The sequence below is a fragment of the Pleurodeles waltl genome, chromosome 3_1 (assembly GCF_031143425.1).
Source record: "Pleurodeles waltl isolate 20211129_DDA chromosome 3_1, aPleWal1.hap1.20221129, whole genome shotgun sequence".
NCBI classification, from domain to species: Eukaryota; Metazoa; Chordata; class Amphibia; order Caudata; family Salamandridae; genus Pleurodeles; species Pleurodeles waltl.
Genome location: NC_090440.1, coordinates 2,003,308,141 through 2,003,380,229, shown reverse-complemented (window position 1 = coordinate 2,003,380,229; position 72,089 = coordinate 2,003,308,141). Strand labels below are relative to the sequence as shown.

The window sequence follows — 72,089 nt, the reverse complement described above, 5'->3', positions numbered from 1 at the left end:
TGTGCAAACTACACCCTATCTGCTAATAAACACCTCCCTGCTGACCCCAAGCTCGCTGCTGACAACAACCTCTCTGTGGACAACACCCTTTCTGCAAACAACACCCTCTCTGCTGACCATAAGCTCACTAGTAGCAACCTCACTGTGGACAATAACCTCTCTGCAAACAGTGCTCTTTCTGCTAAAAAGCACATCTTTTCTGACCACACTATTTTTACTAACATCACCTTCGCTACAGGGAACATCCTCTCTGCAAACAACACCCTCTCTGCTAATAACAACCTGACTATGGACAGCATGCTCTCTGAAAACAACACCCTCTCTTCTAAAAAACACTTCTCGGCTGACAGCACATTCTCTGCTAATTAACACCTCCCTGCTGACCCCAAGCTCACTGCTAAGAACAACCTCACTGCGGACTACACCCTTTCTGCAAACAGCGCCCTCTCTGCTAATAACAACCTGACTATGGACAGCATGCTCTCTGAAAACTACACCCTCTCTGCAAAACAACACTTCTCGGCTGACAGCACAATCTCTGCTAATTAACACCTCCCTGCTGACCCCAAGCTCACTGCTAAAAACAACCTCACTGGGGACAACACCCTTTCTGCAAACAACACCCTCTCTGCTAATAATCACCTCTCTGCTGACGCACAGTCTCTGCTAATAACAACCTCACTGTGGACAACACCCTTTCTGCAAACAACACCCTCTCTGCTAATAATCAACTCTGCTGACTCACAGTCTCTGCTAATACCAACCTCACTGCAAACACCATCTCTGCAAATAACACCCTCGGTGCTAATAACAACCTCACTGCTGACAACACCCTATCGGCAAACAACACTCTCTCTGCTAATAATCGGACTGTGGACAGCATGCTCTCTGAAAACAACACCCTCTCTGCTAAACAGCACTTCTCGGCTGACAGCGCATTCACTGCTAATAACAACCTCACTGCAAACAACACCTTTTGTGCAAACAAAACCCTCTCTGCTAATAAGAACCTGACTATGAACAGCATGCTCTCTCTCTGCTAAACAACACTTCTCGGCTGACAGCGCATTCTCTGCTAATAAACACCTCCCAGCTGACCTCAAGCTCACTGCTAAGAACAACCTCACTGGGGACAACACCCTCTCTGCAAACAACACCCTCTCTGCTAATAATCACCTCTCTGCTGACGCACAGTCTCTGCTAAAAACAACCTCACTGTGGACAACACCCTCTCTGCAAACAACACCCTCTCTGCTAATAATCAACTCTCTGCTGACTCACAGTCTCTGCTAATACCAACCTCACTGCAAACACCATCTCTGCAAATAACACCCTCGCTGCTAATAACAACCTCACTGCTGACAACACCCTATCGGCAAACAACACCCTTTCTGCTAAAAGCACCTTTTTCTGCCCACACCCTCTTTACTAACCTCACCCTGGCTACAGGCGGACAGCAACCTCTGTTAATAAACACCTCTCTGTCGACGTCAGGCTGTCTGCAAAGACCCCCCTCGCTGCTGACCACTCACTCTCTGCTGAGAGCTCTCTCCGGAGATTGTACCCTCTGTAATACAAACATTTCTGCTGACAGCGCACTCTGCATACACCCCTTCGCTGTCAGTGGACCAGTGTCAACCCTTGGAGGCGGCCTCTGTGTGTTCACCGACGTCTGCCTGTTGCCACCGATAATGGGCGGCAGGTGCCTCGGTTCACTTGAGCGGACACTGCACGACAGCCGGAGTGAAAAAATAAAACTATCACGCGCAAAACAAGAGGAAACGAGAAAAGGTGATATGACGACGGGCTTCGAAGCACACTGACGCAGGACTCCAGAAAGGGGATGCCGCATAACAGTATATAATGTGTGGTATTAAAAAAAATGCGACCCAAGATCTTGAATAAAATCAACATATTTGGAAAGCTTAGTGGTGGGTTCCTATTACCGGGTTTTGGCAGGGATTGGTACTCACATCCGGGTCAGACACTCTAGACTAGGAAACTCAACCTATAGAATCTCAGTGCGTGCGCACTACAGACCCTACCAGCTTTAAATCCTGCCACTGTGTACTCCACAGACCTCTAACGTGCACCCGACACCTTGTGGCCACACTGTCTGATGTGAACTGCCTAGCCTCTGATATGTGTTCAGCTGTATCATTAGTTTACCTGTCGTTGATCAGTGATGTAGAGCGCCTTGACACCCTACCCTGTACTGAGTAGCGCTACATATAAATACAATCTGTCCCTGCATCTCTGTCGCTGCCTACCGGGAACACAGACAGATGTGCACATATGTAAATGTCGATATACATGTGGCTACGCCCCGAGGACGATGGAGAGGGGCAGAATGAAGACATGTGCCGCAGGTATGTGTGGCTAGTGGTCGATAGAGACAGAGACGGCTAGAAGCGGCGCTCTCACTGCACATCCGCTGAACCCTTGTCCCAGACTCTACCCAGACCCCTCCCGGGCTCCCTCCAGCTGACTCCGGGTGAGCTGGCTCCGCTCCAAGGCTCGGGCTCCCCCCTCCGGCCGCTACCGGGACTGCACAGTCCTCTGCCGCAGCGCGCAGGGGCCGCCGAGCCGCGCCGACTCGGTTAAACACGGATCTGCAGGTAATTGAATTTCCAGCCCAGTTGACTGCTGACCCCGGCCCCGGCGGTGCCTGCTCCGGAGGCTGGGGAGGCAGGGGCGGCTGCAGCCCTCCGAGGGACGTGCAGGAGGACGGGTGGGCTGTGCACAGGGCACCGGCATCGCGGCTGGTGCACGGGATGCACAGACGCCGGCTTGCAGGCACACTCCACGGGTTGCCGCTGTCTATCTATCTATCTATCTATCTATCTATCTATTCTTTAACACGGATCTGGTGAGCGCTTTATATCACATAAAGACGTTGTGATATAAAGCCCCACGCACACCTGATTGTATATATTTATGGACACATAGATATGGGTACTCTGTGTTAATGCATGAAAATTTGCTCCTGAACGCATGTCCAAGCTATGCGCGTGCATATATATATATATTTATTATATATGGATGAGTGTGTATATTATATGTTATATAGCCGTACTTATACGCACATAAATTCACACGTATACATATATATAGACACAGCTTGTTAAATTCTGAAGGTTACTCCTCAGCGTATCTGTGAGCCTATCGGCACGTAGGACATTTATTTATTGTATTTACATTATATTAATTATATTTTTACCCTGGTTGCTGTATATATATATATATATATATATATATATATATCAACCAGGGCAAAAATATAATATGCTATAATTAATATAATGTAAATAATATATGCGCGTTCTTATATGAGAGGACAGGACGTACTTTATCCCTTGAATCGGCTGTACACGGGGTGACAAAGCCCGGATCCTCTCTCAGATCACTCTGTTAAAATAGACTTTATCCGGTAGAACACATAGCGTGCATCCGTCATTAGCAGTCTCCCAAAACAAGGGCATTTATTCTAGTTAAACCTGGATATTGCCCGTTCACAAAGCGCACATAGTGAACCGAAGTGTCTCTTGGCGCTAAGATAGCGTGGGATTCGGATAGTTCGTTTTCTCTCGGCAGACTCTCGTCGCTCCGTGCAGTGACAAGCTCAGAAGCCGGCGGCAGAGCCCTGACGGCCGGACTGTAATACATAATGTAGGGCCTGTGCAAACATCGGTCGGGGCGCCGCTCACATCCAAAACTAGAATGTAAAGCTAGCCCGCCCCGACCTTGCCATGTCCGACACAACCATCAGAGCAGAAAAGGGAAAATTACAGGCTCTGAAAAACAACAGGATTATTTCCTGATTCAAAAAAATATTAATTTAAATGTGCCTTGAGGCGCACAGCTTCTAGGATAAAACCCGCCGTGTTATACATACATTACGCACTGCTGCTGTGGGGAGATGAAACTTTATTAAAACAGGACCACATAATTTCATTTTAGACTTCACAACAAATCAGGCAAGGGAATAAAAGAGATTTATTTGTTATCATTCATCGGGTCCTCAGAGTAACCTGTGAGATGAACTGGCCCCTTTTTCACAACATCTGTGGTGCATAGAAGCCTCCCCGGACAGGGCGCGCCAAAGAACGTCGCCGGACTTCAGGCAACAAGTGTCGGAATATTCCTGCTCATTCTCGCGCCAGGTTTTAGCCGGGAGTGTTTACCGGAAGGTTCGTAACGTCACTTCCCCTCCTATTATCCTCACCACAATCAGTGTGTGCATCAGTCCTGGCAGATATTGTGGCCACCGTTATATTGCAGTAAAAACTGCTAGCAATCACACAATCTTATTAAATAGTATAGTTTATCGTTACAAAAAAATTATAGTAATAATTCACAAATATTTATATTAATACCTAGACTCCAATGTGAACAGTAAGTAAGAAACTGATAATTAATACAAATATACAAATAATAAAATATAATTACAATGTAATTATAATACATGGAAATAGCAATGTTTCTGTTAATACCCTTAATAATACTACTACTAATCATAATAATCTGCTCCTTTGCAAAACTAGCTATTCGGTGTGACGTGCCGCCTCATAGCAAGTGTTTTACCCACAGTAACCTAAATTGTTTTGCCGAATGGATGCATTAACCCGCTGGGCTATAATCCGGGGATTTTCTGCGGCCGCCGCTGGTACGTGCCCTGCGCAGTTCCAAGGGTGGTGTGTGGCCCTTCTCTCTGTGGCCGCCTGTGGTGTGTGCACGGCAGGGTTCTGTGTCTGCAGTGTGTGTGCTGTGTGACATACTGTTGTGTGGGGGCAGTGTGGTGTGTCTGTGGCAGTCCGTGGAGCGCCTGTGTTCTCTGGGTGGAGGGAGACTTGACAGGCAGAGTTATGTTTGTGTACTGTATGTCGCAGGCAGATTACTGTGGGTGCAGTGTGGTGTGAAGTATGTGGGGGTCCAACGGGTGCAGTCTGATTTGTAGGATAACGAAGAGTTTTGTGGGTGCAGTGTGGCATGCGTAATTTCTCTGGGTGCACTCTGATGTGTGTGTGCGGCATAATTGTGTGAGCAGTGTGGTGTGTATGTTTGCCATGTTTTGTTGATAACGGCTGGCATTTGTGCCGCAGAATTCTTTAGTTGTAGTGCAATGTGTGTGTTTTTGGCAAAGACATTCAGAAGCCGTGTGGCATGTGTGAGAAACAAGTCTGCACACGGCGGGGGTGGATGCACAGTTCTGCCAGCGCTATATAGTTTCTTTGGTGCTCAGTTTGAATGGGGAGCAGTCCCGTGGCAGCGCTTTATGGGTGATACGTGATGTTTGGGGCATAGTTATGTGGGTGCTGTGATGGGTTCGGTTCTCTGTTTGCAGTGTAGTATGTGCGGGGCACAGTTTTGTGCGTGCAGCATGTTAGTATTGTGCTCGGTTCTGTGGGTGCAGTGTCGTTTGTGTGGGGGGGCACAGTTTGGTAGGTGAATTGTGTTGGGGACACCGTTCTGTGGGTGAAAAGTGGTTTGTGGGGTGTCTACGTCTGTGGGAGTATTGTGGTGTGTGTGGCCAGTGGGTACAGTTCTGTGGGTGATTTGTGGATGCAGTGTGGTTTATCTGGTGCACAATATTGTTGGAACTGCGTTGATGTCACGTGGTTTGTATGGTGCACAGTACTTTAGGGGGTGTGTGTTGTGCAAGATCGTGGATGCGGTGTGCTGTGCGTGGGCACAGTTCGGTCTGTGGATGCTGACTGGTTTTGTTATGCACAGTTATGTGGGCTCTCTGGATACAGTGTGGCTTGCCTGGTGCACAGTCCTTTCTGTGCTGTGTTCTCGTGTGGTGCACCGGTCCGAGGGTGCTCTGTGGGTGCAGTGCTGTTAGTCTGGAGCACAGTTCTGTCGGTGGTGTGCTGTTATAGTGTGGTTTGTATGATGCACAGGTCTGTGGGTGTGCAGGTCTGTGAATGAAGTGTGCCGTGTGTTCTGTGGGCGCTCAGCCGACATAGTCTGGTTTTGTGGTTAGTGTGGTACATGTGTGCAGTGGCTGTAGCGTGGTGCGCGTGGCTGCACATGTATGGGGCCGCTATGTTTTTTTAAAAGGGCTAGAGTAGGTTTCCTGGACTACACCTGTCGTGCCAGCTGGGGGCCACGGATGGGAGTTTTTCCTGCCTCCCCCGGCCTCCTCGGGGCACAGCCTCGCGCGCCGTGTTTATTTTTCACACAGAACCGCGAGGAGGCAGCGCCGATATTATTATTAAATTTGCTTCGAAAGATTTTGCCCGTGAATTACTTGTGTGGGACCGCTGAGTCCCTGTTGGATTTTAGCAGTCAGGCATATCAGAAGGCGAAGTCAGCAGTGGCACAAGAACAACTCATGGGAAAATGCTAGCGACCCTGCCTCGAGGACCTTTAAAAAAAGACTACAAAAATAAATATTGTTTCTAAGCTGGGCGGGTGGACAGCGTGGGATCTTTCAGCTGCTTTCACATACACACATTTAATTAAAAAAACAAAACTCCGTAACTCCGTTCTGTCGGTGGTATCAGCTGCCCTGTTCAATATTTTACAGATAACATGTTTACCGCATCGATAGGTCGGAGGTTGCTGCCGATAGTCTCGGTTTGCTGGAAGCGCCACGCGCCTGTCATCCTGTCAATCAATGGAGCTTCCTATCCAGGGAGGGGACCCCCCCCCCAACACACACACCACACACACACACCAAGGACACGGTGGGGGATAAAAGACCTGTTGCCCTCCCGCTGTGTGCGCGTGTGATATCGAAACTCGGGCTTATTTACACCCTGAAAGCTCGCCTGGCGCACACGCAAACTCACACACACATGCACCCGGACAGATGTGAGCACACGCACACATACAGGTGGGCGCACACACAGCCTTGGGAGCGGGCAGCGTTACTATCCGACCCCCGCAACGCCCTTTCCTTTCGTTTTACAGCAGGCCCCTCCCAGGCCTCGGCGGTGGGGGCCGTGTCCTTCCTGTGGGTGTGTCTTTTTTTTGGCATGGGGGGTCCCCTCGGAGGGATCGATCGCCCCACATATGAGCGCTGCTCTCTCGGCCGCCCCGAGGACCCAAGCTCCGGTCGTCAGTGGGGGAGAGGGGTCCTGTGTTTGGGGGTCTCTGATCCAGAGGTCTGGACGGTCTGCGCCCACCAGTGCTTCTTCTGAGCCCCTATTCATCCCCACTGAGCCCCGCCCGTGAGGAGGGGGGGCATTATGAGAATTGTTATTTTTCACCAATCACTTTCAATTTGTCTAAGTGGCCGGGACAGGACACCAGCAGCCCTGCTGGCTGAGGTCACAGCAGCGGAGACGAGCAAATTGTGTTCTCTCGCAGACCCACAGATCCAAGTGAGGGGCTGCGCGGGAGGAGGGGGGATGTGACATGATGGAAATATGAGGGGCTCTGACAGGTCCTAAACGGCCTGGCGCCAGGACATGGGTCTGCAGGCTAAGAATAGAGGCCGGTGAGCGCGGATGGGCAGAGATCAGAGCCCGCTTCCTCTCCTCGAGACGCAAGCCGGGCGGCGGGCTGCTAGGCGCTGTGCTAGCGGCTAATTGGACGTCACTGGCCCTGGGGAAAGGAATGCACTGTCCGGCCGCAGCGGCCACACTCAGCACTTTCACACCCGGGGCAGAGGAGGGTCACGGGCAATCTCTGCTGCGTGTCCCATGTGTATATATAGGCGCATGGCAGCGGTAAACATTTGACTTGTACAGCAAGGTGCTATAGCGCCTCGGCGTGTTGCAAGGAGCTTTAAAAAACACCTAAATAAACACGTGTGCGTATGACATAAATTCACCGACTCCACCCCTCATTCACGCTCTCCTACCCCATCAGCCCCCTTCTCACCACCACCCCCATCCCTAACTCACACTCAGTCACCACAGCAGCTGTACTTTCACTCTCCATCAATACTTGGACTTATGGAGCTGAACAGAAGTGGTCTGGGGCACAAACGTAACAACTGAGTTTATTCGAGCAACAGCCGAGATTACAATAGTAATAATAAACTCAATATTTGTTGTCTCTTTTTAGCACAACAATAGGTTTACACGAGTAATACCAATAACACTGATAATACTAATAATAATAGTAATGATGGTAAATATAATAACAATAATAATACCAATACTGATAATAATAATAACACGAATTCTGATAATAACAATAATAATTACAATAATCACAATTCTACTACTACTAATAACGATAATAATAATAACACAAATACTGCTGATAGTAATAATAATAATAATAATAATACCTGTTTATGCGGATAGTAGGATCGGCCCTTATATACGGCAAGCTCTGCACGTGGCAGCTGCTGTCACCTGCGCGCCTGGTGTAATCTTGGGCGCGTTCACGGTCCAAAGATGGTCTCGCTGTATCTGCCTGTCAGAGGATCTGCACCCAGGCTGCATACGTCCGATCGCGCTATATGCAGAGCATCTGTGACAATAATAACAGTATTTGTGTGTGTGACAAGCCACACGTCCTTGGAGTAACATCGTCCAACACAGTTAACCCTCAGAGCAACCTAGGCGTGATGTAATAAACATTCTTCGATAAATACGGTATTAAGGGCACTTATATGGTTTACTAATAATACTACTACTGGTGTGTAAATGTATATTGTGACAATATCTATATCTATAGAATAACACTCAAGTCAGTGCACTATTCCCCCTTTGGGATGTTGAAGTACGTTACAGACTTTATAGAAAGAAATACTGTTTTCCGACAAATTCACACCCCTTTTACAACTCTGTGAGATGCACAGACTTTTCTTGATGACGGCGACACACGAGTCGTTATTGTCTTATGTTGAAGTTGCCATACCCTCTGCACTGTGTGCGCCTCACAGGAAGGCGTCCAGGCGCTGCACTGCACTGTGAGACACGCAGAGGAATGTGAAGCGCTGCGCGTGCGCCTGCAGGGAGAAACTGCACTATTGGTGTGTAATGCACAAGTTGAGAGTGTAAGGTGAGTGAAGGGGCAGAGCCTGTATTTACTTAGGATGTGGAATCGGGATGTGTACACTGGCCCGGATCTACTACAGCTTAGCGGGGCAGTCTCTAAAGGAGTTTATTATTCGGCGCGAGAGGTACCTTTCTCTCGGTGCAGACGTCCAGGCACATCTTTGCATTGTTTGCTTCAAGGGGGACTTCACTGGGGTCAGTCGGCGCGCACGAGTGCTTCGGCTGAGGCACGATGCTTCGCAGCGCACACAGGGCCGTGCACGGCGCACACTCGCCTCTGCGCCACGGGAGAGGCCCAGCGCCGTGCATGGATGAGCCCAGCAGACATGGCTCGGTGATGTGTACCCCCCGTGTGCGCTGCAGCGCTGCCCTGCATGAAGTTAGTACACGCGCCGCACTGTGTCAGCTGCCGATGGACAAAACCTGCGCGCAGCGCTATCTGTTTACACAAATATACACAGCCCAAGACTTCAGTGTATGGACTGAAAATAGCTGCATCTTTATTTATAGGGTCTGCCCTGGCGAGAGGCTCACGGAGACATGTAGAGAGTGGCAGAGACAGTGAACGCACCCCAAAAAGAAGAAAATATTATAAGTTAATTTCAAAACACTTCATCGGACCCTGTTGCAGAATACAAACCCGGAAACGCAGTTTCGTCTTTTTCCCTCCTCACCCCGCGCCTTTCACATTCAAATACGTTTCCTCCCAGGTGGAAACGGCCAACGCTTAGCCGGGCCTCGGCTGCTTCTGGCTGCTTTTACCGCACTTTGTCGACACCTTTGCATTCAGAAAGCGCCCTGAAGCCTGTGATGCAGAAAGGAATACAGCCCGTCACCCACCTCTGTCTGAAAAGCACCGTTTCTTCTAGAACACGGCAGGTTCTCTGAAGGACACCAGAGCCAGGCCTAAGCGGCCCTACAACGTGTGAACGTGAGGCTGAATCCGCCGGACGCAAGGCACTATAATCTTCTGGGTGCACACGTTCTATCCTAGATGCGCTAATTGTGAGGATAGCGCCTCTACGGCAGCCAGGCACTTCTCAGCGCGAGCTACCTCACCGCAGAGCCAGGAAGCTAATGTGGCCGCATGTGTAACAAACCACACTGTGTTCAGAGTTTGCACACGTCTGGGTTCACTGCACAGTCCAGGCCAGGGCCCCTGGGGGACTGATTGAGCCCCGAGTCAGCTGCGCGGATCCCTCCACCGATCGCCACAGGGAATGGTTATAACGTTGGTATTATTTTTGTGCGAATATACTTAGGAAACACTGCATTACCGCTTGCTTTTAGAACATAGCGTAGGCACAGCCGTGAGCTGTAGGTTGTTACACCACAGCCTTGTGGGTTTCGTCAGGCGGCCGCTGTGCGTGTTTTCAGCTCCAGGCATGCACCACGAGCACCAGTGCACACTCGGGCAGTGCAGCTCTGCATGTTCCTCTACGGCAGCCCCGCACGTTTGTTATACTTTCAGTTTTATATAGCGCGGACTCGAGGCGAAGGTTTCGGAGCGCTGTACATGAGCACTAGTTACATTACACACGGTCCCGTTCATGTTTTTGAGGCACGGGGAGTTTGTGAATTGCCCAAAATCACAGGATGGTGAGCCGACGCCGAGACTCAAAATGGTCCCCAGTTCCAAAGTGGGCAGGTGTGGCCGTACTCTCTCACACCCCGCACTGGATCTCTGGACGCGCAAGATGTCCACTTAGAACATTTCTGCACCCCAGCTTTGGACATGAATGTGCAGCGTGCCACTGCACTTCGGCGCAGCACGTTCTGCATTGCAGCTGCACATTTACTGCAATACAGCTGCACACTTTAATTACAGCTCCCCCCGTCCCTGCTGCAGTTCTGCAGGCTCCGCACTGCATCGGCGCATGCTTTATACTACAGCCCTGTGGATTCTGCACTGCAACGCTGCATCGCAGCTGTGCTGGTTCCCAACACCACAGCCCTTCGTATTTTGCATGACAGTCCCCGTTTTGCAATGCTCGCTGCACACAAACACATCATGTGCGTACACAAATAAGCACACACACTACACACAATGCACGCATCGTAAACACCCGTTCCAATACACGGCACTTAAACTGCACATTGTATACCTTCACAAACAGACAATGCGCACCACAGGCACACTGTCGACACAACTGCGCCTCACTCACAGCACACTGCAGACACGGCCACAATCACTGCTCTAGAAACCCCTGCACACACTGCATACATGCTCGCAGAGGCTGCATATTTCTTTCCCTTTACACAAGGCCGCATACTGCGCGCGAACACACACGCGCATTCTAATCAAACACACATCACACACACGTTCTATATATACACACGTTCTGTATACACACACAACCACGTTCTAGATATACACGCACGCATTCTATACACACAAACAGCACGCACGCGTTCTATACACATATACGTTCTGTACACACACAAACCACACACGCGTTCTTGTAGACACACGCGTTCTATACACACACAAACACACTCGCGCCTCCTCGCCCCCAGAAGCCCCCACCACGAGGGCCCTGCGCAGATCGCTCCTGATTAACGGGGGCCGGTCCGCCGGAGAGCCCCTGGCGCCAGTCTGCTGCCGGCCCACAATAAGAACCGTCTCTTGTCACTTCGTATTTACCCAGAAGAGATCTTCAAACGGTGCACTCTGGGTGCGCGGCACGTTCCCGCGGGGCGGGGGTTCAGGCCTCCCCGAGGTGGGCTGGGGAGAGAGCGCCCGCGCACAAACAGGGGTGCCTGGGGTTACTGAGGGTACACAGGCCGCACTCGTAGGGACTTGTGATGAGTGAGGGAGACAAGCCCCCCCCCCAAGGTGGGCTGAGGAGAGAGCGCCCGCGCACCTCTAGGGGTGCCTGGGGTTACTAAGGGTACACAGGCCGCACTCGTAGGGACTGGTGATGAGTGAGGGAGACAAGCCCCCCCCCCCCCAAGGTGGGCTGAGGAGAGAGCGCCCGCGCACCTCTAGGGGTGCCTGGGGTTACTAAGGGTACACAGGCCGCACTCGTAGGGACTGGTGATGAGGGAGGGAGACAAGCCCCCCCCCCCCCCCAAGGTGGGCTGAGGAGAGAGCGCCCGCGCACCTCTAGGGGTGCCTGGGGTTACTAAGGGTACACAGGCCGCACTCGTAGGGACTGGTGATGAGTGAGGGAGACAAGCCCCCCCCCCCCCAAGGTGGGCTGGGGAGAGAGCGCCCGCGCACCTCTAGGGGTGCCTGGGGTTACTGAGGGTACACAGGCCGCACTCGTAGGGACTTGTGATGAGTGAGGGAGACAAGCCCCCCCCCCCCAAGGTGGGCTGAGGAGAGAGCGCCCGCGCACCTCTAGGGGTGCCTGGGGTTACTGAGGGTACACAGGCCGCACTCGTAGGGACTGGTGATGAGTGAGGGAGACAAGCCCCCCCCCCCACCCCCCCCCCCCCCCACAAGGTGGGCTGGGGAGAGAGCGCCCGCGCACCTCTAGGGGTGCCTGGGGTTACTGAGGGTACTTAGGCCGCACTCGTATGGACTGGTGATGAGTGAGGGAGACAAGCCCCCCCCCCCAAGGTGGGCTGGGGAGAGAGCGCCCGCGCACCTCTAGGGGTGCCTGGGGTTACTGAGGGTACTTATGCCGCACTCGTATGGACTGGTGATGAGTGAGGGAGACAAGCCCCCCCCCCCAAGGTGGGCTGGGGAGAGAGCGCCCGCGCACCTCTAGGGGTGCCTGGGGTTACTGAGGGTACACAGGCCGCACTCGTAGGGACTGGTGATGAGTGAGGGAGACAAGCCCCCCCCCCCCCCCCCCAAGGTGGGCTGAGGAGAGAGGGCCCGCGCACCTCTAGGGGTGCCTGGGGTTACTGAGGGTACACAGGCCGCACTCGTAGGGACTGGTGATGAGGGAGGGAGACAAGCCCCCCCCCCCACCCCCCCCACAAGGTGGGCTGAGGAGAGAGCGCCCGCTCACCTCTAGGGGTGCCTGGGGTTACTGAGGGTACACAGGCCGCACTCGTAGGGACTGGTGATGAGGGAGGGAGACAAGCCCCCCCCCACCCCCCCCACAAGGTGGGCTGAGGAGAGAGCGCCCGCTCACCTCTAGGGGTGCCTGGGGTTACCGAGGGTACATATGCCGCACTCATAGCTGGTGAGTGAGGGAGACAAGACCCCCCTGAGGTGGGCTGGGGAGAGAGTGGCCGCTCACCTTATGGGGTGCCTTGTGTTACTAAAAATACATAAGCCGGCACTCTTGGGGGCTGCTGGTAGATGAGGGAGAGGGGACTCCTGTCCCAACGGGGGGCGGGGAGAGTGCTCCCGCGCACCTAATGGGGTGCCTGAGGGTACATAGGATACTGGTGGATGAGCGATATGGGACCCCTGGGGTTACTGAGGGTACAAAGACCTTACTCCTGGGGGCTGGTGGTGGATGAGGGAAACGGGACTCCTGTCCCCGCGCATCTCATGGGGTGCCTGAGGGTACATAGGATACTGGTGGATGAGGATATGGGACTCCTGACCCCGCTGGGGGCTGAGGAGAGTCGCCCGGGCTCAGTGAGGGTACACAGGCCCACTCCTGGGGGCTGGTGGTGGATGAGGGAGACGGGACTCCTGTCCTCGCGGGGTGCTGCGGAGAGAGAGGCCGCGCACCTCATAGGGTTCCTGGGGTTACCGAGGGTACATAGGCCGCACTCTTGGGGCGGGGAGAGTGCGCCCGCGCATGTCATGGGGTGCCTGAGGGTACATAGGATACTAGGATATTGGTGGATGAGGGAGACTAGACTCCTGACCCCGCCATGGGCTGAGGAGAGAGTGGCCGCGCACCTCAGGAGGTGCCTGGGGTCACTGAGGGACATAGGCCGCACTCGTAGGGACTGCTGATGAGTGAGGGAGACAAGCCCCCCCCCCAGGTGGGCTGAGGAGAGAGCGCCCGCGCACATCCAGGGGTGCCTGGGGTCACTGAGGGACATAGGCCGCACTCGTAGGGACTGCTGATGAGTGAGGGAGGCAAGACCCCCCTGAGATGGGCTGTGGGGAGAGTGGCCGCGCAGTCCAAGGAGGGCCTGGGGTTACTGAGGGCACATGGGGTGCTGGTGGGTGAGGGATACGGGGCTCCTGCTCCAGCGGGGCAGTGCCAGGGAAGATGGGGGATGAGGCACAACTCCAACGGGAGAACGTGGGGTTTGTGGGGGTGAGGACGCCCGCTACAAGGATGAGGAGAGTGACTGCAGCAGCTGCAGTGGGGCTGGAGGGACAAGGCCCCCCTCGAGGAGTGAAAGGTGGGCGGAAGCCAGGAGAGGCAAGAGGTGCCCTCCCAATCAGAGGGAGGTGAGTACGAAGAGAGGAAGACTCAGCACAGACACCACTGACCTTGCTTGCCCTTCCAGAGCACAGACTCAAGGCGCACCACACCGAACCTGCTGGAAACCAGCAGAGTGCACAATCAAAGCACACCGAGCCTGCTGGAAACCACAAGAGTGCACAATCAATGCACACCACACCGAGCCTGCTGGAAACCAGCAGAGTGCACAATCAATGCACACCACACCGACCTGCTGGAAACCAGCAGAGTGCACAATCAAAGCACACCGAGCCTGCTGGAAACCACAAGAGTGCACAATCAATGCACACCACACCGAGCCTACTGGAAACCCCAAGAGTGCACAATCAATGCACACCACACCGAGCCTGCTGGAAACCACAAGAGTGCACAATCAATGCACACCACACCGACCTGCTGGAAACCAGCAGAGTGCACAATCAAAGCACACCGAGCCTGCTGGAAACCACAAGAGTGCACAATCAATGCACACCACACCGAGCCTGCTGGAAACCACAAGAGTGCACAATCAATGCACACCACACCGACCTGCTGGAAACCAGCAGAGTGCACAATCAAAGCACACCGAGCCTGCTGGAAACCACAAGAGTGCACAATCAATGCACACCACACCGAGCCTACTGGAAACCACAAGAGTGCACAATCAATGCACACCACACCGAGCCTACTGGAAACCACAAGAGTGCACAATCAATGCACACCACACCGAGCCTGCTGGAAACCACAAGAGTGCACAATCAATGCACACCACACCGACCTGCTGGAAACCAGCAGAGTGCACAATCAAAGCACACCGAGCCTGCTGGAAACCACAAGAGTGCACAATCAATGCACACCACACCGAGCCTACTGGAAACCACAAGAGTGCACAATCAATGCACACCACACCGAGCCTGCTGGAAACCAGCAGAGTGCACAATCAATGCACACCACACCGACCTGCTGGAAACCAGCAGAGTGCACAATCAATGCACACCACACCGAGCCTGCTGGAAACCACAAAAGTGCACAATCAATGCACAACACACTGAGCATGCTCGAAACCAGCAGAATACAAAATAAAGGCACACCACACCGAACCTGCTGGAAACCAGTAGAGTGCACAATAAATGCACACCACACCGACCTGCTGGAAACCACAAGAGTGCACAATCAATGCACAACACACCGAACCTGCTGGAAACCACAAGAGTGCACAATCAATGCACACCACACCGAGCCTGCTGGAAACCAGTAGACTGCACAATAAAGGCACATCACACAGAACCTGCCGGAAACCACAAGAGTGCACAATCAATGCACACTACACCGAGCCTGCTGGAAACCAGTAGAGTGCCCAATCAATGCACACCACACAGAACCTGCTGGAAACCAGCAGAGTGCAAAATCAATCCACAGCACACCGAACCTCCTGGAAACCAGTAGAGTGCACAATCAATGCACACCACACCGAGCCTGCTGGAAACCAGCAGAGTGCACAATCAATGCACACCACACAGAACCTGCTGGAAACCAGTAGCGTGCACAATCAATGCACACCACACCAAACCTGGCAGTAACCGGCAGAGTGCACAATCAAAGCCCATCACACTGAACCTGCTGGAAACCAGTAGAACGCACAATCAAGCCACACCACAATAAACCTGCTGGAAAACCAGTACGGTACACAATCAATGCACACCACACCGTCCTGCTGGAAACCACAAGAGTGCACAATCAATGCACAACACACCGAACCTGCTGGAAACCACAAGAGTGCACAATCAATGCACACCACACGAGCCTGCTGGAAACCAGTAGACTGCACAATAAAGGCACATCACACAGAACCTGCCGGAAACCACAAGAGTGCACAATCAATGCACACCACACCGACCTGCTGGAAACCTGCAGAGTGCACAATCAAAGCACACCGAGCCTGCTGGAAACCACAAGAGTGCACAATCAATGCACACCACACCGAGCCTACTGGAAACCACAAGAGTGCACAATCAATGCACACCACACCGAGCCTGCTGGAAACCAGCAGAGTGCACAATCAATGCACACCACACCGACCAGCTGGAAACCAGCAGAGTGCACAATCAATGCACACCACACCGAGCCTGCTGGAAACCACAAAAGTGCACAATCAATGCACAACACACTGAGCATGCTCGAAACCAGCAGAATACAAAATAAAGGCACGCCACACCGAACCTGCTGGAAACCAGTAGAGTGCACAATAAATGCACACCACACCGACCTGCTGGAAACCACAAGAGTGCACAATCAATGCACAACACACCGAACCTGCTGGAAACCACAAGAGTGCACAATCAATGCACACCACACCGAGCCTGCTGGAAACCAGTAGACTGCACAATAAAGGCACATCACACAGAACCTGCTGGAAACCACAAGAGTGCACAATCAATGCACACCACACCGAGCCTACTGGAAACCACAAGAGTGCACAATCAATGCACACCACACCGAGCCTGCTGGAAACCACAAGAGTGCACAATCAATGCACACCACACCGACCTGCTGGAAACCAGCAGAGTGCACAATCAAAGCACACCGAGCCTGCTGGAAACCACAAGAGTGCACAATCAATGCACACCACACCGAGCCTACTGGAAACCACAAGAGTGCACAATCAATGCACACCACACCGAGCCTGCTGGAAACCAGCAGAGTGCACAATCAATGCACACCACACCGACCTGCTGGAAACCAGCAGAGTGCACAATCAATGCACACCACACCGAGCCTGCTGGAAACCACAAAAGTGCACAATCAATGCACAACACACTGAGCATGCTCGAAACCAGCAGAATACAAAATAAAGGCACACCACACCGAACCTGCTGGAAACCAGTAGAGTGCACAATAAATGCACACCACACCGACCTGCTGGAAACCACAAGAGTGCACAATCAATGCACAACACACCGAACCTGCTGGAAACCACAAGAGTGCACAATCAATGCACACCACACCGAGCCTGCTGGAAACCAGTAGACTGCACAATAAAGGCACATCACACAGAACCTGCCGGAAACCACAAGAGTGCACAATCAATGCACACTACACCGAGCCTGCTGGAAGTAGTAGAGTGCCCAATCAATGCACACCACACAGAACCTGCTGGAAACCAGCAGAGTGCAAAATCAATCCACAGCACACCGAACCTCCTGGAAACCAGTAAAGTGCACAATCAATGCACACCACACCGAGCCTGCTGGAAACCAGCAGAGTGCACAATCAATGCACACCACACAGAACCTGCTGGAAACCAGTAGCGTGCACAATCAATGCACACCACACCAAACCTGGCAGTAACCGGCAGAGTGCACAATCAAAGCCCATCACACTGAACCTGCTGGAAACCAGTAGAACGCACAATCAAGCCACACCACAATAAACCTGCTGGAAAACCAGTACGGTACACAATCAATGCACACCACACCGTCCTGCTGGAAACCACAAGAGTGCACAATCAATGCACAACACACCGAACCTGCTGGAAACCACAAGAGTGCACAATCAATGCACACCACACGAGCCTGCTGGAAACCAGTAGACTGCACAATAAAGGCACATCACACAGAACCTGCCGGAAACCACAAGAGTGCACAATCAATGCACACCACACCGAGCCTGCTGGAAACCAGTAGAGTGCACAATCAATGCACACCACACAGAACCTGCTGGAAACCAGCAGAGTGCACAATCAATGCACACCACACAGAACCTGCTGGAAACCAGCAGAGTGCACAATCAATGCACACCACACCGAACCTCCTGGAAGCCAGTAGAGTGCACAATCAATGCACACCACACCGAGCCTGCTGGAAACCAGCAGAGTGCACAATCAATGCACACCACACAGAACCTGCTGGAAACCAGTAGCGTGCACAATCAATGCACACCACACCGAACCTAGCAGTAACCGGCAGAGTGCACAAACAAAGCCCATCACACTGAACCTGCTGGAAACCAGTAGAACGCACAATCAAGCCACACCACACTAAACCTGCTGGAAAACCAGTATGGTACACAATCAAGGCACACCACACTGCTGGAAACCACAAGAGTCAATAATCAAGGCACACCACACCGAACCTGCTGGAAACCAGTAGAGTGCACAATCAAGGCACACTACTCTAAACCTTCCAGGAGTGCACAATGAAGGCACACCACACTAAACCCACTGCATCGTGCCACTTTGTAACCCTTTTCGCTACATTATGCCTGTGCCAAGCATAAGGTATGTAAAGGGGGCGTTCCCCTGTTAGGGATACCAAAAAAATGGCGCAAAGAAATCTAAGAGATTTCTTTGTGCCATTTTTTTGGCACTTTTGACGCTTGCTCAGAGCTGGCGTTAAAAGGAGGCAGACCATTGACTACAATGGGCCTCAATGAGCTTTGAAGGATTAGCGTCAACATTTTTGACGCTAATCCTGCAAAGCTTCGGACCAGCGTCAAAAATTCTGTCGCTAGTCCCCTAACTACTGTCATGTTGCCCTACAATTTAAATACGGTGTACACCTTGTGGTGTTAGGGGGCACTAAGGGACACAAGAAAAGTTTTCTTAAACATGCCCCTAAATATGCTAGAAATCACTAGAGTGCACAATGAAGGCACACTACACTGAACCTGCTGGAAACCAGTAGAGTACACAATAAATGCACACCACTCTGAACCTGCTAGGAACCGGTAGAGTGCACAATGAAGGCACACCACACTAAACCTGCTGGAAAACCAATACGGTGCAGAATCAAGGCACACCACACAAACCTGCTGGGGACCACTAGAATGCATAATCAAGGTACACCACACTGAACCTGCTGGAAACCAGTAGAGTGCACAATCAAGCCACATTACACTGAACCTGCTGGAAACCAGAAATGTACAACTTCAAAATGGATAGCATTTCATCTGCTTGAAACCCTCACTACGCAATAGTTGGCACAGAAATGAGGCTGCTTGAACTCAAATGAGTGCAAACTCAACATGCAGAATATTAATCTTATTGAAACTGATTCAGTGTTGAATCAGCATCAACAAAATGGAACTTGCTGGAAAACAACTTATTATAACCAGTTGGGAAAGTATACAAGTACATATCACCAGAGTGCACAATCAATATAGATAACATTACAATTGATTGAAACGAGTCAGAACTGACATGAACCACCTCAAATCTTCTTGTTACCAATAAAGTACAGACTGAATATGGACAACAAACCTGCTTGAAACCATCAGTGAAACCAGCTGAGTAGAGAATCCACATAATTAAACCTGAGTGTAAATTACCAAAGTGTAGAACAAATATGGACAACTTTAAACCTGCTTGAAACGAGCTGAGTGTAAAATCAACATGGATCTCATTCAAATCGGGAGAGACCAGATTCAGTACGAACAATAATGCACCTGTATATTCAAAATGCACATTATTGAGCCTGCTGGAAACCAGAAGATGACACCATAGAGAACAATAAACCTGCTTGAAAACAACTGGATGTAGAATTAACATACACAGCAATCATAAAACATGTGAACCTACTCAAGTGCAACATCAGTACTTGCAACCGAGCCTGCTTGAAGCTAGGTGAGTACTCATAGCACTGACATTAAAGCGACCTATAACCAACTGCGTGTACAACCAATAACTCCAGCAGAAATCCAGTTTACAAGCATCTGAGTGCAGAATCAAGTTGAGCATTCCATAGATGCCTGAATGGTGAATCAATAGAGACAACCTTAACCTGACTGCAACAACTCTGGACCCACTTGAAATCACTTGACTACTGAAGCAACATTGAACCTTCATGAGATATGGTCAGTGTGGAATCAATCTGGACAATACTGAACCTGCTTAAAACCACTAGTATGCAAACACCATAACACATGAATCCTGCTTGAAACCAGCAGAGACAGAACCAAAATAAAACACATTAAATTTGCTTGCATCTGTACTGCATCAACATTGGAAGCACTAGACCTGGTTAAACTCAGCAATAAGCAAAACCACCAGGGGCAACATTAAACCTACATGAAGTGACAGTAGAATCAGTGAAGAGAAGATTAAGGCCCTCATTCTGACCCTGGCGGTCTTTTCGCAAGACCGCCGAGTTACCGCCGCGGTGAAGACCGCCGACCGCGGCGGTATGCCGCTGTGCGCATTCTGACCGCTGGGAGCGTTCCGCCGGAAAACCGCCAGCAGCCACACTGGCGGTCGGCGGGAAAGTGGAGACTGGTCAACCTCCACCGCCACGCCAGCAGAACACCGCCCACAGAATTACGACCCACATTTCTGTGTGGCGGTCTTCTGTTGGCGGTCTTCTGTTGGCGGTCACCTCCCCATGGCTCCCGTCGCCTCCCGGAGGACCAACGCACAAGGTAAGTTGATCGTCCGTGAGGGGAGGGGGTGGGGGGGTGTTGTGTGATGTGGGCGTGCATGGGGGTGTGCGTGTGAGTGTGTAGAGGGGGTGTGTGAGTGCGTGTATGCGGGCGGGGGGTGCTGCTGTGTCTATGGGTAATGTGTGCTGTTCGGCAGGTGCGCATGTCTGCATGTATGTGTGCGGGTATGTGTCCCCGTTGTGTATGTGTGTGTAGGGGGTGTGTATATGTGCATGTTGGGGGTGTGTGCATGTCGGGGTGCATGTATGTGCATGTCGGGCTGGGGGTGGGGAAGGGGTTCGTACCACCTCTGGGGGGTGGCAGGGGGGTGGAGGGTGTGGGGGGAGGACTCGGGTGGGTAGTGGGGGGTGGGGGAGACCCCTATCAGTGCCAGGGAAGGAATTCCCTGGCCCCGATAGTGCTTACCGCCATGGTTCGCACGGCGGTTCCCGCCCGCAAGAAACCGCGGCGGTAGGCAGGGTCATAATACCCTTGGCGGTCTTGGGACGACCGCCGGGCCGGAGTGCGCAAACTCCAGCCCGGCGGTCATGACCGCCGTGGCGGTCGGAGTGGAGAAGTGGCGGTCGGTCGCGGCGGGGACCGCCGCGGTCAGAATGCCATTTTTAATACCGCCGGTCTGTTCGCGGTCCGACCGCCGTCTCTCCGCCGACCGCCAGGGTCAGAATGAGGGCCTAAATCTACTTTAAAAACAAGAGGGTTTAGACCTAGAAATGGACTTGCTTGGAATCAGCACAATCAATATGGAGAAATGATTTTAGGCCGTGCAGCACATCGAGACTACTTGACACCAAGAGAGTACACGTTGACAGCCTTGCACATGCTTAAAACCTTTAGAACCCGGACGCCTCCAGTAGGCCCCCGCCTCAACACCCGCCAAACGTAAACCGACAAAGTCTGATTGTTTTTGGCATTTAAACCTTTACTTCATCACAGATCACCTTGGCCATGGTTAAACTTAGTTGCCCCTAATGTCACACCACAGAGGTCACAGGGATTATTGACCAGCTTTTCCTGATACTTGCTTTTTCAAAGTGCTTTCCTGCACATATCTTGAGAGTGCTGCTCCAACTTAAGTAAGAATGGAAGGCAGGGCTGCGGTATTTTCCTCCACAGTACAGAAGAGAACACATATTTGAATATCACTCACAGTAATAGACAAAGCCACATAATGTTTGGCAGAAGTCTAGTCCAACTCTTCATTTTCTAGTTTATTCCCAAGTCAATATTGCTCTAGTTCTTAGAGTCAGTCCACTAGATACAGCAGGCCACACATTCAATTTTGGTAACAATATTAATACATGTGTGATTTTACTGATTCATTTACTGGGGAATGCAGGGGTCCTTTTTGTTAAAAAATGTGAAAACACAAAAATAGAATTGTATTCTTGTTTCTGCACTTAATTCAGAAGTAATTCTGATTAATTGTATTTCTTTGTGCTTCGGTTTCTTGTCTGATAGAATGGGTGCCATAGACAAGAGGCTAAATTACCGTATGTGGCACTGTATACAAACGGCCTTTAAATTTGATCTAGACAAATCATCTGAGTTCAGCACACGCTCTGTGCACAAGGAGGCAAAAAACAGACAACTTTATGGACTATTCTGGACTCCTTGTATCCCAAAACAGAGGGATAGCAGCTATTAGTAACTGAGGACTGGACCGGCTCTGGTCATTCATTTCATTGTGCTTCGTGCAACGTGTCATTTGCCCATCACACTTTGAGGCGTGAGTAGACCACTTATTCTGTCAATACCTAACAACTGTTTTTTATAGTCTTGGAAATGTACAGGATTGTGGCAGACAGGGTGATAAGAAGGAAGTTATTGGTGATGATGGTGAAAATGTGTGATGGTAGTGGTACGGAATGTGATTTTGGGTGAGGTATGGGGATGACTGATGACTGGTATGAATGAGCATGAGTGCAAGTGTCTGAGATGGGTATGTGAATGGTGGTGTGACACAGGCAAACATGTGGGACTGATGGTGCCACTGTGGGGAAGTATTTTATTCTGGGTGTGAATGTGGCCTGAGGTGGCAGCATGAGAGTAGGTATCTGAGTGTGTGTGTGGTGGATGAGGGTGTTCTTTTTTGTGGGTGATGTGGGAAATTGTGGTATTGAATTGTCTGTCTAGTGATGGTGTTTGAATGTGTGTTGGTTTCAGTGTGTGTGTATGTGTGTGTGTGTGTGTGTGTGTGAGTGCATGCATGCTCACCTGTGTGTCTGTAGTTGGTTGGGTGGTTGACAGATTGGGCGTGACGTCTGAGTATTTGTGATGTGAGTGTTGAGTTTCTGTGGGTATAAAGGGCATCAAGTTGGTGTTGGGTGGGGATGGTGGGGCTAAAGGTGGTGAGATGGTGTGAGGTGGTGTTTGTGCGCATGTGATTCATGGCAGAGGTGTGAGTCTGGGAGGTGGCATTACTGTGAGTGGGGTACTGCTGACAGAGTGAATGGGTGATAGTCTTTGTGTCCCTGTGGGGTTGTGGTGGTACGCATCTGAGAATGTGTGGTGTGCAAGCTGGGTGTGGCACTGGAAAGGGGTGTATATTTGGGAAGGTGGTGTAGGAGTGGGTGTGTGTATGGATGGAAATGTGAGTACGCTGTAGGCGAGTGTGCACGGAGAGCTGGGTGTAGGGCTGTGGGGCGGTTGTGTGTGTGGGCCGTGTGGAAACGCTGTAGGTGACAGTGGGCATGTAGTGCTGTATGTTAGGAGTGTGGAGAGATGGCGTGGGTGCGTGTGTGGTGCTTTGTGTTGGAGTGTGGGGATGCTGTGGGTGTGAGTTTTAGGGGGGGCGTGAGGGGGTGGTGCGGTGGCCGGGTGTGAGTGCAGGTTGGTGTGTGTATGGGTGGCGGTGGTGCCGGGAAGGGTTGATCAGTGTGGGTGTTAGAGCTGCGGTGTGAGGTTACAGTGGGCATGTGGGTGACAGTGGGCATGCACTGCTGTATGTTAGGAGTGTGGAGAGATGGCGTGGGTGCGCGTGTGGTGCTTTGTGTTGGAGTGTGGGGATGCTGTGGGTATGAGTGTAAGGGGGCGTGAAGGGGTGGTGCGGTGGCCGGGTGTGAGTGCAGGTTGGTGTGTGTATGGGTGGCGGTGGTGCCGGGAAGGGTTGATTAGTGTGGGTGTTAGAGCTGCGGTGTGAGGTTGCAGTGGGCATGTAGGTGACAGTGGGCATGTAGTGCTGTATGTTAGGAGTGTGGAGAGATGGCGTGGGTGCGCGTGTGGTGCTTTGTGTTGGAGTGTGGGGATGCTGTGGGTGTGAGTTTTAGGGGGGCGTGAAGGGGTGGTGCGGTGGTCGGGTGTGAGTGCAGGTTGGTGTGTGTATGGGTGGCAGTGGTGGCGGGAAGGGTTGATCAGTGTGGGTGTTAGAGCTGCGGTGTGAGGTTACAGTGGGCATGTGGGTGACAGTGGGCATGCAGTGCTGTATGTTAGGAGTGTGGAGAGATGACGTGGGTGCGCGTGTGGTGCTTTGTGTTGGAGTGTGGGAATGCTGTGGGTATGAGTGTAAGGGGGCGTGAAGGGGTGGTGCGGTGGCCGGGTGTGAGTGCATGTTGGTGTGTGTATGGGTGGCGGTGGTGCCGGGAAGGGTTGATCAGTGTGGGTGTTAGAGCTGCGGTGTGAGGTTGCAGTGGGCATGTAGGTGACAGTGGGCATGTAGTGCTGTATGTTAGGAGTGTGGAGAGATGGCATGGGTGCGCGTGTGGTGCTTTGTGTTGGAGTGTGGGGATGCTGTGGGTGTGAGTTTTAGGGGGGCGTGAAGGGGTGGTGCGGTGGCCGGGTTAGCGCTGGTAGTACTGGTACTGGGGGGGGGGGGTGGTGTCGTGAATGCTGCTGTCATTTCTACTGACAACAGTTTCCCTGCATACCCAGATCAACAAGCTATATCGGTCTGCAATCTAAGGACGCGTAGGGTAATTTGGCCCAGGTTGTTTGTCCATTTTTTTATTTTTATTTTTGCTTTTAACGCCTGCTGTACCCTCCCTCGGCCTCCGTTTCCTGAGCTCAGAAGCAGTTTAGGGCGAGATAAGGATCGCGCAGACGGGTCAAGGTGTGAGCGGCTTGTGTTGGCGTTTCCTCTTTGCTTCACCACCCCAGACCCTGGCGCCACCTGCAAATAAAATATCAAAGTGGCGTCGTTTGTAATGGGGGCACTTTGCAGCCGGCCTTTGTCTTGTGATGGGACAGGGTGCGGGGTGGGGGTGTTTGCACGTCTTATCGGACGTCTCCGACTATTGAGTGGCAAGGCCCTCCCCGCCTTAAAGGGCCAGAGGCTCCCAGCTATCTCAGGGACTTGCTAGAAATCACCCGGCCGCCCAATCTCCCAGATAAACGCCAAGTCCTCTTTGTAAACACGGCAGCCATTAATGTACCTGCTACAGCAGTGTGTGTGCAGGCCAGCTTCAATAGCACGTCCGAGTGCAGACCGACACAGTTGGACTCCGCAGTGTATGCGTTTCCAGTGTGCGTGGGGTAAGAGACTGGTCAGTGCTTACGTGTGGGGAAAAGACGTGTGTGAGCAGAGACTACATGTGTGTGGCTTAGAGAGACTGTGTGCATGTGCGTTCGTGGTATGTGCGTGTCCCCGTGCGCAGGAGCGCGACAGGGCTCTCCGAAGCATGTACCATGTTTGCAACAGCAGACAAGGCCGGTGCAGGCCTCTGCTCACACCAAGGGGCGGCGGATGTAACCATCTGAAGAGCGGATAACGACATACACACACCACGCAGAGAAGATAAGCACACACCCGGCAGACACACATAAACACAAACCACTCCCCTGTGGTAAGCACGTCATGCAACCATACGCCCCCGACACCACACACACGGAAGATAAGTACACAGACGAACTGGAAATAAAGGCCAACACCAGAAAGCCCCTGCATAAACCGCCGGCACTCAATATAAGCACACACGGTGTACGGGAACAAACTCCATAATTACTCCACACGCTCATATAAGAAGTATAATTAATAAGCGCGTATAACAGAAACGCATGTACACACCACAGATGAGCGCACGGGATGCAAACATTGGCACACACGCCACGACCACCCACGGGCGCTCAGGAAAGCACTGTGCAGTAGACATACACATGAACTCACAAACGGACAGTAGGCTTAATGCACCATAAAAACAGTCACATTCAGGCGAGGCGCAAACACACCCACACCCTCAGAAGACATACAAACGTCATTACTGGGCTCTAGCTTGGCTTTAGATAAGCCGCCTCGGGAGCCACACTGACCTAAAAGTGATAAGATAATCGGTTCAAATATTTATAAAGATGTCTACCCTGGCCGGGAAGAGAGTATCTTAAAAGACAATTCGCGGGGCGCTAGGCCGCAATACAGCCTCCAAGGGGAAGGCGCATGCCTTAGGCCGCACTCTGATTTTATTATTACCGCCTGTCACCGGCTGTCCGCGTGACGTGTACACCTGGTTTTACACAGAGAGGTGGGAGAATCTTTGAAAATCATCAATATTTGAACATCTGCATTAGTCGGCGTCGTACTGGTTCTTTATTATTTGGTAAAAGAGCCAGCCGGTGCCCTGTATTTTGCCACAACATCACTACAAACTCCCGGTCTCCCAAGTGACTTTGCCATGATTTTCTACCATTTGGTCATTATTGTTTTAGACAAAGGACCTGAAAAGTGTCTTCAAAAGTCAACAGGGGGCCCCTTTCTTTATTACAATATATTGACCTTATTTAATGTGTACAAGGGACAAAGCGCATGGATATCCTTTGTGTGTACACTACGACGCTCCAGAGGAGATGGAAACTGAGATCAATATCGATTCTTCATGGTAGGCCAACCTTGGCCGTACCGCGTGCTTTGTTGTTGTCCTGTACCCTTAGACGCAGTGCCTGGAGACCTCTTAGGTTTGGGCGCTATACCAATGTTATGGGCTTGACTAGACCCAAGGGGTCGCATTAAACCCATATTCGTGGCTTTTCGTTGAACAGAACCCGTTATTGGAAGTTAATACCCTTGCACCCCACCACCCCCAACAATCGCAACAACCGATTGTAACGTCATTGCCTCCCTGCACATTAGTCAATATGCTTACTTGAATAAAAATGTACCCCAAAACTCCACCCCAACTCCTCACAGGCATCCTCCACCGGGTGCAATGAATGCTCTTGAACCCTCCATCCCCACCTGCCCACATCACACAAGGACCAGCACCCCTTAAAAACGCCAGGGGATTAGGCCTTTCCGCAGCGCTTTAACCGCTGATGGAGGCCGGGACGGCGGGTGACCACCCAGCCCCTTCTGAGACCCCGAGCACTCCTGCAGCGTACCCGCGGCCCCGGCTTCCGCAGAGGCCTCTGGGCCTGCTTCCTGCGCGCATGCGCACGCACATCCGGTGCCGCCATCACCATATGGAGCCAGACCTGAGGCGGAGCCCTGCAGACCCCTGGCACAAACCCTTTCATACCCTTGGTCTCAGATTAATGGACCCAACCAGCAGTCATCAGGCAGGAGACAACTGTCCAAGGCCTGCTTCCTCTTCCTCCCCCCCCACATCCTCCTCTACCACCCATCAGTGAGACCCGGCAGCTCGGTGCCTCTGATTCAGACACAGTGAGCACAGCTCTTTAAAACAAAACAAAAACATGTTACGAGCCCACCTCTTGGGTTAAAACTACCCACGTCAGTGCTGAGGCCTCCGCCTGTCCCAGAGGTGGATCTGGGGCTGCTCCTGGGGCCTCATGTTCGACCTACCCTTGGCTACTACCACTTCCCCTGGGCCCATGTCACAGTCCCATGCCCTCTCCGTATTTAAACATACCACGTACTCCGTGACTTGGTCACTTCTGTCCTCTGTTCTGTTCGGTCCCTCCTTCTTTCTGTGAGTCTTCGGTTGTTTTGCCTCTTTCCCTGGGGTCTTAGCTCACTCTGTTTCTTTGTTGTGTCTCTTTCAGGTGCTGTTTTGTGGTTAGTTCTCCTCCTTCCCATGGCCCTTCTGGTTAGAGCTCTGCCTCTCGGTTGTCATTGCGCTCAATGTTACTTCTGTGGCCTCGTTTCTAATCTGTCTTTTCTGTTTGTTTTTGTGGTTTACCCCCTCCACCCCTGGTATCTGGCCTCTTGCTAAATTATACCCACCCATGTAGTCCTTGTCCTCTTTGTGGTTCATATAGTTCAACATGTGAGTCCTGTGCCCCCAGTGATAGGCCCCTCTTTTGGGCCAAGTTCACTTGTTTCTTTCCTCATGTGAGTAGCTTCACCTTTGCCTGTAGCCACGTGAACTAAGCTCGCGTGACCTTTGGTTCGTCTCTCTCAGCCTCTTGGCCAGTTTCACATTTTTCTCCGACCCTCTTGTTTTACCTTTCTCTGGGCCTTGTGGCCAGTCCCATCTGTGTGTGGTCCCTCTTATACCCTCTTCAGTGGTTCTTCTAGTTTCCTGTGACTACTAGCTGCTTCCACCTTTTCCACAGCTGGACTAGTTTCACTTTTTCATAAACCCTGGCTAGTTTACCTTCTCTCTGTTGCTCCTCCCCTAATCTCGCTCTACATCCGGTTATCTACACTTAACCTGTGTGTCTGTCTCTTTGTCTATCTAGTTTGTTGTCACTTTCACTCCATGTACCCAGTTTGTACCCAGGTAGGTTCATTCTACCATTTCTGTGGTGACGTGCCTCCAACCCTCACTGCTCAGTCTCATTTTTGGGTACCTCCCTCTGCCCCTTGGGCAGTTTCGACTCTGGAGATCTAGTCTCCTCTCAGGTCGGTAGTCAGGTCTTCTCTGGTCGTCGATATCACTTTTCGGCATCACACTCCTTATTTAGTCTCATCTTGAATCTCTGTATTCCGCTTGGATGTCAGTCTTTTTTGTGGATGTCAGTCACACTTTGCACGTCACTGTTAATTGCTCCTTCTGCAAGCAGTCTCACTTTTGAACGTCATCCGTCCTTTACATGCTAATCTTGCTTTAAGACGTCAACCAACCCCAGGGGACGTCAGTGTTATTTTGGATTTCAGTACCTCTATAAACGTTACTCTTACTTTTGGAGATCAGTTCTCGTCCTTTTGGTTATCAGTTTTCTCTTTTGCTGCCTGTTCCTTTAAATGTCATTCCATGTGATTGGTGTATACATGTCAGTTTTCTCTTTGAATGTCGGTCACACTTAGGGTGTTATTCCCCATTGGATGTCAGTTTCTTCTGGGATGTCAGTCAACCGTTGGCTAGGTTTTTCCTCTTCGGATACTATTCACCAATTGGCTGTTTTCTTTTTGGATGCGATTCCCTCTTTTTATGTCAGTCACCCTTTGGCTACCAGTTTGCTCCATGCATGTCTGCTGGCATGGGATGTCAGTGTCCTCAGTGGATGTCAGTGCTTCTCCGCATGTCTGTTGTCTCTTTGGGTGTCACTTCCCTGTGGTTGTCAGTTTCCTTTTGATTCCCGTTTTCACCCTTAGGAGTGATCCCCTCCTCTTGGTATGACACTCATCCGAGCACCCGGGCGGGGCTCCCCTCTGACCCACCCCCTCTACCGGAGTCGAGTTTGGGGTGTGGGCGCTGCTCCTGCCCCACCCTCCTCGGTGTCTCCAGAGTGTCCTGTCGTGCCCTGGTGGTGAGGCCTGGAGCCCACTGTCCCTGGCCAGGCTGTGAGCCCTGCCCCACTCTGCTCGGAGGGAGCTGTTGTGGGCGGGGCTTAGGCCCCCCTCTCCCCTCCCCATTGGCTCCTCTCTCACTCTGTTGACATGTTTCCTCGTTGCTGATGCTCCCGACACCTTCCCCCCTCTCTCCGCACCCACCAGGCTCGGCCCGAGCTGTCAGACCCCGCCTATGGAGAGCCACAATTGGTCGGAAAAGCGTAAAATCAGCAATCAAGGGGGCCTGGTTCATTAGTGCGGGGGGAGCCGGGCAGGGAAGACACATGTGATGTGAGCAGGGAGTGATTGCTGTGTGCAGCCGAGCAGGAGCAGAGCTGAGCCCGGGACAGCCTGGAGCAGCAGCGGGCGCCGAGACACCCCTGAGGGCACGTGTGAGCCGAGGAGCGCAGTGTGCGGCCGAGGAGGAGCCGGGACGGGCAGACGGCGGAGGCTCCCGACCACAGGAGTCCGGCCAGCACATCAGCAGAGCGGGGATCGGACCTCCGAGCTCCCCTCACACACCGGGATATAGCAAGAAGAATCTATCCCAGGGAGAGGTCGGCGGCACCAGGACACACCAGGACTGGCGGGGACCCCCCTCCCAGGTTCACCCCGAACTAAAGGAGGCTCTGCAGGGCGCAGAAGCCCTCGGTCCATTATCATCTGTTAAAGCCCGCGGAGCCGGCAACTTTATAATTGGAGCCTGAGAGCCATCCTTGGACTTTGGCTCGCCTTGGACGGAATTTCCCACCCCCTGAGCGCAGACTTTGGAGGGTCCTAGACCAGCGCCCAGAGACTCTCGACACTTCCCACCTCCACGGGCCCCTCTCCAGGCCCTCCTTCCCCTCACCTCTCCTGACCCGCTGTCCCCGGGCACCCCTGAGCCTCCCCACCGCTCGGATTCCCCCCGGACCTGTGGATGCCCCCATGAGAGACCCAGCCTTCTCGGGGACTGCCATGGCCTACCACCCGTTCCACGCGGCGCCCCCACGCCCGGCCGACTTCCCCATGTCCGCCTTCCTGGCGGCGGCGCAGCCCTCCTTCTTCCCGGGGCTGGCCCTGCCGCCCTCGGCGCTGGGGAAGGCGGACGGAGGGCTGTCGGAGGCCGGTCTGCACGCCGTGTCCTCGGCCCTGGGCCACCACCAGCACCAGCAGCAGCAGGCGGCCGCCGCCGCCGCCCACCTGCGCTCGCTCAAGAGCCTGGAGCCCGACGAGGAGGTGGACGACGACCCCAAGGTCACCCTGGAGGCCAAGGAGCTCTGGGACCAGTTCCACAAGCTGGGCACCGAGATGGTCATCACCAAGTCGGGCAGGTGAGCCGGGGCTCCTCCGTGGCGCTGCTCCCCGCCCCTGCTGCCTGCCGCCGCTTCCTTACACCGCTCCTTACCGCCGCTTCTTAGCACAGCTCCTTACACTGCTCATTACAGACTCTTTTTAACACAGCTCCTTACACCCCTCCTTACCGACTCTTCTTAACACAGCTCCGTACACTGCTCCTTCTTAACACAGCTCCTTACCGACTCTTCTTAACACCGCTCCTTACACTGCTCATTACAGACTTTTTAACACAGCTCCTTACACAGCTCCTTACCGACTCTTCTTAACACAGCTCCTTACACTGCTTCTTGCCGAGTCTTCTTAGCACAGCTCCTTACAGTGCTCCTTCCTAGCACAGCTCCTTACACTGCTCCTTCTTAGCACACTTTGTACACTTCTCCTTACCGCCTCTTCTTAGCACGGCTCCTTAACCTGCTCCTCACCGCCACCTTTTCCCCCTTCTTCCTGTGCTCTTTAACGCCACTTCTTACCGCTGTTCTACGCCATCGGTTATGACTGGCTCTGCTACTGTTCCTTACTAACCAACCCCATTGCAGCCTCTTCGATGCTCCTTACTGCCACTTATTACCGCCGCTTTTTACCGGTGGTTCTTGCCGATGCTTCTCGTTGCTACTTCATACACGGCTTAGTTTTTTTTTACCGCTGCTCCTCGCCACCGCTTCTTACAACCACTTCCGGCCGGCAATGGGCACGTTTTACAGCTGGGGGTCTTCGAGGTCAGGGGGACTGGAAGTCCTATCACTTCACCAACAGGATTTGGGGTGCAGAGCATCAATCTTGGGGGGCAGAGCAATCAGATGCTGTGTATGCAAGAGGGTCAGATGGCCAGGGGGACCCAGTGAGGGGACCAGGGACAGCCCCAGAACGTGCAGTCCCTGGCACTAGCAGGACGAGACATTACATGCATGAGCAGCGGAGTGTGTGTACCGCATAAGTACACCGTGTGTACTGAGTACCGGCCGTGTTAACGTAGAAGGAAACCATTCCACCGTTCACCCGTAAATGATGGTTAATACCGCGTCTAGGTTTATCCTGCTTGTGGAAAGAAAACCTCTGGTTTGTAGCGCCTAAAACAGGGCTTCTGGTAGTGTATTGTATATGTCACCTTCAACGACCACAGAAGACCGAGCCCTTGGGCTACAGGGTGACTGAACACATGTACAACGTCTCCATCGCGTGATCTGTAGCCCCCCGTCCCCTGGGGGTCGGGGAGACATTAAGGCAGACATCTCTCCCATTTCTACCAAACAAGAAAAAAACACAAAAACCCTGAAACCACATTTCGTGGCTTTAACATCGGATTCCACACGGTGTTTCTGTGAAGGTTGCATACTAATGCGTGTATATTTGTATGTGTGCGTGTACACACGATCACATGAACAACCACTGAAGATGCTGCGTGATCTCACCCGTCCAAAACCTGCAGGAAATGTATTTCCTTAATGTAACAACCAGACCCCATAAAATATTTACAGAGTTCGTCGCAGGACAGGCAGTGCAGGATTAAACAGCAGGGCGCCCAAACATTAAAGGGTGCCTGAAGAGGCGCCAAAACTCACATTTTAATTTCTGTTTATTCTCATTTCAATTCCTGCCTCGTCCTCGTTTCTTGCTCTGGGCGCCTCGTGCACTTATGACCTATCTGTTTGCAAAGAAAGGAGCCAATATGTAGGGATGAGTCAAAACTGGCCCCCGGAGGCTTTAGGTGAGCGAAAGTAAATTCATATTTCTGTGTTGTCCAACTGTTTATCGGGGCCCCCGCCACAGGGCCACCACACCTCTTGGCTAGTCTGTGCTTTTTGACATTTAACGGTGTTTTCTCAGGCACCCATATATACCACACACAGTGGTGCACGCACTTTTGCACGCACCTGCGGAGTGCGCCTCGAAGAGAGACGCAGGCTTTGGAGCCGAGCCGTGGGAGCGCATCCCAGGCCTGGTGACTAGGGGTCGTTGAGTTCACATGCCCTTCTGCACTGGGCACACACTTGATCCTGGCTGTGACTACGTGGTGTGATTCTACCCAACACCCAGTCACAATCCTTCACACAGCCGTCGTGTTTGACTGGAGTGGTAAATCACAGAATCTGTCACACGGTGTGTACAAGCGTAGGTGCAGCGCCCTGGTTCTAGGCACACAAGGCTGTGACGTCCCCAGGTGTACCCCCCAGCTGAGACATGCGGTGTGAAACTCCTGGCGTGCATTTCATATACACACTCGGGGTGCCGTGTTTTGTGCCCTTCGGGTACACCTTACCGTGGAGCTCTCTGTTTGCACGTGGACACCTTGGACGCAACGACGCCCTCTGACCACAGGCCTGAGACGGCAGTGTGGCGCCTTGCTCCAGGCTAGGCGCCCCCCGCTACATGACACCCAGGTACACATCCCGTGGTTTACCTGGTGAGCAAGCCTTTACCCTAAGATGGGCTGTCAACACGCAGGCAGCAGCCATCCATGGTCGAGCAATGATCTCAGAGTACACATCCGTGGTCGCGAGACGTGTGGGTACACGTGGTACCCCACATGTGTATACACTGTATTATGTAGGGGGCGCCAGAATACACACCAGTGATCGCAGGTCGTGTACTGGACATTAGCGCATACACATGCACTGTATATGGGCATCTGTGCGATACGAATGAGATTGTGTAAAGGCAGAATTGTCCAGTGAAGGGTGTCTTGGCGCTGAGATTTCACGAGCAAGGAGAGTGAGCGGGGGTCTAAAGGCGGGACAGTCGGTTTCAACAGCTTTGTGCTGTTCAAAAATATAGAAAAGGAGTTCAAAAGTTTGTTTATAGTTATATAATTATAAAATAAAAAAGTGCATAATTTTGTGTCTATTATACGTAAGCCTCCTTTATATAGGAGTGGTTGAGTTTTATATATGTGTGTCGGATACATTATGAGCACCTGATATCTACTTTCAGCCCGCTGAAATGTATGTGGGCCACTATCCATACATATAGATATACAATGGTGTATATCTCTTTATGTATGCGTGCCTAGTGTGCGTATATACCATTCTTAAGCGTGTCATTCTGTATGTGCGGATAACGGCTCATACCTGTTTATCTATTCTGATACATGCTAATCCGTGCAGACGGGATGTTTGTGTAAATGTGTATTTTAATTGAAGTATTGAGCGCGTGCACTCTGTGTAAATGTGTATTTATGTAGAATTATTATTGTATGTGTACACTGTGTATATATGTGTGATTGCGTATGTAAAGTGCACGTGCCAGTTTTTATCTGTGAAGTATGTACATATCCGTGTGCTGTAAATGCGCCTGTTCCTTTGCGCGGTGTGTGCACCTGTCTGTGTGTTCCTAATTGTGTAAGATTAAGTGTATTTGTGTACATGTCTGTGTTCATATGTGTGACTGGTCGGTGTACACGTGTGCTCCAGTAAAGTTTTCTGTTCATATATGTGATCTTTGCATGTATAAGTGCGTTTGCGTAAATGTGTTCATTTGTATGATGCGAATGTGCACACGTATTTGTGTAAATGTGTGTTTGTGAGGCGAGTATGTATACGTGTGTGTTTGTGTAAATGTCGTTGGTCATATGTGTGATGCTTGTATGAAAAAGTGTTTCTTTAAAGTTATTTGTTCATGTATGTGAAGTATCTACGTTTCAGTGTGTGATGGGAGGATGATGTTAATGTCTGTTTTTGAGATAGAACATGCGTGTGCATGTACGTATGACAATGCTACCTTGTAAGCTCTTGTAAGTTTCTCATGTTTGTGTGGCCATGCTTCCTTTTTGTGTGCCTGTACATGTGACAGTGTACACATGTCAGCTCCTTTAAGTGTCTCATGTTTGGATGGCTGTTTCATTTCTGTGTATACGAACCGTGACCGCCTATACGTGTACCCTCATGTAAGTGTGTCCTGTTTGGGTGGGCTTGTTTCACTTCTGTGTTCATGTACTTGTGACTTTACACGTGTGAGCTCTTGTAAGTGTGTCATGTTTGAGTGACCATGCTTTCCTTCTACGTACATGTACTGGTGACACTGTAAATTCTTGTGTCTCATGTTTAGAGTGCATGTGTTTCCCTTCTTTCTCCATCTATGCGTGACAGTTTAAACGTGTGATGTCCTTTGTCTCATGCGTAAATGCCCATGTTTCCCTTCTGTGTTCATACACCTGTGATAGTTTACAAGTGTGAGCTCCTATGTGTTATGTTATTAGAGCGGCCGTGCATGTACGTTTGACAGTGTAAACCCGTGTGTCTCATGTCTGAGCGGCCGTGCTTCCTTTCTGAGTGCATGTTCCTGTGTCAGTTTACACGTTTGAGCTCCTGTGTGCCATGTTTTGAGTGGCGGTGCATCCCTTTAGCGTGCATGTACGTGTGACAGTTTAGACGTGTTACCCTCTGTGTGCCATGTTTTAGTGATTGCGGTTATGTTTGAGTGGCCGTGCATGTAAGTGTGACAGCGTGAACTCGTGTGTCATGTCGGAGCGGCTACGCTTCCCTTCTGTGTGCATGTACGTATGACAGTTTAGACGCGTGAGCTTCAGTGTGCCATGTGTGAGTGGCTGTTCCCCTTCTGTGTGCATGTACGTGTGACAGGTCACACGTGTGAGCTCAGCCGTGTGCCATGTCCGAGTGGCCACTTTCCCCTTCTGTGTGCATGTACGTGTGACAGTTTATTCGTGTGAGCGTCTGTGTGTCATGTTGAGTGGCTGCTCCCCTCCTGTGTGCCTTGTCTGAGAGACAGTTCCCCTTCTGTATGCATGTACCTGTGACAATTTACACGTGTGAGCTCCTGTGTGCCATGTGCAAGTGGCCTTTTTTCTCTTACCCCGTACCAACCCTCTCTCCTTGCTCCCCCGCAGGCGGATGTTCCCCCCCTTCAAGGTCCGGGTCAGCGGCCTGGACAAGAAGGCCAAGTACATTCTGCTGATGGACATCGTGGCCGCCGACGACTGTCGCTACAAGTTCCACAACTCCCGCTGGATGGTGGCGGGCAAGGCCGACCCCGAGATGCCCAAGCGCATGTACATCCACCCGGACAGCCCGGCCACGGGCGAGCAGTGGATGGCCAAGCCCGTGGCCTTCCACAAGCTCAAGCTGACCAACAACATCTCGGACAAGCACGGCTTCGTAAGTACCGCGGCGCTACGCGCAGGTCTTCTAACCGCGCCCGCGGTGTTACTTCTCCGCGGTGGATGCTGCGGGCCTGACTCGTGGTATCCGCGCTCTTAATAGCATCGATGTTATCACTTGTTGTGCTTGCAGCTGGGGGCGGTGGGGGTGTCTCTGAGCGCTATTTACGCTAATAAAATATTAATATAATCATTCTAATTTTTGTTTGCATTCTAGAATGATTGTCGTAAGCGTAATTATCATTAATAGCACCTGGGTATATTTCTTAAATGCATAGAACCCCATGGCCGGAATATTAATTTTAGCGATGATAGCAAACTCACACGGCATCTTTAAAAATGGCGGTCCCTCCATACGGGCTCTAAACCTGAAAGATTAATCCTACGCCGTATTTATCTCGGCGTTCCGCGGTACCTGGAAGAAGCGGGGCCCACACCAGCCCCTGCCTCGGAGGAGGAGGCGGTCACTGGAGTCCTGCACCGGGCCTCTCCTGGAGCCCAAGAGATCTGCTTCCTAACCCCTTTCAAATCCTGCGGCAAACACCCCACCACAAAAAGTGCATACGATTGTGTAATCCCCCTAAGACGACCGGCAACGACAGCCAGATAATCAATAACCGTAAATTATGCTTTAAAAACGTCGAGGGTGAAACGTGTAACACGTGTCTGAAAGAAAAGACGGTCGGCTTTGTCCGGGTATATCCCCTGGAAATGTAAACGAAATACAAAACGGAGCAAGAGAGTGGGTTTCCCCTCATTAAATATTTTATTAAAATTTGTAGAAATTAAAGTCACAATTTTTTTCATTATCAGTTTTAGATTCCGTCTAGTTGTACAAATGTAGGTGCAGATCTTTCGAAGGTATTGCCCCGTGCGATGTATTTCGAAAGTGGGCATCCGTTTTGTATGTTAATCGACTGCCGTTAAAAATAAATATGTGCCTATGAAAGTTAATTCCGAAATGCTTTTCTTTTCTGAAAAAACATTTCCATATTTTTTGGGCGGGTTTGGGGCATATTTATTGTTTTGTACAGCCAGTATTTTTAGCGCTGTTGCTATCAAAAACTGTAGTTGTTGTTAAAGTTTTCGTATATTTGGTTCAGCAGAGATCCCAAATGCCTGAATTCAACAGGACTTCACGTTTCGTCGGTCGTAGCCACAGACGTGATTTTCTTTGAGAGCCATGTGTGTGCCTCTCTGACGTCACCTCGCATTAGGCATGAACTCCTGCCATCTCTGTTTTTTGTTGCATTTCCAGGCCTCACATTTTTCTGTTGACATTCTAACCACACACTTCCCTGTACAAACTCCGTGCTCGGGGGCCTGTGGGTTTAATACACGGAAATCCCGGGGGTCCTTGCTTCTGCTGCTTTGGCAGGCCCACCCGCCGCCTGTGTCCCCTCTTGTGATGCTGTGCGATCTCACCAGGGCTCGGACACCGTCGGGTACACACTCGCTCGTGAAAAGTGAGCTCAGATCTCCCCCCCCCCCTCACCGGAAGGGGGATCCTGTGAGATGTGATCAGAGCTCCTGCCCCGGGTCTGCAGCCTGAGTTTGCCCCCCCATGCACCCACACTCACCGGTGATGGCCCGTGCGCTCGGGTCTCCGGTGACCACAATTTATTATTTTGTGATCGACTGTTTGAGATGTGAACAGAGAGGCATTGCCTCCAGAGCCCTCCTCGCCCCCACCCATGATGATTATGTGATCTCTCCATTGCTCGGACACCACCGGTTACACACTCACTCGTGAGCTCCTCAGCTCCGACGCCCCCGCCGCCCCCTGTGCCGGGATCGATCCGGTGAGATGCGATCAGGGCGGTATTGGCATCTAATGAAGTGATCCTTAGATCCTTGAAGGGCTGTTGGCCTCAGTGATGGATCGACGCAGAGAGGCGAAGAGTGGTTGGGAGTAAAACTGCAGGGGACGGGGTCGGGGGTGGCGGGGGCTGCCCACGAGGTTTCACCGATCAATAGCGCCAACTTCGGGGCTTATCCTAGGTAAAATGCTGCCAGCCTCCCATCTCTCTCGAGTGCAGAGCCCTAGGGCTGATGTACATGACTTTACTATACACAGTCCTTATAATAATACACAATCTCCATGGTAACATACAACGCACAGCCCGTGGGCATTATCCGTGATAACGCACACTTCCCGCTATGAATATACAACCCCCTATAGAATATATCCCCGTAATAAAGCACATTGTTATTATTAAACACAGGCCCCGTGGTGCTATACATGCTACATGGTGATATGCGTTATACATGTCTCTTTTGTGAAAATACTTTTATTCGTGATAATGCACGTCACCATGAAAATATACATTCCATCTCATATATACTCTGTGTTATAATACACATTCCTCTTGTTAATTGCCCCTCGTATTTTTCGTCTGAATGTGCAGGAATACGTCCTGCTCACCTTGCGCTGGTGAAAAATGGTGATAGGTCATTCATGACCTCAAGGCACTATCCAGATGGCACATCTATATATTGCCCCTCTTGAATCCTCTGTGACCGGGACCGAGCGCAGTGCCAGATTATTTCCGCTCGCTGAGGACCCTCCACCCCAAATCATCGACCCCCGGGTCACCCGCACACCCCTGGAAAAATTCCCTAAAAATGCCGGAAGGAGCATACCTGAGAGAAAGGGGCTCAGTTAGCGCAAAGCCCCCTTTCGTAATTTTTTCACTTCAGGGCCTGTCTGCACTTGTGAGGTTTTTCAGTGCCTCTGTTATAGTTTTATCAAAGCACCCGATATGTTATTTTTTTTAAAAAGTTGATGTCTTAAAATGCACCCTAGCAGGTGTATTTTGGGGATGTGAGGAATTAAAGGAAAATAATTATTCGTTCTTTTCTGGAATGTTTATTTCCAAAAAACAACAAGGAGTGTGCATTGTTTTAATTACTTCAAAAGACGCTTTAACAACATTGAAAATTTATTTTTGGGAAAAATCACACTGAGTGTGTGCCCCATTTATTTTTATTCGTGTTCTTCCGATTCAACCGCCCTTTTATTTGATGTGATAAATTTCCCAGTTTTGAAAACTACTTATTGAAAACACTTTCTATTGGTGGCACATATTGGGATTTTTCTGAAATGGGCTCGAAATCACCCCTGTTCTTACAGAAGAAATAGAATTTGCAAAGCTTCAAAATAAATTACTTTGGCGGGTTGAGGTTATTTAATTCAAGGACCTTCCCATGTATCTGCTGACAGGGTTAATGGAATTTATCTACCAATATGTTGATAGCCAAGATAATAGTCTCTTTGCCAAATATCTCGTTACCTGTGCCTCGGTCATGGGTTTAAAAATTGTATGAATACAAAGTTGAGTAAAAAATAAAAGTTGGTCCTTGATTAAAAAGAAAATAATAATCCTAGTTATAAGTTTTTTTGTGCATTTTTGAAGGTGGTGGTGGTGTGTGTGTGTGGGGGGGGGCTTTGCATAAAACATGATGTACTCCACAGTACAGTTTTATCCATCTACAGAAAGTGACCTTCCAATGTAGAGAAAAACATTACTCGTTGTCCAGTCGTGCATCTTTAACAGTGACCAACAATAGCGTTCTAGAACGTTCGTTTGTTTGTTTTCACCTTGGGTTTTGTGGTGTATTGTGACATCATAATTGGATGGCCCATATAAGGCTTCATAGAAAGTGTTACTCAACTTCTTCTACCTAGAGTTATATCGAACCCTTCATACTTACCGGTGCTGTGGGTTGTTAAGAAAGCGCTGCATGCCTTCTGGGCGCTAGGTGGGGAGTTTGCGCACAAACAAATGGTTTACTTATATTTACATACAGAAGTCTCTTCCTACCAAGTAGTAATATGTATTTTCACAGATCCACGTTTGGTCTGGTACCAGGGACACAGAGCACCGACAACAGCACCCATCATACAATGTAAGGATTTTGAGGCAGGTTTGCCCATTTGCACCTCCAAGAAACATGCGTGTAACCCTTTTCTTGCTGTACTGAATGTGGGCCCCTGCCCAAGGGGAAGTGAGAGCAATGTTTTCTGAAAGGATCATGTAAGCCATGCACTATGCCGCTGTTTTAAAGCGCTCCAAGGGGGGCGCAGTGAGGGACACGTTTGGGGCTCACCGGTCTATGAACGTGAGGTCCATAGTAGGTTGAATTTATCTGCATTTATGTGTACGCGTTATCATCATACAGATGTACGTTTTCTTGACCTGGGACTGATGTAATGTATGCACCGTTGTTGAAAATACCTAAGTGCACATTGGAACTAGGAATGTTTAAAGTGAAGTGAAATTGTGATAATCGTAATTATAATGTTACTGCTATTAATAACTGACAAAGAGGTGTCTGTTTCTAAACCATGCTACAACCAGGCTTCAGTATGATCTCTGAGACCAGGTGTTATGACTGATCATGTATGTGTAGCGCTTTGAAGCACAGTTTTTTAATGGTGATAAGCACTGTATGTTGTTGAATGTATACATTTCGTATACCAACTCGTGTGTGAAAGGGCGGGCTGTGTGATTTAAGAATTACTGATCTGTCTCAAGAGTCAAGAAATATGCAATTTCCTGGCGAACAAGGGCACGGCCTTTCCAATAAATGATTTGATGTATCGGTTTTTTAATGTTTATAGTTGGGGCTCCTTTATAGTAATGTGTTTCTAACCACCCCACACTACCTGTTTATTTATCTGTACCTGGTAGAACAGTGTGCCCGGGAGGCGGGGGAACTAGTTAGTGGGGTGGGAACTAAGCAAGGGTTCAGTCTGTGTCTTTTTAAACCCATCAAATACCGTAGCGCCTTTTAACCCCGGGGCGGCTTGTAGACGAGAGAGGGGTCGGTTTTCGAAAAGGAAAGTTCTTTGCTCTTCTTTAATCTTCAATCTCCAGATTAATTTAAAACCAGAAGACGCCGAGACCAACTCCCAAGAAAATATTTTTAACTGCAATTTGCTTAACCATTTGCTGATCTAAGAGATAATCGCGGAAATATTTCCGTTTCAGGGCCTTCTCTCTGATATGTTTTTTTAATTAATTGTATTTTTATAGTGCTGTTCGTGCGGTCACTAACTTTGCAGTAAACGGGTTTGCAGACGTACTGTGAAAATGACCTGACCACCAGCTTTGTCGTTGCAAACCATTTCTAGCTTTTATTGGGTACTAAAATTGTTCTGATCTGAAAAAAACATGAAAATTAACTCGCAGGAAACAGAGACCTTCCAGGTCTGCTTAAATTCTGACAGACTCGCACCGGGGTTGTGGGTAATGCAGTCTTTGTAAGGTGGGCCTGTGTAGAGCGTTTTAAGATAGTTTTAAGGTTAACTGGCATTCACCCCCTCTCCAGCCCCCCACAATTCCTATCTGAACTATCACAGTGATACTATGAATCTTCTGACCTTTTTATCACATTGGTTTTGAAGTACTCAACTGTGCTCTTACCCATTTCAAATTTTATTTTTGGGCTATATTTCTAAGTATATAGAGACTGAAGTGTTATTTTTAACGTACACTTGCAGTCATAAATATAAACAAATAAGAGTTCTATAAGGTTTTTGGTTTCCCCCCTCCACCCGGGTCCGCGAGGCCTCGGAATGGGTACATCTGTCCCGCTACAGAGGTGTGTGTGGGGTGCCCCGGTGAAGGGGTCCGGGGGTGAATGTGTACATCACTGGTTGTTTAGCGTTGCTTGTGATGGGCAATGCCAAGGTCTCTGTCCCTGCGCGCGCGCAGTACCGCACGCTCTCCCGGAGCCGCGGCTTGCAACACTGGATCCGCCTGATCCCTGGGTAATGTGGGATCTGCTCTCTCCTCACAGACCATCCTGAACTCCATGCACAAGTACCAGCCGCGGTTCCACATCGTGCGGGCCAACGACATCCTGAAGCTGCCCTACAGCACCTTCCGCACATACGTGTTCCCCGAGACAGACTTCATCGCCGTCACAGCCTACCAGAACGATAAGGTGAGGAATGGTGGGGGCTGGGGGCGCTGCACAACCCCCTCAATACGCCTGTCTCTCCTGTTCCAGCAACGCATGCACATAGTGGGGAGAAAACAAAAGAGGCCTACGCTTCGGCACAGTTTTAAAGATACTCAGGGCCATATTTATACTTTTTGACGCAAAACTGCGCTAACGCAGTTATGCGTCAAAAAAATTTGCTCCGGCTAACGCCATTCTGAAGCGCCATGCGGGCGCCGTATTTATTCAATGACGTTAGCCGGCGTTAGCCGCCGGCGCTGCCTGGTGTGCGTGAAAAAAACCGATGTACACCAGGCAGCGCCGGCGTAGGGGGAAAATGGAGTATGGGCGTCCAAAAATGGTGCAAGTCAGGCTGAGGCAAAAAAATCGCCTCAACCCGATTTGCGCCATTTTTTTACGACGCCCAACCCCCATTGAAATGACTCCTGTCTTAGCAAAGACAGGAGTCATGCCCCCTTGCCCAATGGCCATGCCCAGGGGACTTATGTCCCCTGGGCATGGTCATTGGGCATAGTGGCATGTAGGGGGGCACAAATCAGGCCCCCCATGCCACAATTTTTTTTTAAAAAAAATACTTACCTGAACTTACCTTAATGTCCCTGGGGTGGGTCCCTCCATCCTTGGGTGTCCTCCTGGGGTGGGCAAGGGTGGCAGGGGGTGTCCCTGGGGGCAGGGGAGGGCACCTCTGGGCTCATTCTGAGCCCACAGGTCCCTTAACGCCTGCCCTGACCCAGGCGTTAAAATCCGGCGCTAATGCGGGTTTTTTAGACCCGCCCACTCCCAGGCGTCATTTTTGCCCGGGAGTATAAATACGACGCATATGCATCGGAGTCATTTTTTAAGACGGGAACGCCTACCTTGCATATCATTAACGCAAGGAAGGTGTTCACGCAAAAAAATTACGCTAACTCCATGAACTTTGGCGCTAGACGCGTCTAACGCCAAAGTATAAATATGGAGTTAGTTTTGCGTCGAATTTTCGTTGAAAAAAACGACGCAAATTCGGCGCAAATGGAGTATAAATATGCCCCTCAGTTTTATTCACGTGGTTATACCCGTGGCCTGGAGCTCGCTTTACACAAGATTGAAATGTTGCACCTGCGTTTTCTGTATTATGCGCCACGCACTTGGCTTGTTCAAATAAATATACAGCTCCTTTCTGGCCCCCCTAACATAAACTCCCTTAATTGAAAAACATTAACAATTATGTATCGTCCTAAATATTTAAATCTTTGTTTTTTTTCTCCCTTTTGGCTGTTTTCTCATCACCCCTTTGTTTTTGTATTCTTGTCTTTTGTTTCTATTCCTAATTTTGTTGCAAGAGCTGACCCGTTAATTACTACTACTCCCTCGCCCCTTTGAAGGCACGTGCCATTGCTGTCCTAAATGTGGGCCTCGGTGTGGAGGGGCCACCAAACGTGGCCTGTGTGCCACTGCCATCCCGACACCTCTCTGCACAGGCCTCGTCTCTCCGTGTGTACACGTCTGTCCTCGCAGAGAGCTGCTTGCCCATCCTCTCTTGTTTACTCGGGGAATTAGCTTCCAGAAGGGGGTCTGATCTCCTCCTCCGGGAGACTGCGGGTCCCCACCCCCCGCCACACTCTCGTCCCCTTACAAGTCTCCCTCCCTTGTCGCCCTTTCCCTCGTCGTCTCCCTCGCACCCCTTCCCTAAGAAAGGCTGCAGTCGCTGCACGTTATTTTATGGCATCGAGGCGCTATCAGTTGAAGCCCATATTGTGAGGGAGGTCCGATGTTGGAAGGGGCGAGAGATATTACTTTCCTTCTGTCCCAGAATCGCGGCGCGCGACCCACCACGGGTGAGGCTGGCGTCGATGCACCCGACGGGTCAGACGGTACCACCTTGCACTACTTATGAATGGAGGGGGGGGGGGCTGACTCACAAGAGGCCCCTCTCCCCCTCTGCATACACGGTTCATGCCACGGCATATTTTCATGCACGTTTATTTTATTAAAATGCCTAAAGACAGACCAGGAAGCAAAGGGTTACATCGTCGTGGGATTACATTTGCTCCTGGCTGTTAGGAGAGTTGTCTCCACATGTAAAGTACTTGATGCAGAGACAGTGAAAAGTTTTTCGCCTGTCAGTTTCTCTGTACTGTGCCAATAAACTGTAATTTGACCTTTGCACTGTGCCAATATCACTACAGTGGTGTTATTGATACCTGTTGGCCCACAAATACATACGTATCAATAACACCTTAAATTTAGACCAACTGTACACACAGAAAATGTCCTCATTAGCAGGATGCATAAGAAATGTACATTACTATACATATTGGTTATACAGTGTTATTGAAACTGACACAACCAAGTCTACTATAATAAATATGGCTGATTGCCTGTTCTCCAGAAGTTATCGTAAGGGACAAGCAGAAATGTAAAAACGGTGCCAAACACACTAGATCTAGTATGTAGGGGCTTTCTGGGGCACTGTTCTCCTCACCCGAGGTCTGAGAAGAGGCAGCCAGACGACCACCCCCACACCCCTCTCACCCGGACCGCCTCGCACATTTAACCGGGTTGTTTTCGCGGACTTCACATAGCGCCGAGACGCGGCATGCATTTTTAAATGCCGCCCCGGCCAGGGGACATATTTCAAAAGTCTGAATTATTAATCGGCCCAGTGTCGCCAGTACCACGCCGTTCTTCTGAGCAGATAAGAATAGCTTCTAAGCAGCGCGGCGCTGCGCAGTCGCCATCTTCCCCTCAGGGGGCCCTGAAAAATAACTTCCCCTCATTAGGAGCGGATGAATAATTCACTGCAAACCGCAGCATCGTTTTTAATAAAGCATGCGGTGTGTTAAACCGGAGATCCTCTGTGCGTTAAAGGGTTCGAGACCACGGAGGCCTCGGCTGGACCCACACGCTTTCAGCTGACTCTGTGCGCCCCCACCCCCCCGCCATGTTAATGTTAATGCCGGCCCCATGCCGAGAGCAGCAAGGGAGGCCTCTGCAGGACTAGAGGCACAGCGGGGGTGCGCTGTGTCCTGCGCACAAGGATGATGGGCCCTGCGTGTCTCGGCAATGGGGTCGGTGCAACTGCACCTGCTGCACCAGTGATAGGGGGACACGGGGAGGGTCTCTGTCCAAGAAATATTTATTGAAAATGAGCCCAAACGAAATTCCAAATATTCCATCTTGAAAAGTAGTAGAACTTAATTTCTTTTTTTCGCACTAATTCCAATTTCTACCAATAACGATAATCGTGGTCTTCTTTCCAGATCACGCAACTCAAGATCGATAATAATCCGTTTGCGAAGGGGTTCCGAGACACTGGCAACGGGAGGAGAGAGAAGAGGTACGTGAGTGATTATGGGGCAAGGATTATTTTGTTTTTGAAACCTCGTTGAAACCTCAATCTTGTTTCACTCCCCTTTCTTAAAGTTGATTTTGTTTTGGTGGAAACGGGTACAGGTAGAAAATAAATCTAAATTTCCACCACAAAGACCACGCTGTCACTTTATTTTTCATTTCATATGTGGTATATAAGTTTTTTCAATTCCATTATTGTGCGGTTGTCCGTCTGGCTTGAAGCTTTAAAAACTGCTTTTTGTGAACACAGTCGTGAGTTTAATGTTGTATTTGCGGAAAGATTTTTTTCTCTGTGGTACATTTGTTTATTTTGGGCAATGGAGGCTGATGTGGTGAGTGTGGTAGATTCGTTTTTGATTTATTAAAGGAAGGGGTTTGCAGTCAGTGTGGTGAATGAACTTCACAACTTCACGTGTGTGTGTGTGGATGGGTATTTCTATGCACAGGTACAAGCGTGGGAGTTGTGTGCCGTTCAAGTGTTGTCTGTGGGGGTAATTCCCGTCTGTGGTTAGCACAGTGTGGAAGATGTAAGGACGGGTTGTGTGGTGGGACATGTAGCCTGAGGCTTGTGTATGTGGGGGTGTGAGGCATGTGTTCATGAGGTGGCTTTATGCTGTTTGTGGCTTAGTGTGGGTGCAATAGTTGTGTGTGGAGTGAGGGCTGTTTGTAGGCACTGGTGTGTGGAAGGTGGTTGCATGTAAGGACGGGTTGTGTGGGGGGACATGTAGCCTGAGGCTTGTGTATGTGGGGGTGTGAGGCATGTGTTCATGAGGTGGCTTTATGCTGGTTTGTGGCTTAGTGTGGGTGCAATAGTTGTGTGGGAGTGAGGGCTGTTTGTACGCACTGGTGTGTGGAAGGTGGTTGCATGTAAGGGCAGGTTGTGTAGGGGGTTGTCTGCGGTATTAGAGGTGTGAGATGTGTGTGTAGGTGGTTGCTGTGGTCGAGTTGCTGCCCCACTGTGGGGGCTAAGGGTGGGTGCAGTTTCCTGGTGCATGGTTGTTTGAGTCTGTCGGTAACATTCACCCCTGATCTAGTGGTCTTTGCACCCCCCTTCCAGGAAGCAGCTGACTCTGCCCTCCCTGCGGATGTATGAAGACCACTGCAGACCTGACCGAGATGGGGCAGAATCGGATGCCTCCTCCTGTGAGCCCGCCCTGGGCAGGGATATCCTGAACTCCCCCCTGAGCGCGGAGCCCAGCCCCCTGAGACTCGGCCGCAGCATTAGAGGTGAGACCTCTGCCCGTCTCCCGTCCAGGGGAGGTGATTGGGATCTTACACTCTCCCAATACATTGATTTTCTGGTAAATGATTGGGTATAGGTGCTTTTAGCCGGGTATAAGGCGGTGTCTGTCGGATTCCACCAGGAGTTTTACACACAAATAAAAGCGCGCACACACTTTCTCCCATTCTCTGCTTCGGAGTTTTCGAAAACTTTGGTAAGTGTACATAATCTGTGTTCCCTCGCTTAGTGCCCGGCCAATCTGCCCCTTTCCACTGCCCCGCAAGCCCCTCTCGTGCCCTGCTCCTGTACAATGCATTTTTCCATCATATGCCAGCATGATTGTCGGAAAATCCGAAGCTCCCCCCATCATACTGACCGAGCTGGGCCCGGCTCCCCTCCACTGCCCTCCTGTGTGGTGTCAGGCACGGGCACACTTCACACTCCAGGCCGGGTGGCATGCCGGAGCATGCTGCTAGCAAGCTGTACATTCAGTGTCTGGTTAACACAGTAGTGCGGGCTCGAGCCGTGCCCCTTAGTCCAGGAGGACTTAAAAATACTTAGGGCCATATTTATACTTTTTGACGCACAACTGCGCCAACGCAGTTGTGCGTCAAGAATTTTACCGCCGGCTAACGCCATTCATACGCACCATGCGGGCACCTTATTTAAGGAATGACGTTAGCTGGCGCTGCTCACTGGTCTGAGTAAAAAAAAATGACTCAAATAGGCAGCGCCGGCGTAGGGGAAAATGGGGGTTGTGCGTCAAAAAATAGTGCAAGTCAGGTTTGAGGCAAAAAATCAGGCTGTGCGCTGTTTTTTAAGGCCCACCCCCTCCTGTGCGTCAAAATAACGCTGGGGTATAAATAAGGCGCACAGGCCTTAAAGTCATTTTTTGGGCAGGAATGGCTACCTTGCATATCATTAACGCAAGGCAGTTTCCCGCATTCAAAAAATGATGCACACAGTGGAATTTTGACATCCGCGGGGTCGGGCGTCAGAGTTTAAATATGGGGCAAGGTTTGCACCGAATGTGCGTCAACATTTTTGACACACATTCGGCGCAAACAGAGTATAAATATGCCCCTTATTTTGTAAGATTTGCATAATGAGGAGCAGTCACTCTAATTGTGCAGACATTTAGCCAAAAGTAAACATGTTCACTATGGTCACGTCCGTAAAGCCCCCTTTATACCAAGTCACAGACCAGTGTGGGAATATAATTATTTCAGTGATTTCGAACACGTTCTAACTAAAATGTGCATAGTCTAGAAATCTGTACAATAACATCCAGTGAATCTTTCTTCCTAGCATCTTATCCACAGGCATCTTTTCAGGCCTCCTTGAGTCTACTGTGTTTACTTTTTTAAACTCTTGTACTCGTCACAGTATTTACCAGAGCCCAATAAAGTAGAAAATAAATGCACATGTATATCTTTCTTCTTAACTGGCAAGCTCAATAGAAACCAGGTTGGCTCCCCCCTCTCTACTGTGAAATACGGTAGTGCCTCAGTGACAGTGATGGAGGGTTCAGGGGGTTCATCCATTTTACTGAAGTGGCCAACAGAACAGGAAATAAACGTACCCCTTTCATTTAAGGCCAGTTCTTCCTTTGCCATTCACCCCCAAACCACATGATCGCACCCGGCCATACCACAGCGGTACCTTTTCGCACACACCACACCCGCAAGGGCCCAACACCCCCACCCCCACACACTGATGCAGCACACACGGTCAGTCGCTCCTGTACCTAGAGAAGCACACGGGCCCTCTCGCTGTATCACAGGCACGCGCTTTTACAGTACACACCACATATTAGCAAATACACATACATTGCTGTACGTGCACGCGCACGCTTGTGTGCAGCCGAGCTTCACACACAGGCACTCTATCACTTGCACACTCACGTGACATCTGTAAATTAAAGACTCGCACCTGTAAAATCTTACAGTGTGACACCACCTCTTTACACTGACACTAACGCACGCCTGCATAGAAACCTACGGGTTTACACAGGCATGTGTGCCTCATGAAAATACACACAATCACTCAAACGTACACACGCACGCACACACTACCGACTTGTACTTCCTTTGCTCGTGGATTCGCCTACAGTGGGATCTCTCTCTCTCTCTCTCACACACACACACGCGCGCTAATTCTATGCCCAAATGTCGAGATAGGACATGAAAAAGTCGGAGTAAACAGACCGTTCTTTGTTTCCATTGTGCCGTCTCTGCTCTCCATTCACGTGCTGTCACCCGTCTGTGCCGCCTGTTTACCTTCCCTGTTTCCAAGTCACTTTCTTGACATGAATTGAAGACGGGCTCTGGCCTTTTAATTAACTTGTTCTACATAATGTACATACTGATATGATTTATGAGACACTTGTCCCTTGGGGAGAGGGGCAGGCAGTTCAACAGCTTGCATCTGCATTGGAAATGTTCCAAAAATAAAATCCAAAAGTAAGGAATTTAGGATGTGACTGAACAAACTTGTCTCTAGTCTGCTTTCTTCTGATTTAAACAACTAATTCAGGAGTGGGACTTCATTCCAATGTTAGAGTTTCAACCAGTGGCTGTTCTGTGTACGCAAAACACACACTAGGTGGGAATATGTGTTGTGACCCTTCTCTGGCATTAATGACATTTGGAAGGAACAATGCTCATAGGCTTTTGGGTTTAAGGCCACAATACAGAGGTAGGTTTTTTAGGCCACCTGGTGGTTTTGGTGGAATCTACAAAATACTGAAGTTTGGTCTCATAGTCCAGAAGTCCCGAGGTAAGTCTCCAACCATACTGCAGGAGTTCGGTCCTATAATGCCATATCTGTGAGTTTTCAGGACATTACTTAAATACTCGTGCTTCTGGGTGAGGCCAGGTGGCGGATTCTATTTCTTCTTGCATCAATTTGTATTAGAGAGAATAAAACAAGAGGGCCTGCTTGAATTTTCCCAAGTTAGAGCTTTACATGTCAACAGACTTGATCCCTCTGGTCTCCAGTGTGGTTGCCCTGTTTATTGGGCCCTGGTAATTAATGCTCAGTGTTTGCTGGTTTAAGCTAAAACACTTCCCGACACCAAATATTGCCACAGCTTATGCACTGTTAATGGAAGTTCTGAGCCAGAGACTACTGTCATATTAGAAACAATTGATTTGCAAATTGTTCACCGTTCATGGGCCACACAGCAGCTTGTAAGCCACTTAGGAATTACTGTGCCAGAAGCCCTTTCGGGTCAGGGAGAATGAGTTTTCAGACTGACGATGTTTGTACTGAGCGTGAGCATTAGAATACAAAAATGTCTTTTCTTTCGGGGTTGCTTGTAGGCTGCCTGACCCTTTTTATATGCGAGTCCTTCTGCGTGTGATCAAGAGGCATACTTTGCATGCAGTAGGTTTGTTGCTAATTATGACCCATCTTCCCCCTTTTTGCAGATGAGAAATCTTGTGTGGACAGTGATCAGGAGGACCTCGACAAACCCGAGGATAGGTCGGTGGGCAGCCACAGCCCAGAAGGCGAAGCTTCTTCACCCAACAGCCCTAGGCTCGAAGAAAAGGCAAAGGACCGACCCAGCCCGCAGAAGAAGGACCTATCCCCGGACCGCCACCATCACCACCCACACCACCACCGCAAGGATAATGATAGCATTTTCAGCATCAGACACTTGGAGAAGGACAAACTAGAGAGCAGAAGGAAAGATGAGCCCAAGAAGGACCTGGAGTGTGGGGCCTTGGGCAAGGAGAGCTTCTCACCACTGATGGTACAGACAGACAGCCCTCCCCACCTGAGTGCTAGCCACCTGCAAAGCCTTGCCCTGTCTGGGTTTCATGGGCAGCACTTTTTTAATCCACTTGGTGCCGGCCAGCCCTTGTTTATCCACCCGGGACAGTTTGCAATGGCGCCTGGAGCTTTCTCGGCCATGGGGATGGGGCACCTGCTGGCCTCCGTGGCTGGCGGGGGTGGCCTGGACAATGGAGCTCTATCCTCGCTTCAAGGAGCGGCCGGGGCTGCCTCCCCCTTCCCGTTCCATCTCTCCCAGCACATGCTGGCGTCTCAGGTGAGAACCCTTTCCTCTTTCATTCATTCATTTTGCGAAGGGTGTCTACAGTGGCCCATTTTCCTGCCCTCTCTCCAGTCCCACTGCTTGTAACCCATTAATAGGAACAGCTTTACAGATAACTGATCCTCTGTCCTGCTTGTATGATGTGAACCATATTTAACCCTTTACGGCTGGATGGGGGAGGGGGCTCTTGGAGACAGAGGCCTTCCTGACCCATCAGGTTGATTGAATTTGATACACAGACTTCAAATAACCTTTGAGGGCTTCCACCGCCGCTGAGACATGGGCCAGGTGGTCCCATTGATGTGGGGTAAGATTTCAGATCAACTGGAGCTGAGCTCCTCAATGAACCCTGCTAATTCTGCCCAGGAGGGGACGTGAAGGCTGTCACTGGATACCGGGGCTGCATTAATCACTCACTTTAATTCGAAGGAGTAGTGCACTGCCTGGTTTGTGTGCCATGGGCCTTGTAGTTTGCAAAAGCTGCTCTGACTATCTGTACTTTGCTTAATTCTTTGCATCTCTTTTCAGGTCTGGCATTAGCCAAGGCCTTTACATTTTGCTAAAATTATTGATATACTATACTTCTAAGGTTTTTGGCCAGCCCTCTTCATTCATAAGTCCTTTGTTGTGTCATTCACGTTTTATCATGTCCACTGCAGCAAATTGCATGAAGCTAAGAGTCCGCCCACTTCAGCCATTGGCTAACTTCACTATGAGTGACACAACGTTCACAAGGAGCACATCCAAAGTTGTTCCCTTCTGTTCTAGATACTGTAATATCATTGTGTGCTTTTTGACATCAAAAATATTTTTGCTTTTAGCCGTTTTGTAGGGTCGAGCGTGCAAGCGTCTGTCCCTGTTGTAATCTCTCTGTGGGCTTTTAACCACGCCGATCACTTGCCTTTTTAAATTTGCTTGATTTCATAAGTAAAAGGCTTGCATACGTCATGCTTTTTCCGGTGTTTAGTGAGAGCACCTGACCAACTACTGAAAACATACGAGGCTCCATGTTTTCCGTATGGTTTCAGGACTCATTTTTCTCTCTATTTCGTAGGCAGCATGATCTCGCTGGGCAGTAATCGAGCGCTTTTCATGACTACCAGTTTAATTCTATTGTTTATCCTAGCGCTCCTTCGCGAGTTCAAGGTTTTACACAGCACAATCATTCTAGTTTTTTATTACTATGCAAATGTGAAACCGGACCAGTCTTTTTGTTCTGATTAGTCACCTTCACGCTCAGGGCGTGGAGCTTTAAATCGTCTTCCTTATGTGAAATTGTATTACTTTCCATTTTCTGTTTATGTGGCAAGAAAAGTCAGGTTAGGATTTTACAACGCTTATAGCTCTAACGCGAGCAAACGCGAGACCCATTGTATTGCAAATGCTTGTTTATATTGGCAAGGGTTTGGTAGCTCACCCTACAATTACATTTTACGAAAAACGTCACAAAACGTAACAAGCCCTGACAAAGACAAAAGGCTGATAGCCAACGCCAGACCTACTGGCTTTGCCAATGCGGTTATATTAGTGTCAAAGTTACCACTAAGATGTGTAAGTGGAGTTGTGCTTCTCTGAGACATGTAAATCGATTTGGCAGGCCTCACTTTTCTTTTTTACATCCCTCTCTCCCCACCTTTTAGGTGTGCCTCCTAATTGCCATATTTTGTCTTAGTCTAATCTCCATTTCACCCTCATGTCTGCCCAACGAGCACGCTGATATCTCAGTCTCCGCCTTTTCTGTACCTCCCTGCCTATCTCTATTTTCCTTCTTTGTCATGTTTCCTCTTTAGCTTTCTCAAGTCTTTCAAACTCTCTTTGAAATTATGTCCAAAATCCATGATTTTTTTCTTTCTTAACTAGTGCTCCTTCTGTCAACACGGTCTCAAGTTCTCTAATTCTCCACCTCTAGCTTCTTAAATCCAATACCTTGCATTCTTCCTTTCACAAACTTTATAAAACCTGCCTCTCGTCTCCGCCTCCCTAGATGTCTCTAAAGTCTCTTCCTCCCTCCCTAGATGTCTCTAAAGTCTCTTCCTCCCTCCCTACATTTCTTGACAGGTATCCGCTCCTTTTTGAGCCTGATCTCTTTCTAATCTTATCGACAATAATAAAAATATTATTGATCAAATATACATCTCCCACAATAGACCCATTGTCTTCAACAGATGTTATTTTTTCCCATCCTAGTGGATCAGGTCATGTCCTTGGGAGGACCTTACCCACATCCACACCTGATCCCTGCAGGCTACCTACCGGTGTCAGCTGCCGGCTCTCGTCCTGTTGCACTGACTTACCCGCTGTAGCCACCCTGGAAGAAATGTACATTGCTTTACAGAATGCATATGGGGCTTGCTTTCCCAGCAGGGTCATATGTAAGAATACCGACCATAAGAATTCTTCCCTAAAAACAAATCATAACACAAATATAAATACCAAAATATCAGCAAGGTAAGTAGTATATTTAGGTAAGAATCGATTTAGGGCTTGATTTGTAGCTTGGTGGCGGGGTGCTCCCTCACTAACGCAACGGATATCCCATTTTGCCGTATTACCACTTCCGTGAAATATCATTCCCTTGCAAGAAGTTCGAGAGGAAGGATATCTGTCACATTCATGATGGAGTAAATCAGGCCCTTAATAATCTTAACTCATATATATATATATATATATATATATATATATATATTATTTTTTTTAAATATATTTGCACACACATCTATATATACCTTGAGATATGTATATATGTATATATATATCTCTTCATGGTGCAGAGGTGTGAGGTAAATATTGTAAACTTATACCTATCTATATATACTTACCTTGTTGATACCTTGGTCCGTGATATTCTAACGTACCTGGGTTATATGTCTTCAAGGTAGAGAGATGTGGGGTTAAGTATAGTAAACTTGTCCCTATTGGCATACACTTCGTCCGTATTTCTTGGAGCAGGATATTCAGTATTGGATATTGTGCTGTCGGACAGCTAGAAGTCACCTCAGACCTCCGTAATATCCACACTGCAGAGCTGGCGATGTCTGCACGGGGAAAACGCGTTCACACAACAATGTGTTGGGATATTCACTGACTGTCTTGGTGCCTCGCCGAGAGTGAATTCTGTATGAATAACATACTGCGCTGCGTGAATGCCCTCCCTCCTGGGGCGGGGGGGGGGGAGGTTTAGTCTATACACAGATAGATTATTTTGTGTCTGTTTTCTATTGTGCATCTTACACCTGGGAGTAGAGCGCCTGCCGATGAGGGCAGTAGTAAACATATCTGTATAATGTACTGGGTCGCCCATGGCTCATGGTGGGGCTGGTCAGGTGAGCATGTCTGTGTGCCTGAGTCAGGCCTCTGTGCACTGACTTTTAACAGTGCAGTGAAGAAAGGGGGCCTGGCCAGTACATGGTCACATTTCAGTTTGAGCATCCAGGTATCCCACATCTCAGTGGCCCATGTGATGGTTTTCGAGGGTCTCAAACCTCAGTCGGTGATTAGTTTTATCGCACATTTTTTATGTTTCCAAAAATGACACTTTAGAGCTGCGGAGGCCGAGAGAGACCCCCACCCCATTCTGCACTTGTGGCATTAGGCCCTGTGGGGACATAATGGCGCTAACCCTGGGCCTTTGACCCGGTTCCGAGGTGAGTTCAAACCAACAAGCACAGCTCGGGGACCTTGTGTACTAAGCACCAAGCCAGGCCGGGTGTTGTTGGCAGACTTCGGTTAGTCATTACCGGCCAGAAGATCCCAGTGGCCGCTGTCGGGTAATCCGACCCGGTAAAACAAAAATAAATACACACGCATATATATATTTTATATGTGCACACAGAACAACAAATACACAAACACATATATTTTAAATGCGCACACAGAAAAACAAATACACAAACACGTATAATATGTTATATACACAAAGAAAATATACAGAAATATATAATACTCTATATATACACACACACCTATACAGAAAGAAAAATAAATACACACATTTCTTATATTTGACATACAGCACATATATACACTTATGACGCGCACTCTTACATAATTTCCTCTGCAGTGCCTGGGCCAGGCTGTTTGTTGAATGCTCGCCGCTGACCTCGCCTCGCAGGCAGGTCACGAGTGGGGATGTGCACTGACATGCAGGGGTGTGTTATAGCTTCGCAAAGCTCTGTGGACACCTTTGGACCTTGTTCAAGGTTATTACGTTTTTTCACTTTGCTGCATTAGCTTCAAAATCATATTTTTTTCGACACTTTCTCTCATGCAAATCTATTTGCCAATGGAACATACTTTTTAGGAAAGAGCTGTTCTCTTGTGCAATACTATTGTGTGCGGAAAAGTTACAAAATGTAAACCTGCCTCCGAAAATCTGTGACCTTTTGCCACCACGCACACAAACTGCCCAAAAGATGTATAAACTTGCAAAGAAGGATTCTGCGCACATTTCTTATGTAGTCTCGCTGTGATTAGGGTATAAACGTTCTTGCTATGCAGTGAAAATATATCTTACCATGTAGAGAACATCTTAAAGCGGGGGAAGATAAACCGGGAAACTCAGCAAATTTTGCAAAGGGCAAAATCGGGAACCATCCTTCCAAAGTTGGCAAAGTGCACAATTTACAGCGCTTGAAAACAGCAGCAGTGAATTATGAAGCACTATATAAAAATATTATTGCTACAGACCTATTCTCCAAACGTATGCACGGCCTGATCCTTATAAAAAGAATCACTTGCATAGGGCCGGAGCCTTTGTAGAGGCATTATAGAATGAATCACCCCAGGTCTCCCTTGCCACATCTGTTGTAAACCCTCTTCTAAGACCAGCTACTTCAATGACGTGTATCAAGAGTGAATCAACTTCGATCTAAGAGAGGCAGCTATTGCCTGAATCAGTCTATAATTCACGCCTTTAATGCCTGGAATGGGCCCTATAGAGTTGACGCTGCAGGGAATCTCTAATAGTTATTGGCTCCTTTGATATCTGCCTACAGCCCCTTCTGAAATAATCACCAGAGCTATTGCAGAATTAATCCTTCCCCTGGTGTTTGCTCTGCCCCCTGTCGAATAGGACTGTTCCCTTGTTTGGTTTGTCAGGCTTAAATCCAACCAGAAAGAATCCATATTTTTGTTGTGCGGCCCATCATATCTCCAGTGTCCATTTTTACAATTCTCGTCTTGGTGTGAATTAAATGTTAGGTGTGGAGGGTCACGATCACACCGCGTGTCAGTGGAGAGCCATGACTGCCTTCCTTGAAGTCCTTGCTGTCAACGCCAGTGCCTGAGGGCATCATGGCCACATCATATCATTCGTGATCTGTTCTATCTACCGAACTCATTCCTTCTATCTCACACTCTTTCATTTGTCAGTCTTATCTCAACACTGGCATCTTTTTCTTATATCACCCCTTGTTTTTTTCTTTACCCTCTTTTCTCATTTTTCCTTCTCCTTAGCCCTGTTTCCTATTTATTTCCTTACCCAACTCTTTTTAAATTTCCGTGTCACTCTCCAAAAGTTGTTTTCCAGCCACTTCTATGATCCTTTTTCTATTTCTTCCTTTCATTTTTTAACTCCTGTTATTTTTTCAAGTTTCCGTGTTTTTCTCATTTCTCTACTTTTCTACTTTACACATTTTTTTTATTTTTACACCCCTTCCCTTTTCCGAGTTCACTCACACACACGCTACTAGAGGAGTTGCTCTCGTCCAGACAAAATACCAGAGGTGGAGCCGGACCCTGTGGCACTTCCTGCCTTGGGTGACGAGCCCCCCCCCCTCCCAGGGAACGACTTTTCTGCTTAACACTGACATCTGCTTCCTGAGCCGATCCCACACACGCCAGTGTTTTTATTTATTCCACTAGTTCACATTGTGCGCACAATGATCTCTATCCCAAGGCGAAATATGCTGTGAGTGTTACGTTGACAATTGCTTGTGCCATTTTCAACTTTATGTAGCAACTGAGTTTTTTTTTTTTAATTAAAATAAAAATGTAAATATATTGTAACGGGTATTACCATTACTGCCATTTAGTGTCATTGGTTGTTTTTAGTGAAGTATATCTTATTGACTAGAGTTTAAGTAGTTCCTCTTTTGTCAAAATCATGGCACGTACCATCTACGGTAAAATCTTCCATATAAAATTAAAGAGGGTAAAGATTTATATTTTAAATAGGCGAACGATTTATACTGTGCGTGCACGGTTTGCAGATCTTTGCCATTGTTGCATTATCGCCGTGGTTTGCTTATACAGCGCCTTATTCCACACACCTGCCGTTTCTAAGCTCTGTAAATTATACGTTTCATTAAAACCCAGTTTAATTGTGCCCAATTTGCCGATCTTCAAACGTTGGAAGGCCTAGTTTCCCTTGCTGGGATTCAAACGGTGTGACGTTCAGAGCACTACATGTCTCAGCAGCGTGCGTTTAACTCACCGAGCAATCCTGCCAGAATCATAACAGTGAAATTGTAGAAAGGATTCTCCACGTAGCCACATCTTATTTACAATATGAAAACCAGAGAAATCCATAAAACATCATTCAGTTGTGGAAATGTGAAGGCTGATAACTCCAGCACATAACCATCTTCCTGGCCCATATTTTGTAATGAAGAGTGAAGACATGCTGTTGAGTGGTTCAGTGTTGACCTGAAAGCAACTGTAGCTGGGAAGTTAGCTCAGTGGGTTTTAGTGATCTGGCTGAACCAAATCAGCCTATCACTTTCCAGTGACGAGAAAATGAGTATCATTTATTTGGGAAATATTATTTTGCCAGCATGAGATGATTGAATTTGTTCTGGTGGCTATATCAAGTAATACTTTTATGGCCAGGCCAATCCATGTAACAGAGGGGGTTACACTAGTGTTTGCAGCTTGGGTTTTTAAAACACTCCCTCTTTGGCACCTGAGTTGTCTTAAATGATAACGCATCATCAATTTCTTACGCAGATTGTTTTTTAAAACAAGGCCCCTCAATGTCTGCGTATAAATCTGAAACAATGTAAATGTTCAGTTTTGTAAGTCGCTTTACCTTCAGTGGCTTTGAATGTGGAGACATTACATCCCACCCTTGGTCTTCCAAAAATGGTGCTGTCATCTGTAGAGCACAAACCCTGCTTTCACCCCCTAATTCCTCATGTACGTGGCTTCAGGAGGGACCAGGCTGTCGGCAGGGCAAGTAATTCCAAAGGAGAAGGAGCTCCTGTGGACAGCAGAATGACTCCTCCGTGATGGTAGTCAGTCCCGGGGAGCCGCAGAAATCTCTCTTTATGATGAGAGGTCCCTGTTTCCCTTAGAAATCACGTCACGGTGAAGGTATGGCTTGAACATATACAACAATACAAGAGAGTGGTGCCTGCTCACCTTAGACACCAATTGATGACATAGAACGTCCGTCGTGCGAGAATCCCTCTTCAGGACAGATGTGTCTCCTGACCATAGAGTTTCCTTCGTGAGCTAGAACCTCCTTAACCTTAGAACACTCACTTCAGGACAGACGTTACTTATGACCATAGACATCAAGACATGAGATACAACCTCAAATAACCCGTGAGTCCTCACAACAGGCTAGATGTGTCTCCTGACCATAATTCATCATTTCATGGGATACAACCGCCTTAATCGTAGAGCCCTCACTTCAGGGCAGAAGTGTCTTCTGACCATAGAGCCTCACTTCATGAGCTAGAATCTCCCTAACCATAGAGGCCACACTTTGCGATGCCTCCTAATCATAGAGCCTCACTTAACGATAGAGCTGCTTCCTGACCTAAAACACAAGTGTATGACATAGAATTGCCTTAACTATTGAACCTGCCTACAAGTGGACACCACCTGGTGATAAGATCTGTGGTACTCATTGTGAAGGACCATTTCACCTTGAGAGAAGTTTCTGCACCACATTAAACACTGCTTCTTAATATGAAAGATGCTACTCACTGCTTACTGACTGGAGACATGACTGGTCACCTGATTACCACGGGTAGACTGCAGCCCATACACGCATGTACATACATTCTTGGAGTGTGCCTAGAGAAGTAAAACAAAATAGTTAACGTATTAAGCAATGCAGTTTGAAAAACAATCTGCATACTTGCAGCAACAGCATCATTGGTTAAATGTGTTTTCCTTTCCTTTGCAGGGGATCCCAATGCCCACGTTCGGAGGCCTGTTTCCGTATCCCTACACCTACATGGCGGCAGCAGCTGCAGCAGCGTCGGCAGCCATGCCTGCCACCAGCGTGGCCAGCTCCCTGTCCAGGAACCCCTTCTTGACCACCGCTCGGCCTCGACTCCGCTTCAGCCCTTACCAGATACCCGTCTCCATCCCGCCAAGCACCAACCTCTTGACCACAGGCGTTCCGGCCAGCCTCAACCCAGGAGCTGAGAGCTCCAAGCCGGGCAGCAGCAGAGAATCCAGCCCCATCCCGGAACCCCCAACCCTCAAGAGCAGCCACCAGAGGTCTGCCTCCAGCTCCCTGTCCCCCAAAACCTCCATAAAAGATTCCATCAACGAACTGCAGAACATCCAGCGGCTGGTCAGCGGGCTCGAGAGCCAAAGAGAAGTGTCTCCTGGCAGAGAGACACCCAAGTGACTTGACCCATCTGCCAAGCACCCAGCCACTAAGGGCTGGAAAGCACTGGGAAATTGTACAGCACAGAGTAAATATTTATTTAAAAGGGGCAGCGATCAAAGACGGGAACTGAACAATGATTCTTGCAGCAACAACCCACCCCTAATCATCACCAATGGAAAGTCTACAAAAATTACACATTCCTTAGAACAGAATGCCACAGAAAAGGAAAAAATACAGATCAAATTGAGACTTTGAAGGAATACCATCCTTAGACATCTCCTATGGGTTGCTCCCATTTCTGTGGGATTGGTTGTCCCGGTGTAAGGGTGTACATTAGCTGTTATGGCAAGTGTTCAGAAGATGAGCAAAAGGGTGGTATTACTCCCCAACTATGAAGCAATCATATCTTTGAAAGACTGGACAATCCATGCATAAAACCTATATGCCTATCCCGATTGCAAAGAAAAAATACTGAAAGCCCTAAAAAAGAGCGGATCAAGCCCAGAGCTCTCGTAGGCAAGGAAGCCATGAAAATGGAGACTTTGTGCACTGTCAGGTGTTGACATGGGTGCTTCTGTCCTACCAGTGTACCAGACATATTTATAAAATAAATAGAAATTCGTGTAAATAAGCTATAAAGATCCCAGAATATGCAAATTGGTATTAATTTATTCAGAGTTGTACATGATGTGTACATAATATGTAGAGTTTAACTCAATTGCATTTAATTTTTTTTTCACTTTACCTGATACCTATATATTGTAAATGGGGAAATATTTAGCTCTGTTGTGATTGAAGGAAGTATGGGTTCTTTAACTGTGTTTTGTTGGGTATTGCTTGTCTCCACCTGCTCCTAGGACAATCAGGTGCCATCAGTACACAACCAGAGTAATGCCCTTGATGGGCTGCCTATCAACCCGAAACGTTCCATCATTAAATTTAGCATCTTCACAGAGCGGGGTAGCAAAAGGCAGGAATAAACCTCAGGTTTTTATTTTCACTCCAGTACACAAAGAATCAGTCAACGATCACGCCATGTGCTATACAAACTACAAGATTTGATATGTGCTGGTCATTCGGGTATCTTATCTGTTCATTTTTTGATGAATCCTCTCACACCTTTCAATAAAAAAAATAATGAACTACTTTTCAAAGTTTCGTGTTCTCTCTAACTCCGAGAAGTTTTAAGTTGCAATGTATGTCCTCAATGTAGCCACACTCCTGTTTTTTCTTGATCTCCCTTACGCTTCTCTAGAGAATGGAGCTTTTAAAATTCCTCTTCTCTCCTCATTCTGCGATCTTTCAATAAACAGTTTTACAATCCATTGATGTTTAAAAAAAGTTCTCCCTCTTGTTGTTCCTAATATTTTTCCATATCATGTTCTTAGGAAGAGACTGTCCAATAAGTGTTACAACATTGCTTTCGTTGAAGTACTTTCTTTGCGTAATTGTAGTGCATCCCATTTGTGGGGTCAGATTGCAGCGTACTTCCCCGGCCAGGGCACATGCGCACAGCACACCTCAACCCACACGCCCACTCCATTATTTCATTTTTTTAAATTTAATGTCTTCAGTCAACATTTGTTAAAAGTCATAGAAAAAAGAAAGGGGAGAATTTGGTGTGGAGAGAGAGGGATGAAGAAACAGTACAAACTCTTTCTCTAACCCTTAAAGTCAACTTTTATTTATTAAAGATTAAATTCAGTCCACCTGACAGTGAATCTTGGCATCGCATAATCAGGTCCTTAGTTCCAGGTTATTGACTTGTATCTGAATAGCCACCTTCAAGCAACACTTCACACACTCCCAGACCTCATACTTACCACTTCCCCCCCAAAAAAGGCCTTCTCTCATGCCTCCCTGTTCTTGCCTGTCACCCCAAGAATTTTCCCTTTCACCATGTACCATAATTAGCTATTTGCTGACTGGTGGCACACTCTTTGTCTCGGACATTCTTCAATGAAAGGAGGCCGCTGCATTGCAGTCTGGGAGTTAATGGATGTTCGATATCCCCATTTGACTCCCCAAACACTTTCACCCGGGATTTCCAATCACCCTCTTCCAAGAAGTGGCATTGGACTTCCTCAAGTCTCTTTATATTCAGTAGCTTCCATGGTAGTCCCACTGAATTTCCGACGCATTTCTCTTGGGGAGCTGGGTGCCATGACACGACCCCTGTGTCACGTGGTTGCAGGGTAGAAACCTGTGGAAATATACCTACTCCAAGATTTCTACGATTTCCCACAGTGTGGGCACTAATGTATTAATGTACAGCGTTCTATAATTCACTGGCATGTCCGCTGATCCGCCTACATCATCACTTTTCTGGTGGCCCATACTGGGAATTCACATGTATGCATGTGGTATTTATATAATGTGAACCTAACCGGAAGGCATCCTGTGGAGGACTCCCACAATGACTTTGCCACCACACCCACAGCACCACTCATACTGCACTTGTGCTTAACACAAGGCTGTCTCCTCCCTTGGCCATCAACCACTCCTTTGGGCCTCTCCTCCCTGCATGCTCTTCACTTCACCAGCAATAGTCCTACTGTCTGTGTGAGGCAGTGCAGAATGCAGATGACTCCATATTTGCCTTACCTTATCGGACAGGTTAGTGGCACGCAGGAATAGAAACATTTAAACTACCCAGAGTTTCTCCCCTCAATCCCCTTTGTTAGACCTGTAGGATAATTAGCTCTTGTTAAACCTGAAGTCAGTAGCTCTAACAAGAGGCAGGCTGTCTCATACCCAGTAGGCTCTGCTCCCACTACCACAGAAATTTAATTAAAAAAAAAAAAGAAACTTAGACCAAAAAGCACTGCATGAGAACCCTGGAACACTGGTATTCTGAAGCCATGTGTGCAGATGGCTTTTTGGTGGGTGTCATGCCTAAGCCAAGCCCCTCCCCTGTGCATTTCCCCAGTAGACCTTGTGTTGTGAAGCTTCCAGACAATGTCCTGCTCTTGAAGTTAGGCCCAATCTTTTCCCCCTTCAGCTTCCACATTCTCGCAGGTGAGACCCAGCCCCGTGGATCTGTGGGTAGTAGACCATCGGTTTGTGGTCTGCTCTTACCAATGCTACATGCCTACTTTTTGCAGCAGTGTTCTGTGCCCTTGGGAGAAGGTGGGTCTTCACTGATATCAGTAGTACAGTCTTCAAATGGTAGTGAACAAATCATGGTGGTTCTTTCCAAATCACCCAGTGGCCATGGATGCAGGCCCCAAGTCGTGGTGTGAGTCCTTTGTCATGGATCCATTTCGGAGAATAGCTATGGATAATATTGATTCAGGACAAGGCGGAATCACCCTGGTGGAATCCGGCTACCCTTGTGGCGGGGGTGGTCAAGGTGCAGCCAGTCAGCTGGTGATGATATATGTGACTGGGAATGAACAAGCCACACGTCTCAACATTGACTTGGTAATAGTTGCTCTTTTCAGGGCATTAAACTGGCTCTATATAAAAACATATTCATTATTATAATTGTCGTCATTGTCATTTGGTTTCATTCAGCATTTGTCCATTTGATACCACATCATCCCTAAAGCATTACGCCACCTCCGATGCAAGGCCATACAGTAAGGATGGCACGGGAAGCTTGGCTATACTCGATTGTTGTAGTCACAATTTTTTTAGGCCATGAATACATATTTTATTTTACACATTAATCATTTTATGTAAACTGCAATTCTATTACAGACATTATGCATGTTCCCTGGGAACACTGTCGAATGATGATGAATGGATTTCGCCCTATTGTTCCACCCCTCTCCTCCCCTTATAGCATTTCATACAAGGTTTTCTTTTTAAAAGGTTCTCTTTTGATTTTCACATTACGCCAAAGAAGCTTTATTTGATCATTTCATAAATTCGTTGCCATTTTGTAGCGATTTACATTGATTTACGAGACGGTTTTCCCCTCGTCTACTTGCAAGATACAATTTTCTAGCTGTGCAGTTTGAAAGGAAACAGAACTGTCGATTTTGTTCAAGGTCAATGTTTTTTGTCTGCAGTTTTTCAAATCTCAAATTCGTTATGACATTTTACATGGCTGCTTTCATACCAATATGCGTTTAATTGTCATTTGTAATTAGAACATTTTTTTGTTTGTTTCTGAACGTGCTAATAATCTTTGGTTACAAACTTTTTGTTGTTGTTGCTGGAATTCATTTGTCTGGTACTGCCGCAGTCACACAGATTTTTTTAAAACAGAATTGACTACTTTCCAGAGCATCTGTCAACAGTAATTTCTTTCAGGCTTTTTGAAAAATATACAACATTTGAATATTACTAAAACGATTGGGCATGAGTCACAAAAAATAAAATTCTTGCTTCTTTACAAAACGTTTTCATTTACATGTAGATTATTGCTTATTTGTGTAACTTGTATAGGATTCCATGAGTTCTCGGGGATGTCACAACTTTTCTAGAGAACTCATAGTTGTAAGCAGTTGCACATGCGTAAGTATACATGGCGTGCAGCAGCATGTGTAAATGCTTAGCAGAAGTGCAATAGCTAACTTTTGTAATCCAGTAACAAAAGTTTTTCCCTGTGGAGAAGCCCATTCCCATAGTCTACCACCAGTTTTGGGGATACCCCTTCCAGACGCCACATTGGCTAGAACTTTGTTTCTGCTGGAGTTTCTAGAATGTGAAACTGGATTGCAAAAGTTTGTGAAGATGCCAAAGCCATTTGTGGGTGTTCTCCAGATGGTCATGGCATTTCCAACCTAGAGCACCCGGTTCCTGCCCCTGGGAGCAGATTTGCTCTTACATAATATTACATCATACTGGTGTGCACATTAGCGTCTTAACAATTTGCAAAAGTGAACTTACACTCATAAATCAAGCATAAGGCTTTGTCAATGGGGTTCGGAAACTTTCTTACAGTTAAAATTGTTCATAACATCAAAATGTCAAACAACGTCACATGACCTAAGAGCTTCTTCTAAAAAGACAGATGTTTTCTGTCTGTTTTCCTTGTAGAGACTTTCTTTTATGTTCATCCTCGTTTTCCCTATTTGTTTATTCTTTTGGGCGGGATATTTCACCTGACCCCACTCAACTTTATGGATGGGGCTCTACTATGAGAATCAAGCCATGTAGTGTCGCCTGCACTGTGCATTTCTTAACTTTTCACTGATGGCATAAAAGTCGTAGACAAAAATCCCACAGGTCACCTTCAATTATGACTCTCAAATATTTACAGAACTGGTGTTTTCTGGGCCGTGAAATTCCCTTTTCAGTGTCAATTTATGTGCTCAATTTAAGTTTTCAATCCCCTGATTTCAGTCTGCGGCCATCTTGAAACTGACTTTCATGTTGGGGCTTTGTGGTCCGGAGTTCAACCGTAAAACTAATTTGGCAGCCGTGCACCGATGATGCACAAGAGAGACTCACACTTTCATTAAACAGCTTCCATTCTGCGCCACCATGGTTAAAATTCAGAGAGGAGTAGCGGGGCAAGCCCTGTCCAAAGTCACCGCTTGGCCTTGTGCTGAAAGTGCGCAAGCCAAACCTTGGCTTTGGCACAATCCTCACTTACAGGAAAGGCGTCTCCTTTTGCCTTACGCCCTCGACTCTATATTATTTGCAGCACCCACAGCTATATAAATGAGCGTAAGATATGGTATACTTTACATATAGGCTTATCAAATGGGATACCCTCCAAATGGCCAACTGAAAATGCCAGCAGCCTTACTAGGGGCCCTTGCTAATTTTATGGAATGGTTATTGGCAGCAACACCTATATTAGCTCCAATGGGGCCTATTTTGTAAATAATATTTAAGATAGAATAGCTCTGTCAGATGATAGTTTGGTTTCGATGTTCTGGTACCATATCACGTACGATATAAATTTTAGGAAGATACATTTTGGATTAGTCAATTGAAACACATGATGTTGTCGATGACTCTTATATAAAGCCATATCTTTGTCATTGGCAGAAGTGGCCTTCAGGAATAACTAGGGTGATGGTCTGGTAATTGTCACCAGTTCAACATCAGGAGGCTCAAGTAGGCAAGCATTCGATGAGCTTATATGCGGCCAGCACAGAAGTCTACATCTCCTTCATCCTGTGTGATTGCTGTCCGCAGCCCCCCACACACAGAAGTCTACATCTCCATCATCCTGTGTGATTGCTGTCCGCAGCCCCCCACACGGAAGTGTCCGCAGCCCCCCACACAGAAGTCCACATCTCCTTCATCCTGTGTGATTGCTGTCCGCAGCCCCCCACACGGAAGTCTACATCTCCATCATCCTGTGTGATTGCTGTCCGCAGCCCCCCACAGAAATCTACATCTCCTTCATCCTGTGTGATTGCTGTCCGCAGCCCCCCACACACAGAAGTCTACATCTCCATCATCCTGTGTGATTGCTGTCCGCAGCCCCCCACAGAAATCTACATCTCCTTCATCCTGTGTGATTGCTGTCCGCAGCCCCCCACACACAGAAGTCTACATCTCCATCATCCTGTGTGATTGCTGTCCGCAGCCCCCCACAGAAGTCTACATCTCCATCATCCTGTGTGATTGCTGTCCGCAGCCCCCCACAGAAGTCTACATCTCCTTCATCCTGTGTGATTGCTGTCCGCAGCCCCCCCACAGAAGTCTACATCTCCATCATCCTGTGTGATTGCTGTCCGCAGCCCCCCCACAGAAGTCTACATCTCCTTCATCCTGTGTGATTGCTGTCCGCAGCCCCCCACAGAAGTCTACATCTCCTTCATCCTGTGTGATTGCTGTCCGCAGCCCCCCACACACAGAAGTCTACATCTCCATCATCCTGTGTGATTGCTGTCCGCAGCCCCCCACAGAAGTCTACATCTCCTTCATCCTGTGTGATTGCTGTCCGCAGCCCCCCACAGAAGTCTACATCTCCTTCATCCTGTGCGATTGCTGTCCGCAGCCCCCCACACACAGAAGTCTACATCTCCTTCATCCTGTGTGATTGCTGTCCGCAGCCCCCCACAGAAGTCTACATCTCCTTCATCCTGTGTGATTGCTGTCCGCAGCCCCCCACAGAAATCTACATCTCCTTCATCCTGTGTGATTGCTGTCCGCAGCCCCCCACAGAAGTCTACATCTCCTTCATCCTGTGTGATTGCTGTCCGCAGCCCCCCCCCACAGAAGTCTACATCTCCTTCATCCTGTGTGATTGCTGTCCGCAGCCCCCCACAGAAGTCTACATCTCCTTCATCCTGTGTGATTGCTGTCCGCAGCCCCCCACAGAAGTCTACATCTCCTTCATCCTGTGTGATTGCTGTCCGCAGCCCCCCACAGAAGTCTACATCTCCTTCATCCTGTGTGATTGCTGTCCGCAGCCCCCCCACAGAAGTCTACATCTCCATCATCCTGTGTGATTGCTGTCCGCAGCCCCACACAGAAGTCTACATCTCCATCATCCTGTGTGATTGCTGTCCGCAGCCCCCCCCACAGAAGTCTACATCTCCTTCATCCTGTGTGATTGCTGTCCGCAGCCCCCCACAGAAGTCTACATCTCCATCATCCTGTGTGATTGCTGTCCGCAGCCCCCCCCCACAGAAGTCTACATCTCCTTCATCCTGTGTGATTGCTGTCCGCAGCCCCCCACAGAAGTCTACATCTCCTTCATCCTGTGCGATTGCTGTCCGCAGCCCCCCACAGAAGTCTACATCTCCTTCATCCTGTGCGATTGCTGTCCGCAGCCCCCCACACACAGAAGTCCACATCTCCTTCATCCTGTGTGATTGCTGTCCGCAGCCCCCCACAGAAGTCTACATCTCCTTCATCCTGTGTGATTGCTGTCCGCAGCCCCCCACAGAAATCTACATCTCCTTCATCCTGTGTGATTGCTGTCCGCAGCCCCCCACAGAAGTCTACATCTCCTTCATCCTGTGTGATTGCTGTCCGCAGCCCCCCCACAGAAGTCTACATCTCCTTCATCCTGTGTGATTGCTGTCCGCAGCCCCCCACAGAAGTCTACATCTCCTTCATCCTGTGTGATTGCTGTCCGCAGCCCCCCACAGAAGTCTACATCTCCTTCATCCTGTGTGATTGCTGTCCGCAGCCCCCCACAGAAGTCTACATCTCCTTCATCCTGTGTGATTGCTGTCCGCAGCCCCCCACAGAAGTCTACATCTCCATCATCCTGTGTGATTGCTGTCCGCAGCCCCCCACAGAAGTCTACATCTCCTTCATCCTGTGTGATTGCTGTCCGCAGCCCCCCCCACAGAAGTCTACATCTCCTTCATCCTGTGTGATTGCTGTCCGCAGCACCCCCCCACAGAAGTCTACATCTCCTTCATCCTGTGTGATTGCTGTCCGCAGCCCCCCACACAGAAGTCTACATCTCCATCATCCTGTGTGATTGCTGTCCGCAGCCCCCCACAGAAGTCTACATCTCCTTCATCCTGTGTGATTGCTGTCCGCAGCCCCCCCCACAGAAGTCTACATCTCCTTCATCCTGTGTGATTGCTGTCCGCAGCCCCCCCCCCACAGAAGTCTACATCTCCTTCATCCTGTGTGATTGCTGTCCGCAGCCCCCCACAGAAGTCTACATCTCCTTCATCCTGTGTGATTGCTGTCCGCAGCCCCCCCACAGAAGTCTACATCTCCTTCATCCTGTGTGATTGCTGTCCGCAGCCCCCCCACAGAAGTCTACATCTCCTTCATCCTGTGTGATTGCTGTCCGCAGCCCCCCCACAGAAGTCTACATCTCCTTCATCCTGTGTGATTGCTGTCCGCAGCCCCCCCACAGAAGTCTACATCTCCTTCATCCTGTGTGATTGCTGTCCGCAGCCCCCCACACATAGAAGTCTACATCTCCATCATCCTGTGCGATTGCTGTCCGCAGCCCCCCACACATAGAAGTCTACATCTCCATCATCCTGTGTGATTGCTGTCCGCAATTCCCCACCCACAGTTCCAGCTTTTAAAACTTGCTTTTTCGGACTTGTGAATAATTTTACAGCTGCATGCTTCACATTCCACATTCATTAATTCCATAATTCTATTTCCTATGGACTAGTTTATAAAAAGCAACCTGGTTCGTGCACCTGGCTTCTGGGGGTACTAAAACACATAGAGATCCTGAATGCTGGATGAAGGTTATTTACTTATATTTACAGAAAACATATGACACACAAATGTAAACAAAAAATGCCACCTAAATGTGAATGCCATATGCCTGTAATAATTTTGTTAAAATAAAAATAACAAAAAATGACCACTGCATATATTTTAATATACCACTATGTGCTGTTTCTAGCAGCAGCTGCACTTAGAAGAAGTACAGAAACCTTTATTAGATTTAATGGCCCTCACTGCGAACTATTGTCATCTTGGTGCAAAAAATGTACTATTGACTTTGAGTTATTGCAACTTTAATGCATAGTCTGAACTCACAAATATTACCGAAACATTATAAGGGATATGAATGGAGAGAAAAAAAGCATCAGCAAAGGACAGTATTGGCCCTCCAGTCCTGGCACTCAAGTGCACTTCGTTTTAGCTTGATGTGCACATGTGATCAGAAGAAATGCTGTCACTCACACCACAAAAGAGCAACTGGCTGCACAGAGCTGCCCAATTGCCCCGTGCAGTATACTGTGATGGGCAGGAGCAAGATAACAGGCCTTTTCCAAAGCCGTTCTACACATATTTGCATATATATTTTTTATTTATGAAAGGTTTGATAACACAACGGTACAGATAACTAAATTTGTCTTTGCGCCATATCTAAACAAGCATTGACAAAGCCAATAGAGGTATTAAATACCTCCCTTTTGGCTTTGCCAATGTTTGTTTTGGTTTGTTATGGTTTTTGTAAAACTTTATTGTTGGGGGTGCTGTTGAACCCTCAACGTTATAAAAAATAAATTAAATTACATTAAAAAAAAGCAATTGGCTAAAAGCAAAAATAGATTTTTGGTCTTAAAATGCACTTATTGCCATGGTGGTCGCTTGAACTCGAACCACTTTGTGTGCTTATGTGGTCCTTCTGAAAGAGCAGAATGCTGTCACTCACAGAGAACTAGCCAATGGCCGGAGTTGTCTGACCCTATGCCCCAAGCCTTTTACTGTTGTGGGTGGTACAAATATGAGAATGACACAACAACTGACCAATAGAGGAAGTTGGCTAGCTGAAAGCCCTTATACGTAAATAGAAATGTAATGTTAGTAAAATCTAAAGGTAATGGTAAAGGATATAAGGTGAAGAGTATGGCTGGTTACAAGAAGTGGCTCAAGGGCATATTTTGTATTCAGAGTCCTCTGGGGCAGTGGGAATGGTCTCCGGGTGCAGCCAAATACCACACTGACTCAAAACCTACAAAGTAAACATTCAAATGAATTACCTCAGCATCAAGCAGAAACTCTTAAGACCCTAAGGACCAGTTTTAAGAGGGCCTAGTGCCTCCTTGCGCCACATTAGCTTAAATTGTTTTACACTAATGTGGCCCAAAGAGGCCAAAATCGCCACGCCAGATTTCCAAAGTTGTGCAATGCATGCATTGCACCACTTTGTAACCCCTTGCGCCATATTATCCCTGCACCACGCATAATGTATAAAGGGGGGGCGATTTATTTGCACCATTTTAGCGCCTGCACCGGGCAGGCGTTAAAAGGAGACACACCCTTGTTTACAATAGGCCTCAATGTGCTTTGCAGGATTAGCAGCAACATTTTTTACGCTGATCCTGCAAAGCGCTAAACTAGCGTAAAAAATGTTGACAGTAGTTCCCTAACTACTGCCATGGTGCACAGTATATTAAATACGGCGCACACACGGTGGCGTTAGAGGGGTGCAAGAAAAGTGGTGATGCACTGGTTACAACATCATGTTCATTTGGACTTTATCGAACAGCAGGTAAAAGCACTTGGGACCCGGCGCGGTGGACAAAAAGATCATATCCCACCCTGCACCCACCACACCTTAGAAACGCTTCGAAACCCATCTGTGTAATTAATACCAAATACCACTGCAGCCTCAAAGCGCCCGGGGCCACTGGGTCCCTAGAAAAAAGTAACAAATATGAGATCTTCGCCGCCATGTTGAGCTTTCTGTTAGTGCCCTCTCCCTGCTCTAGGACCCTGTGCTCGATAGATTAGGACAATGGGTCACTGTATTACTGGTGTCTTCGTAGAGCGCCACATGCTGCCGCAGCCGCTTCGGGGAGCAGTGCTGCTCCGAGGACCATATGTCTGTGTTTTCGGTGCATGGAAGTTATTACTTCCAATTAGAGGATGTGTAGAGAGTCTGCGGCCATCCCTCTCGGGCTGCCTTTAATTTCGATCAGGAAAGATTAAAATGCTTCAATCCCAGAAACATCCGTTTTTTATCATTGAAGTATAAGCTAAACGAGGGGAATGTTGCTTTTATTTAAAGAGACAGTCGCCCCCCTTCCTAAATAAACGCAAGGTTGAGCAAGGTTTTCCTTTTCGGTTGTTTCTTTAAGGGAGCAAAGTATTTTCGCACAAAAGTTGTCTATTTTCCACTTGTTTTTATGGCGCATCAAGTTCCATTTGATTTTTAAAAACAAACATTTCCGGTTGCTGCTGTTGCTGGGCCCCCAATAATTCTGCAAGTGTCTGTGTACCCCTGAACCTGCTGTACTTCTTGTGCATTCAGAATGTTTACTCCTACATGGATCAATTTAAATTCTGCAAGTCTGAACCGAGCTGGAGGTCATTGAAGCACCGAAGTTACATACTTTGGAAGAGCAGAGAAGAACATTTTCACAATAATGAGTTCTTTATGGTTACAAATTACTAAACCCAGGTTGCAGATGGAGACCTTGGACTATGATGGTTTAAAAAATCCTAAGCGTGTGGTAAGCAATTGACCTTCTGTTTGGCGGGAAGTTGCTGCGTTCGTGGGTGATTTGAAGGGTCCATGTGAATATATTGACTGAAAAATAATAGACAGCAAAAACGGACTCAATCTTTTCTACATCCAAAATATCCAGCATGTAATAATTTCCCCCAACAAAATACATTTGTTTAACTGTCTTAAACTCAAGTAACACATTTCCTAGCTATTGTACGACCAGATTAATTTACTATTCTAAATCATTCCCTACCGTATTTAGGAACACATGCCCTTTATTCGGTGTAGGTGCACATGGACATTTTTTTAGGGACATAGCTATGTATGGTATATATTTGGCAATAGATATTTTCTGAGTGTTTATCTTTCAGTGCTTGTTTTTGGCGGGTTTGGGGGCATGGTGGCTTGTGGTGCTTGCTGTATAGAGAGGGCCAAAAGGACTAGCTTTTGGGGTAGAATGGGGCAGAGCGACTCTGGCATTTCTTCATAATCTCACGTTGTGAGGCACTGGTGTAGTCCAGATGCCATAAACATTTCAGAGATGAAAATGAAGATGGCCAAGCAAATGAGCGCGGTCTGTCTCTTCTGTGTGACCCCCACCCACATATCCCGCGCACACCCACCGTCACTTCCGTTCGTTTCCTGGATTGACTGGAGCATGTGCCAGGCAGCCCTTTTCAATGGACCCCCACTGCCTTACTCTAGCAGGGGGTGTCAGAATGTCTTATTTTCCTAAAATTTCACATTAGTTCTTGAACGGTAAATATTGCTTGGCTTGATTTAAGCACTAAACATATAATTTTAGACAGGAGTAAAAAAAAATCTCGAAATATATGAAGAAAGTAAACATTACTCAGTAGTGGATATTTTGATTTTCGTCACTCTTAGTCTGACGGTGTTCTGTAAATTTCAGCTGTGTCGTAGTCAGGTGATTTGTTAAGTTACAATTAGGATGTCTAGGTATTTTCTGTTGTTGATGTGCAATGATTCTTACACTTCCTGGTTATTCAGACCCTGGAGTATCACTTCCTATTGCAATAAGCATTGTTTCAATATGCCAGCAATCTTAAACTGCAGATTAGCTGCAGAAATATCAGCCTGGAGGGAGCTGTATAACTTTACAGTTCTGGTTTAAATCCTCTGATATCTATAAAGTGTTTTTATGGATCTCTGGATTAGTAATAGTTGTCATAGAGCTACCATCACACTTTCTCACTGTGCTTACAATCATCAGTCCCTTTTTTATTAGTAATAATATGAAAGTTGCCATTTTGTATAAGTGGGCCATGCACACAAAACACAGGATACAGAATATATATTGCACAAAAAACATACATCTAATATGCTTATTTTTTATATGAATCTTAACTTCCCA

At 48.6% G+C, this 72,089-nt stretch overlaps 1 protein-coding gene across 2 annotated transcripts; it reads left to right on the top strand.

Moving 5' to 3' along the window:
* Positions 1 to 29,349: 29,349 nt before the first annotated feature.
* Positions 29,350 to 60,052, top strand: TBX2 (T-box transcription factor 2). Of its 2 annotated transcripts, XM_069226453.1 has the most exons (8): positions 29,350 to 30,616; positions 35,482 to 35,749; positions 39,601 to 39,660; positions 41,557 to 41,703; positions 44,964 to 45,040; positions 46,112 to 46,281; positions 49,708 to 50,330; positions 58,471 to 60,052. In XM_069226453.1, the coding sequence occupies exons 1-8, from the start codon at positions 30,231 to 30,233 to the stop codon at positions 58,921 to 58,923; spliced, it is 2,184 nt and encodes a 727-aa protein (XP_069082554.1). In that variant the 5' UTR covers positions 29,350 to 30,230; the 3' UTR covers positions 58,924 to 60,052. The 2 variants fall into 2 exon arrangements, with proteins under 2 accessions (XP_069082554.1, XP_069082555.1); XM_069226454.1 differs by lacking the exon at positions 39,601 to 39,660 and having other exon boundaries at positions 29,354 to 30,616.
* Positions 60,053 to 72,089: the final 12,037 nt, after the last annotated feature.

What these genes read in the sequence shown, in the direction of transcription:
- TBX2 (XM_069226453.1), top strand. Translation starts at nt 30,231, where the DNA reads ATGAGAGACCCAGCCTTCTCGGGGACTGCCATGGCCTACCACCCGTTC. An exon ending in GTCATCACCAAGTCGGGCAG is followed by an intron (nt 30,617 to 35,481) that starts GTGAGCCGGGGC and finishes GCTCCCCCGCAG; the next exon opens with GCGGATGTTCCCCCCCTTCA. An exon ending in CAGCCTACCAGAACGATAAG is followed by an intron (nt 41,704 to 44,963) that starts GTGAGGAATGGT and finishes TCTTCTTTCCAG; the next exon opens with ATCACGCAACTCAAGATCGA.